The 65,736-nt window shown below is 41.7% G+C and overlaps 2 pseudogenes; one reads left to right on the top strand and one right to left on the bottom strand.

The window, feature by feature from the left end:
* Positions 1-12,317: 12,317 nt before the first annotated feature.
* Positions 12,318-13,268, bottom strand: LOC116907342 (annotated as a pseudogene).
* Positions 13,269-24,006: 10,738 nt separating this feature from the next.
* On the top strand, positions 24,007-41,551 carry LOC116907242 (annotated as a pseudogene).
* The last annotated feature ends 24,185 nt before the right edge of the window (positions 41,552-65,736 follow it).

Below are 65,736 nucleotides of genomic sequence, written 5' to 3'. Positions count from 1 at the left end.
AGCAAAAAGTCACATTTTTCTGAGTGAGCATTCAGAAAAGCAGACAGGTTGCTTCTGGGAAGCACAAAGGCTTCTGGGAAGGAAAAGCACCTAGTTTCACTAAGGGAATAATTATGCTTCTCATCTCTTTTTGAGTAGTTTTTAATGAATCAGTCTTCCTGGCCTGGTGATTGATCGGAGGAGCTGAACTAACTCCTGTGTGTGACTGAATGTGATCTCTCTGTTTCCTGTTCTTTCCGCCTTGCCCTCCCTGCCAATACAGACTCTAGTCCTCTGGAACTGCAAGCCAAAATAAATGCTGTTCTTTCTTAGCTTGCTTTTAGTCAGGCTATTTTATCATAGCATCATGAATGTGACTATTGCAGTGTTCTAGAGCTATCTCTCTAGTGTTGGGTGGTATTGTGGGCTGTTTTGACCTCTACCAGCAGAGATGAGAAAGAATCAAATCTCCTGATAATTGGTGTTACTAAGGCTCTCCATACATTAATCATTAATTTAAAAAAATCCTCCTATAGACATGCCTATGGGTCAGTCTGATGAAGGAAATTCCTCAACTGAGGTTCCCTACTCCCAGGTGACTCTAGCTTGTGTCTGGTTGACAAAACCAACTAACATAAGATTCAAGGCCTTTTTGAGAAACATTTCAATACTAATTTTGTCTTAAAAGTTCAACTCTTTATTTTGACCTGTAAGGCAACAAAAAAAAGCAGAATAACACTCCAGCATGTCCGTCCAGTTCGTCCTCTGGGACAACTGAAGGCCCAGAAACAGTCGTCCTTTTCAATGTGTAGCTGTCTTGAATTTTAGGAGCATCAGCGACACACGGGAGAACTCTCACACGAGGGCCTGAGAGCTGGTATTTTTAAACAATAAGACTTTTCTCTTTTATTTTCTCTTGTTTTTGTTTTCAAGACAGGTTTCCTCTGTGTAATGTCAGCTGTCCTGGAACTCACTTTATAGACCAAGGTGGCCTCAAAAACAGAGATCCACCCTATCTCTACCTTCCAAGCACCAGGAATAAAGGTATGTACCGCCACTGCCCAGAAGAATGTGAAGTCTTCTTGTCTATCTTACAGAATCAGAACTGAGGCAAAGATAAAGGTAAAAGAAGATACAAAATAACAGTCTTATTGAGGATATCTAATTATATAACCTGTTGGGGCAGCCAGAATCGGGACGTTTTATTTTTAAATTCTACTGATATTGTGAAGTAGAAGGAATTCGGACCAATTTGACAGTTTTAATTTATGTAAGCACTCACTCATTCTATAAGCCAGTTTGGTACTTTGTAAATAATATAAAATATAAGCATCTGTAGACTATATGTATATTTATACACTTTACTCACTTTAAAAAAATTGTTTAGATCTACTTTTTCTCCATATCATGCATAACCTGATTCTCTGAGCTCTAATCAGGAATGGAGAGGAAACTGAGAAAGGACAGACACACAGACACACATACAGTGAAGCTTGGGTTAACGGGGTATTAAAGCAAGAAGTTCAGATAACTAGTCACATCACCACACTCAAGAGCAGAGAGAAAGGAATCTGTAAATGCTCACTTGCTTGTTTGCTTGTGCTCAGTTTGATTTCTCTACTCTTACACAATTCTGACATTCCTGTCCACCTAGGGAATGGCACTGCCCACTGTAGGCTGCCTCTTCTCATATTGATTTACTTAAGACAATCTCTCACACACATGCTCACCAATCAAACCAATACAGACATTCCCTCATCAAAACTCTCTTCCCAGGTAATTCTAGGTTGCGTTAAGTTGATAGTAAAAGCTAACCACCACACCGGGTGAAGAAGAAATTTTTTCTTTTGGAATTTTTAAGACTATGCAGTCTCATGATAGGTGGGTTTTTTTGGTTCTCTTGTAAGCATTTGGTAACCACAATTTTTCAGTTGTTCAACTGACCCAGTAACAAAAAGAAATGAGTGCAGCTTATCACACAAAGGTTGATTCTATTCTGCTGTTGCTTTACCAGAGAATTTCAATAAACTGTTAGAATAAGGTGTGAGGTTAGTCAGTATTCTATTGCTGTGAAGAGACACTATGACCATGGCAACTCTTATAAAAGAAAGCATTTAGTTGGTACTTGCCTATATAGTTCAGAGGTTTAGTTCATTGCGATAATGGTGGGAAGGTTGGCAGTATGCAGGTACACATAGTGCTGGAGAAGTAGCTTGAGAGTTCTATATATAGATGCTCAGGAAGTAGGACAACTCCATATTGATCAAGGGTCATTCCTGTTCAAACCACCGTAAGCGTAACAATCAAAATATGACTTGAACATGTGTAGAACCTAATCCCATGTCAACGTCTTATGAATTAAGTTTGGACCTCTGTACTGTGCTCACTCTTCCTTGAGGAAACTGGACTCCATAGGTAAAGATTTTTTCTTGTATTAAAGAACTTAAGTGCTTCTGGCTCATCAATGCTGCTGCATGGATTGAAATATGGTAAAGAATCATTTAGGTAAATATGTCAAGCAAGTCACTTTATACTGCGAATTTAAATAGAATTTAATATTTTTCCATAGTAATATTTTTGTAGTATTATTATTCCTAATGATTTTTCTGGGTCTGCCTTTTAGAAGAACAAATGAGAATGTGAAAAATGAATACCAATATACCTGATGAAGACAAGGTCATTCATATCCTTAAGAACCAGTAATGATTCTAAAGAATCTTGGTATGATAAGTTATTTTAGAAAAAAGTAAAAAACAAATATATCCAGCTACAAAGTGATTTAATCTTAGCAATTTTCTCTAAAACTGCATGCATATAATACTGAGCAACCAGAACATTCCAAGTGTTCCAATATCGGAAGCAGCTAGAATATCATGATGCTATAAGTAACTTCCTTATGGTTCATACACACAAACTTCATCTCATACATGATATTGTTTAAAATACTATGTTGACTTATCTATAAGCTTTGGGTATAAGGCATGTACAAAACAAAAGTAAAACACTTATTTTTACTCTGGACCAAATACCAACAAATCTATTGGATATCAAGTATTCCTTAAATCCAAAATCATTTTTGTCACTAGTACTGTGCACCAAAAATGTGCACAATATTGTGTATTTAAATGTGACATAGACATTCAATGCTTTCCAGACATGAGGATGGCATAATGCAACTGCACATGAACACTATAGTTTGTACTTATCTGTGCTTGAACCATTTTGCAGAGCATCTAGTCTGAACATGTTAAAATATCTGCAGTTCATGCTATGTATTACATAGCAAATCATTAAGAAGCAAAATATTAGTAGTGGTTTTGCTTTCATTTTTCATGGCAGCCAGTTGGAGAAGAAACCATGTAGATGTAAAGAAGGTCATCATATGCAAAAATCTTCAACTGCATTCCAAAGCAGAGTGTGAATCCAGAATTCCATTGAGAAGTTCCCATAAGTGAAAATTGGGTGTGTGGAGAAATGGGCATTGGCTTTATATCTCTAAGTCTACTACTCAAACAAACTATGTGAAGATCAAGAATATGAAAAGGAATATATAAACATAAGGAATCTGAGAACATATCCAGTTCCCCACTGTCCTTTCAGAAACATAAAGGGACTCATACCAGAGAGAACTGTTTTAAAACCTAAAATCATCCTAAAATCATTGTGGTGATACTTTTGATATTTTAGACATGGTCAAAATCATGCAAGGACTTTCATTAGAGAAAAACATCATAAGTATAAGCAATGTGAGAAAGTTTTCATTTCTTCCAGTTCCTTTCAAAGGTATACACAGTGTAACAGCCAAAGGAAATTCTATGTATATAAACAGTGTGAGAACATCTTTGCTCTTCCCAGTATTTAAAGAAAAAAAAAAACACACATGAAAGAATACATACTGGTAAGAAACCCTATGTATATAAGATGAGAAATCCTTCTTGTCTCTGAAGCAACTACAAAGACATGAAGTAATTCATTGAGGCAAGAATACCCATGAGGAAGCCTTCAAACAACTATGTACCTTTCAGACATAAAGAAAATAACAGTGGATGAAGCTGCGTCTGTGCAAACAATGTGGTGAAACTGCAGCTCTGCTTACTTAAAGCACAGGAAATGGTCATGAGAGAGTGAAACTTTTTAAGAGTATCTATTTATCTATCTATCTATCTATCTATCTATCATGTCTGTATCTATCTATCTATCTATCTATCTATCTATCTATCTATCTATCTATCTAATGTATATGAACACTCTGTCTTCATATACATCAGAAGCTGGCATCAGGGGTTGGGGATTTAGCTCAGTGGTAGGCGCTTGCCTAGGAAGTGCAAGGCCCTGGGTTCGGTCCCAGCTCGAAAAAAGAACAAAAAAAAAAAAAAAAAAAGCTGGCATCAGATCCCACTACAGATGGTTGTGAGCCACCATGTCGTTGCTGGGATTTGAACTCAGGACCTCTGGAAGAGCAGCCAGTGCTCCTAACCACTGAGCCATCTCTCTAGCCCAGTGTGAAACCTTTCATGTTACCAATGGAGGAACCTATTTTGTATAAACCATTCTCTTCTAGTCCATGGAAGAAGCCACACTGGAGAAAAACTCCATGACTGCAATCAATGTAAGAAAGCTTTCTGTAGTTCAAAGTCTTGAAGAATACATAATGAAGGTCTCACTGACAAGAAGCCACATTCCTGTATTCATTGTAGAAAGCCTTCAGTTCCTCCACTCACCTCCAAGTACCTGAAAGAATTCACATGGGAAAAAACTTTTAGATGCACACAATGTGGAAAACTGTTGGTTGTAGCTTTTGCTATCCACAAAAGCTCCAGGAATGGACCACATCACCAGTCCCCACCCAGCTTCCCTTGAATTCAAGGATAAAATAGTTGTTCAATTTCAACTTGCCTTCCGAGACAATTTTTGGGCAGTTCTGTCTTCCACCTGGAAAACTGTGCCCTTATCAATACTTGTAGCTCCTGCCCTAAACTTTAGTTGCTCAGATGCGTCTACCCTCTGCTAAACACCCCCAACCACCCACCTGTAGGAGCGGCCTGTGTGGCCACTCCATCTCGAGATCTCACATGGCTGATCAACTTTTCTCTATCAGAAACATGGGGAAGTCTCCTCTTCTTCCTTGTGTCTGTCTGTCTGCCTCTAGGGACCTGGGAGTCCCACCTATCACTTTCACCCAGCAATTGGTCCATGGTTTCTTTACTGACAGATCAAGAACCAACTGGAGAACAGGACCATAGCATCAGAACTACCCCTTCAGGGAACCTTCAGTCCATCCTGTCATCTTCAAATACATGAAGGAACTCACACTAGAGAGAAAACTTTTGTATGTACTTAGTGTGGGAAAGCTTTCAGTTTTCTTAGTTTTCATCACAGACCTGAAAGGACTCACAAAGAGTAATGCTAAAGACAGAATTTGTTCTGTCATGATTATCCCTTTCATAACACTTATGTGTATGTTCATGAGAGATAACCTCTTGTATTAAGTCAAAGATTAAGGGTGTGGTATGGAAAGCAAGTTTGATTAAAGGTCCAAAAGTCTTTATTTGGTACATGTGTGCAAATGTACACCAGATGAAAACTTCTTGTCAAAAATGCATGGAAGTCATGAGTAGTAGCCTATGTTGGGGCAAGCATTTGAAAAAACCTTATATTTTCAATCTGGTAAATGTCCATATGAACACACATTACTGTTTTGTAGGATAAACCTGAAAATACACAACCTGTGGGAAATGTCATAAATATGTTGGTTTGGAAAATTGTTCAGGGATTGCTTCTACTATTCTTTTCCAGAAAGCTTCTTTCTATGTAACTTACTTGTGTTGACCTCTTGAATATTTAGATGAAAAGGTCTACCTCCACTTTCTGCACCAGTAGCTCATTTTTAAATTGTATATCTGAACTCCATACTATCATTTTTACTATAGAAATAGTTCTTACCTGCCTAGGCTTATTTTATTGGTTATAATTTTATTTACATTTCAAATGGTATCCCTTTTCCCAGTTTCCCATCCATAACCCCAATCACAGTCCTCCTCCTCCTTCTTCTATGAGCATGTTCTTGCACCCATCCACTCACCCATCCTGCCTCCCCAAGCCTTGTCAGGACCAGGGGCTTCTCCTCCCATTGGTACCCAACAAGGCCACCTTCTGCTTCATATACAGCTGGAGCCATGAGTCTGTCCATGTGTACTCTTTGGATGGTTGTTTAGACCCTGAGAGCTCTGGTTGGTTGGTATTGTTGTTCTTATGGTGTTGCAAACCCCTTCAGCTCCTTCAATCCTTCCTCTAACTCCTCCAATGGGGACCTTGTTCTCAGTTCAATGGTTGGCTGCAAGCATCTGCCTCTGTATTTGTCATGCTCTGAAAGAACATCTCAGGAGACAGCTATATGAGGCTCCTGTCACCATGCACTTGTTGGCATCAGCAATACTGTCTGGGTTTGGTGGTTGTATGTGTATGGGCTGGATCCCCAGGTGGGGCAATTTTTGGATGGTCTTTCCTACAATGCTGCTCCAAACTTGTCTCCATATTTCCTCCTATGAATATTTTTGTTCCCCCTTCTAAGAAGGACTGGAGCATCCAAACTTTGGTCTTCCTTCTTCTTGAGGTTCATGCTGTCTGTGGATTGTATCATTCGGTAAGCCAAGCTGTTGGGCTAATATCCACTGATAGTGAGTGAATACCACGTATGGTTTTGTGATTGGGTTACCTGACTCAGGAGGATATTTTCTAGATCCATCCATTTGCCTAAGAATTTCATGAAGTCATTGTTTTTAATAGCTGAGTAGTACTCCATTGTGTAAATACCACATTTTCTGTATCCATTCCTCTGTTGGAAGACATCTGGGTTCTTTCCAGCTTCAGGCTATTATAAATAAGGCTGCTATGAATATAGTGGAGGATGTTATACATTGAAACATCCTTTGTGTATATGCCCAGGAGTGGTTAGCTGGATCCTCAGTACTATGTCAAATTTTCCGAGGAACCTCCAGACTGATTTCCAAGTGGCTGTACCAGCTTGCAATCCCACCAACAATGGAGGAATATTCCTCCTTCTCCACATCCTCACCAGCTGTTGTCACCTGAGTTTTTCTCTTAGCCATTCTGACTGGTGTGAGGTGGAATCTCAGGGTTGTTTGAATTTGCATTTCCCTGATGATTAAGGATGTTGAATATTTCTTTAGGTACTTCTCAGCCATTCAATATTCCCCAATTGAGAATTCTTTGTTTATCTGTGTACCCCATTTTTAATAGGGTTATTTGATTCTCTGGAGTCTAACTTCTTGAGTTCTTTGTATATATTGGATATTGGCCCTTTATCAGATGTAGGATTGGTAAAGATCTTTGCCCAGTCTGTTGGTTGCCATTTTGTCCTTATAATAGTGTCCTTAGTGTTACAGAAGCTTTGGAATTTTATGAAGTCCTATTTGTCAATTCTTGATCTTAGAGCATAAGCCACTGGTGTTCTGTTCAGGAAATTTTCCCCAGTACCCATGTGTTCAACACTCTTCCCCACTTTTTCTTCTATTACTTTGAGTGTATCTGGTTTTATGTGGAGGTCCTTGATCCACTTGCACTTGAGCTTTCTACAGGTCAATAAGAATGGATCCATTTGCATTCTTCTACATGCTGACCTCTAGTTGAAACAGTACCATTTGTTGAAAATGCTGTCTTTTTTCCATTGTATGGTTTTAGCTCCTTTGTCAAAGATCAAGGGGCCATATGTGTGTGTGGGTTCATTTCTATTTTATTGCTCTATCTGCCTGTCTCTGTACCAATACAATACAGTTTTTATCACTATTGCTCTGTAACAGAACTTGAGGTCAGGGATGGTGATTTCCCCAGAAGTATTTTTATTGTTGAGGATAGTTTTCGATATCCTGGATTTTTTGTTATTCCAATTGAATTTGCAAATTGCTCTTTCTAAATCTATGAAGAATTGAGTTGGAATTTTGATGGGGATTGCGTTGAATCTGTAGATTGCTTTTGGCAAGATGGCCATTTTAGTATATTAATCCTACCCATCCATGAGCATGGAGATCTTTCCATTTTCTGAGATCTTCTTCAATTTCTTTCTTCAGAGACTTGAAGTTCTTGTCATACAGATCTTTGACTTGCTTGGTTAGAGTCATACTGAGGTATTTTATGTTATTTGTGACTATTGTGAAAGTGTCATTTCCCTAAATTCTCTCAGCCTGTTTATCCTTTGAGTAGAGGGAGGCTACTGATTTATTTGAGTTAATTTTATACCCAGCCACTTTGGTGAAGGTGTGTATCAGGTTTAGTAGTTCTCTGGTGGAACTTGTGGAGTCACTTAATTATACTATCATATGATCTGCAAATAGTGATATTTTGACTTCTTCCTTTCCAATTTGTATCCCTTTGACCTCCTTTTGTTGTCTGATTGCTCTGACTAGCATTTTGAATACTATATTGAATATGTAGGGAGAGAGTGGGCCACCTTGTGTAGTCCCTGATTTTAGTGGAATTGCTTCAAGTTTCTCTCCATTTAGTTTAATGTTTACTACTGGTTTGCTGTACATTGCTTTTATTATGTTTAGGTATGAGCCTTGAATTTCTGATCTTTCCAAGACTTTTAACATGAAAGGGTGTTGAATTTTGTCAAAGGCTTTCTCAGTATCTAATGAGATGATCATGTTTGAGTTTGTTTATAAAGTGGATTACATTGATGGATTTCTATATATTGAACCATCCCTGCATCCTTGGGATGAAGCCTAATTGATCATGATGGATGATAGTTTCGATGTGTTCTTGGATTCAGTTTGCAACAATTTTATTGAGTATTTTTGTGTCGATATTCATAAGGGAAATTGGTCTGAAGTTCTCTTTGTTTGTTGTGTCTTTGTGTGGTTTAGGTATAAAGGTAATTGTGGCTTTATTGAAAGAATTGGATAGTATTCCTTCTGTTTTTATTTTGTGGAATAATTTGGAAAGTATTGGTATTAGGTTGTCTATGAATGTCTGATAGAATTCTGCACTAAACCCATCTGGTCCTGGGCTTTTTGGTTTGGAGACTTTTAATGATTGCTTCTATTTCTTTGGGACTGTTTAGATGGTTTATCTGTTCCTGATTTAACTTTGGTACCTGGTATCTGTCTAGAAAAATGTCCATTTCATACAGATTTTCCACTTTTGTCAAATATAGGCTTTTGTAGTAGGATCTGATGACTTTTTGAATTTCTTCAGATTCTGTTGTTATGTCTCCCTTTTCATTTCTGATTTTGTTACTTTTGATACTCTGTCTGTGCCCTTTGGTTACTCCGGCTAAGGGTTTATCTATCTTGCTGATTTTCTCAAAGAACCAGCTCCTGGTTTTGTTGATTCTTTGTATGAACCTTTTTGTTTCTACTTGGTTGATTTCAGCCCTGAGTTTGATTATTTCCTGCCTTTTACTCCTCTTGGATGTATTTGTTTCTTTTTCTTCTAGAGTTTTTATGTGTGGTGTCAAGTTGCTACTGTACGTGCTCTCCAGCTTCTTTTTGGAGGCACTAAGAGCTATGAGTTTTCCGCTTAGCACTGCTTTCATTGTGTCCCATAAGTTTGTGTATGCTGTGCCTTAATTTTCATTAAATTCTAAAAAGTCTTTTATTTCTTTCTTTTCTAAATTATCATTAAGTAGAGCATTGCTCAACTTCCATGTGTATGTGGCATTTCTGTTGTTTTTGTTATTATTGAAGACCAGCCTTAGTCATGATCTTATAGGATGCATGGGATTATTTCAATCTTCTTGTATCTGTTGAGGCCTGTTCTGTGACAGATTATGCGGTCAATTTTGGAGAAGGTACCATGAGGTGCTGAGAGGAAGGTATATTCTTTTGTTTTAGGATGAAATATTCTGTAGATATCTGGTAAATCCATTTGGTTAATAACTTCTGTTGGTTTCTCTGTGTCTCTGTTTAGTTTCTGTTTCCATGGTCTGTCTTTTGATGAGAGTTGGGTGTTGAAGTCTCCCACTATTGCTGTGTGAGCCTTGAGCTTCAGTAAAGTTTCTTTTTTGAATACTGGTACTCTTGCATTTGGAGAATAGATGATCAGAATTGATAGTTCATCTTGGTAGATTTTAACTTTGATGAGTAAGAAGTGTCCTTCCTTATCTTTTTTGATAACTTTTGCTTGAAAGTTGATTTTATTCGACATTAGAATAGCTACTCCAGCTTTTTTCTTGGGACCATCTGCTTGGAAAATTGTTTTCCAGGCTTTTACTCTGAGGTGTCACTGAGGTGTCTTTCCTGTATGCAGCAAAATTCTGGGTCCTCTTTACATATCCAATCTGTTAGTCTATGTATTTTATTGGGGAATTGAATCCATTGATATTAATAGATATGAAGGAATAGTGATTGTTGTTTCCTGTTATTTTTGTTGTTAGAGGTGGGATTATGTTTGTATGGCTTGCTTTGTTTGGGTTTGTTACAAGAAGACTACTTTCTTGTTTTTTCTAGGGTGTAGTTTCCCTCCTTGTGTTGGACTTTTCCACCTATTATCCTTTCTAGTTCTGGATTTGTAGAAAGATATTGTGTAAATTTGGTTTTGTCATGGAATATCTTGGTTTCTCCATCTATGTTAATTGAGAGTTTTGCTGGATACAGTAGCCTGGGCTGGCATTTCCGTTCTCTTAGGGTATGTATGACATCTGTCCAGGATCTTCTGGCTTTCTTAAGAAGTCTCTGGTATAATTCTGATAAGTCTGCTTTTATATGTTACTTGACTTTTTTTCCCTTTCTGCTTTTCATATCTTTCTTTGTTTTGTGCATTTGGTGTTTTGACTATTATGTGATGGGAGGAATTTCTTTTCTGGTCTAATCTATTTGGAGTTCTGTAGGCTTCTTGTATATTTATGGGCATCTCTTTCTTTAGGTTAGGAAAGTTTTCTTCTATAATATTGTTGAAGATATTTACTGGCTCTTTAAGTTGGGAGTCTTCACTCTCTTCTATACCTATTATCTTTATGTTTGATCTTCTCATTGTGTCCTGGATTTCCTGGATATTTTGGGTTAGGAGCTTTCTGTGTTTTCCATTTTCTTTGACTGTAGTGTCAATGTTTTGTATGGTATCTTCTGCCCCTGAAGTTCTTTCTTCTATCTCTTGTATTCTGTTCATAATGCTTGTGTGTATGATTTGTGATGTCTTTCCTAGGTTTTCTATCTCTAGGGTTGTTTCCCTTTGTGATTTCTTTATTGTTTCTATTTCCATTTTTAGGTACTGGATGGTTTTGTTCAATTCCTTTATCTGTTTGGTTGTGTTTCTCTGTAATTCTTTAAGGGATTTTTTTTTGTTTCCTCTTTAAGGTCTTCTACTTGTTTATGTGTTGTCCTTGTTTCTTAAGGGAGTTATTTATGCCCTTCTTAAAATTCTTTACCATCATCACGAGTTGTGATTTTAAATCCAAATCTTGCTTCTCAGGTGTGTTGGAATATCCAGTATTTGCTTTGGTGGGAGAACCGTGTTCTGATGATGCCAGGTAGTCTTGGTTTCTGTTGCCTAGGTTCTTGTGCTTGGCACTCACCATCTGGTTATTTCTGGTGCTAGCTTATCTTGCTATTTCTGAGAGTGGCTTGACCCTCCTGTAAGCCTGTGTGTCAGCACTCCTGGAAACTGGCTCTCTCCCAGCAGGATCTGGGTACAGAGAGCTGTGTCACAGGTTCAGTCCAGGTGCAGCTGGAAACTGGAAGTATCCTCTCCCAGATTGCTCCTCAGTTCCTGTGTCCACAGTGCTCCTGGCAGGTTCCTCTTGGACCAGGAATGTGAGCAGAAGTGGTGGTCTCACCTGTGCTCTCAGGATTGTCCAAACTTTTAAGAGGCCTGCTCTCTCCTCACAGGTGTGTCAGCACTCCTGGAGACCAGTTTTCAGCTCTAGAGCGCATGTGAAAACCCATCTGCCTACGTTAAATGGAAGGATTTCCTTCTTCTCCTCATCTTTCCTCTTTTTCTTTTTTTTTTCCATGTAAAGGCATTTAGCAGTCCATGATCAGGCAGATTGTCATATACTCTGTTCACTTTCATAGGTGCTAACATAAACAATGTATTACTTTTGCCATATTGTCTGTGATGACAAGGAGGCTCCACTTTCATCTCTTTCTAGCAATCAAATCAGAGTCATCAGATGCCTGTTTGTTTTTCTCTTTCCTTGGTTCCACTCCCTACCCAAGATATTCATCTTAAGGGTGTCAAATTCAGAGATGGCTTGGTTTTTCTGGATAATACTCATGGGGCCAATTTTAGAAACAGCCAAGAGCACAAAGAAACCCATTGCCTTCATTTCCCTGAGTGGGGACTGCTAGCTCTCGGATTTGGCTACTCAGTCATTCAGAAACTTAGTAAGCAAAGCCTTCAGCATAGGGCAGGCTTGCTACAGCAATCCATGTTCCGGAGGCATGAGGGTTGTCTTCAGAGTGAGTGAGTAGCAGGGTGTTCTCCTCACTGACGGATCATTCTGACTGTGCCTTCAGGAATGGATGTTGATTATCCAGTAAGGCCATGGAGAAAAGCACATCTGGGTCACAGACACGGTTTTAGATGTAAAGTTCCTCAGCTCCCTCCTCATGATATCTTTTTCACAATAAAAGCATAAGGAATGGCTCAGCTTGTTGTAGTTCATGGCTGGCCAATTCTTCTGGATACTCCAACACCAATCAAACTGCTTCAGTTATATCAGCTTAAATTCCATGCCGTGGTCAATCCAGGCAATGAAGTGAGCATTGGTTAGGTCATCAAGAAGGGTGACAAGGAATTGCCACAGCTGAAGAGAGACTCACCTCTAATAGTGGAAGTCCCTCTCCATACATGGTGGACTCCAGTCTTCCAGGCACCAAGCAAGTGCCATCAAAGTATAGCGTGGGGTCCTTCTCATATGTGAATCCTTCATGGTTGTTGAAGAAATGCCCTCTTGTCATGTAGGATGACTGGCAGTTAAGCCCTTCTGAATCCGCACAGTAACCTCAGGACTCCTGCTTGGTTCCTATCCCATTCCAGACACCCCACATTCACAGAGTGAATCATGGTATTCCTGCTTAAATTCCGGAAGGGTTTGAGGAGCTTTGGGGACCATGGACTGATTATCTTCAGGAACTCCTGATTGAGGAGACTTCAGACAGCTGTTGCTGATTTTTTTTTCCTGGTGGATACTGGCTTTCAGGCACCATCTTTGGCATTTGCAGAGGCTGATATGGCCAGGGGACCTCAAAGGTTTGTTGCTGTGATCCAGGTTCTGGATCTGAGTGTTGGACTTTATAAAACAGAAAAACAGAGACCAGTGAAATCCACATCTTGTAAACCATGAAAGCAAAATGAAGAGCATTAGCACAACACAATTTTGTAAATTTTGTGGCAGCAAACATAAGTTTAATGAGTGAAAGTTTTTATCCAATCGCGTAGTTTTTCTTCTGTCATTTTAAACTGTGTTGGACTCATTAGTGAGCAAATACTTTTTTTTTTAATTTATCTTTTTTTTATTAATTTTTTTTATTAACTTAAGCATTTCTTATTTACATTTCGAGTGTTATTCCCTTTCCCGGTTTCCGGGCCAACATCCCCCTAACCCCTCCCCTTCCCCTTCTTTATGGGTGTTCCCCTCCCCATCCTCCCCCCATTGCCGCCCTCCCCCCAACAATCATGTTCACTGGGGGTTCAGTCTTAGCAGGACCAAGGGCTTCCCCTTCCACTGGTGATCTTACTAGGCTATTCATTGCTACCTATGAGGTCAGAGTCGAGGGTCAGTCCATGTATAGTCTTTGGGTAGTGGCTTAGTCCCTGGAAGATCTGGTTGGTTGGCATTGTTGTTCATATGGAGTCTCAAGCCCCTTCAAGCTCTTCCAGTCCATTCTCTGATTCCTTCAACGGGGGTCCCGTTCTCAGTTCAGTGGTTTGCTGCTGGCATTAGCCTATGTATTTGCTGTATTCTGGCTGTGTCTCTCAGGAGCGATCTACATCTGGTTCCTGTCTGCCTGCACTTCTTTTGCTTCATCCATTTTCTCTAATTGGGTGGCTGTATATGTATATGGGCCATATGGGCAGGCTCTGAATGGGTGTTCCTTCTGTCTCTGTTTTAATCTTTTGCCTCTCTATTCCTAGCAAAGGGTATTCTTGTTCCTTTTTAAAGAAGGAAAAGCATTCACATTTTGATCATCAGTCTTGAGTTTCATTTGTTCTAGGCATCTAGGGTAATTCAAGCATTTGGGCTAATAGCCACTTATCAATGAGTACATACCATGTATGTCTTTCTGTGATTGGGTTAGCTCACTCAGGATGATATTTTCCAGTTCCAACCATTTGCCTATGAATTTCATAAAGTCATTGTTTTTGATAGCTGAGTAATATTCCATTGTGTAGATGTACCACATTTTCTGTATCCATTCCTCTGTTGAAGGGTATCTGGGTTCTTTCCAGCTCCTGGCTATTATAAATAAGGCTGCTATGAACATAGTGGAGCACGTGTCTTTTTTATATGTTGGGGCATCTTTTGGGTATATGCCCAAGAGAGGTATAGCTGGCTCCTCAGGCAGTTCAATGTCCAATTTTCTGAGAAACCTCCAGACTGATTTCCAGAATGGTTGTACCAGTCTGCAATCCCACCAACAATGGAGGAGTGTTCCTCTTTCTCCACATCCTCGCCAGCATTTGCTGTCACCTGAGTTTTTGATCTTAGCCATTCTCACTTGTGTGAGGTGAAATCTCAGGGTTGTTTTGATTTGCATTTCACTTATGACTAAAGATGTTGAACATTTCTTTAGGTGTTTCTCAGCCATTCGGCATTCCTCAGCTGTGAATTCTTTGTTTAGCTCTGAACCCCATTTATTAATAGGGTTAGCAAATACTTATTTTTAATAGGCCAGAACTCAGAAATAATATTGTATTTTCAAACCATTATGATTATTTTTTCTGAATATTGTGACTTTACTACTTTTTCATATAGAAAATTCTTTTTGTATACAATTTTATTCTCTGATGCACAAAAATTGTATAATGACTTTTTATTGTTCATATTTAAATTAATGCTTTGGAATTTCATAAAATTATTTTCAACTTATTCACCCCCCTCCCTCCACTCCACCCACCAGATTCAATCCCCCTTCCCTACCCATTCCACTTTGTGTACTAATGTTTCCAAACCCATAGAGTCCTATCATGCTGTCCATATACTTTTGGCTGTGTTTGGATGTCTGCTGTGTCTTGGTCAACCTGCCAGGTACACACCCTTAAAGAAAAATTGACTTTCTCTCTCTCAGTAGCTATTAGTTACCAATAGCTCCTTACTTCATGCTGACCTTGCCTCTCCGTGCTGAAATTTTATCTGGTTGCCTGAGGTTGTGTGGATCTGATGCATAAGTGCCATGAGTTCGTATATTCAGTTGCCACACTGTGACCAGAAAACACTTTCTTGTAGTCTTCCAGTGACTCTGGCTTTTACACTTGTTCCATCCTCTTCCACAATGACCACCCCCCAGCTGAACCACGGGATAGGGGGTGTATTAGATCAGGATTTAAGGAGGTTATAGACAATAAAGAAAGGCAGAATTGTTCTTTTAATTAGAACAACTGAAGAAGACACTATCTCCAAGGAAGTGGAGATTACACATTTGGTGTGGAGTACTTAGGATTTTTACAAAATGGAAAAAGGGTAATTTGGGGGATAGAAGATTCCATCTGTAGGTTAGTCTCAATGTTAGAGTTAGTGTGTTTATTGGAAGCTTCCACGGGTATTATCAGTCAAATTAGCATTCCTGTCTAGAGCTTCTTAGTCCACTTGAGGCTTTTGGGTAATTAACTTTTCAGGGTGTATGATAGAGATCTCATTTTAAAACTTGAAAATTCCATTCTCCTCCTCTGCACTTTGACCACTTGTGGGTTTCTGTGCTAATTGACATCTACTGTAGAAAGCCATGATGAGGAGTAAGAGGTGCACTAGCCTATGGGTAGAATGATGAGTCATTAGGACTTGGTTTAATATTGTGTCTATTAGCAGAATGGAGCCTGTGCTCTAACTAGACTTGGATTCTTGGCCTGGTTAATGGTGTGAGGCATTGATTTCGTCTTGTAGAGCCAACCTTAAATCCAATCAGAAAGTGGTTGGTTACTCCTATAAACATTTGTGCCTTTATTGTACTGGTAATCATACCTTGCCAGGCCTGCTGTTTTGTTTCTCTCTCTCTCTCTCTCTCTCTCTCTCTCTCTCTCTCTCTCTCTCTCTCTCAGTTCATAGCTGGGTAGTATATACTAGCATGCATAGCACCCCTGCAGGTTCTAGGTTCTAGGCACCCATGAAGGGTTCTGTAGCACAGATTTAACTTGTACTCTCTTTCCTTCGTATCCTGACACATATAAGAAAGGACAAGACAAGCTGTCTTACTCAGGCTTTCTACTGCTGTGATGAAACATAACCAAAGCAACTTGGGGAGGAAAGGGTTTATTTGGTTTACACTTCCATATCATTGTTTATCATTGAAGGAAGGCAGGACAGGAACCTGAAGACAAACATGGCGGGGTGTTACTGGCTTGTTCCCCATGGCTTGCTCAGTCTGCTTTTTATACAACCCAGGACCACCAGCCCAGTGGTGGCTCCACCCACAATGAACTCAGTCCTCCTACCTCAATCTCCAATTACAGACTTGCCTGTAGCTCAGTCTTATGGAGGCATTTTCTCAATTGAGATTTCCTCCTCTCAGGCAACTCTATAGTTTTGTCAAGTTGACCTGAAACTAGTCATCGCACAAGCCGACTCTTCATCTCGTCTTTCCTGTTTTCCATTTTCCCTGACATACCACTCGGCTATGCAAAGGATAGCATCTTTTTTCCACTTCGCTTCTCAAGCAGAGAGTTGAGGCTCAGTTTCATGTCATATTTTCCAAAGCAAAGACCATCTTACAGCCACTAAAGCCTGATTAAGATCCTGCCCCCATCTATGTCACCCCTTCTAAGACCCAGGAGACATTGCAGAATAGGGGTGCAAAGAAAGCCAGAGGATGGGGAGGTATACCACAAAAATATGCCTTTTCCATATAAAAGAACAATTATACTCATAAACTCCTTGCAGCTATGGGTTCTGCACAAGAGTTGCACAAAATTGAGCCCATCAGCTTCATGGATGGGGTGTGGCATAAAACTTCACTCCTCTCTGAGAGACTAGTTAATGGTTACCTGGGGAAGTAGGTCATTTTCTTCAGTGGTATACCCACTGATAAATTGCTCATGGTTCAGTAAATATCCTCCTACTCAAGCTCAAGTAACTCTAATCTCTCTCTGTCTCTCTCTGTCTCTCTCTGTCTCTCTGTCTCTCTCTCTGTCTCTCTCTCTGTCTCTCTGTCTCTCTCTCTCTCTCTCTCTCTCTCTCTCTCTCTCTCTCTCTCTGTCTCTCTCTCTCTCTCTCTCTCTCTCTGTCTCTCTCTCTCTCTCTCTCTCTCTCTCTCTCTCTCTCTCTCCTGTTCCATGCATATTACTTTCAGGAATTTCAGTACATTCTGTGGTTCGGACATTCTGTTTTCTGGGCATCCCTCTATATCCACTTTATGGACCCTTTTCATCAGGAAGTTGTACCACTTGAAGCTACATCAAAAAATACATATAACCACCCCAGGATTGTCTTCCATGATGCTCTACTCTCAAACAACTCCACTTTGGTTCCATGACTTATTAAAATAAAAGCCCTACCTTTTTTCAGTGTGTGTGTGTGTGTGTGTGGTGGGAGATGGTAATACCATAGCATGCATGTGTAGGACAGAAGACAGCCAGCAAGACTCGATTCCTTCCTTTCATCATGTGGCTCCCAGGGATCAAACTCAGACCTACTCAAAAAATAGTCTTGGTGGCAATAGCATTCACCGATAAGCCATCTTGCCAGGCTGATGGACTGTCTTATCACACACATAACTTCCACTACAGTAAAGAGGCACACTATTCTATATGTGGAAGGGTAGCCTTATTGGATTTCCCTGATAATGTCCTCAAATGGACTTTAGTAACATGCCTCATCATCAATCAGATAGGACACAGTATGTTCCTATCTCTTTTTTTTTTTGTCCTGGTGGCCTTTATTCAGATACCAATTGCTTGTGTAATTTTTTCCCTGGGGAGATGTGAATAAAATCTTTTCACCTAGATAGGACACCAGTGACAGACCAAAGCAATGATTTGACCAATGTTCATCTTTTCACCAATGAGTTTATTTGGCTTACTTCCAAACAAGGATGTTCAAATTCAAATACCAATGTAAGAATATCACTGAAAAATCTTACCCCAGTGTGGATGATGATTTCCCCATAGTTGTATAGACAGATTCCTTGCTACTTCAATTAATCTTTCAATCATTTTTATCTCTAGCACAGTGGATCTCAACCTGCGAGTCACAACCCCTTTGGGAGTCACAGGACTGATTCATAAGGCTTGCATATCAGATATCCTGATAGTTGCAGCTGAAAGTTTCATAACTGAAAAGTTGCAGTTATGAAGTAGCACTGAAAATAATTTTATGGTTGGGGATCACTCCAACATGAGGAACTGTATGAAAGTGTCTCAGCATTGGGAAGGATGAGAACCACTGTTCTAGCACCTCATGAGATCACATGAATTCAGCTGTCAGGGAGGGACAGAAGGAAGCAGCTGAGTTCTCTGGTGAGAGTGCTGACCCCATCTCTAAAGGAATATTAATAGTCTCGATCTCACCATAGAAGTGCTGATATCAAAATGCATGCTATCAAATCCAGGTTTTTATGGGAGTTCCAAGAGTTGAACTCAGGTCATCAGGCTTGAGTGGTTAGTGCCTTTTTTCCAATGAGTCATCTTCCTGGCTCTGAGAACTTCATTTGGACGGAAAAATAGAACGTTTTTTGTTTGTAATTTTGAGTATCTCACCTAGTCAAATACTTGCATGCAAGGCAAATAGTCAACCAGGTCCCTTTTAGACAGTAGTTTTGGTGTGGTTGCTCTTTGGCTGCTTTTGGAGTTTTGATTTTGTAGTTCAGGGGTGGCATATAGGTCACATGCTAAGCAAATGCTCATCTACTCCAGCCCAATAAACAAAACATCTTGAAGTGGTTTCTTAAATGTCAACGAAGAAAACTTTTTCTGGTGTGGACCAAGTAATGGTGTGCACAAATGCTATTACGGCACCTCTTATTTGTATAACTTTAAAATCTGAAGTTGTGAATCAAGGATTTGTCGATTTCTCTTTCTGGCTATGGGTTTTTTTTGGGGGGGGGGTTCCTTTGAATAGATAGCATCAATCTTTGATTGGCTTATATCTAAAATAACCCTGTTGTATCTCATCTTTAATAAGTTGTAAAAATAGTGTTTTAAAATGAATAGATAAACACAGGAATTTCCTGGCATCTGACATTAATTGGACTGTTGGGTATTTTATGTAGTATAGGATATCCTCAAGCTTTCTATGTAAGCACTATGACCTTGAACTTTTGGTCCTCTTGTTTCCACCTCCCAACTGAGAGTAAAGAAGTTCCCCCATCATACCAGCTTGGCGTGATAAATAAATTTTAATAAAAGTAGATGCTGTCAGGAGAAAAAAGTCATCGTGGCCAGAGACACCCTTGGCAAAATTTTAAGGAAAGAAGAAAGCCGTGCCCATGAGAAGGGGATGGGGCCTTTTACAGAAGGTGACAGTGTCACTGGCCTTGTCTTGCACCACTTGAGTAGGGTTGAATTTAAGTCACATTTTAAGCTGACTGTTCAACCACTTGAAGTAATAAATATATGGTGCCACCGTCCTCTCAGAATCTGTTTTTTTTGGCGTGAGGCACAATGGCATTAGGAGTTAGGCTCTGTCTGTTTATATCAGAGGTTCTCAATCCGTGGGCTTCGATGCCTTTGGGGGTCAACCTTTCACAGGGGTTGCCTGAGACCAGAAAACACAGATATTTACATTATAATTCATAACAGTAGCAAAATTATAGTTATGAAGTAGCAACAAAAATAATCCCACGGTTGGGGGCGGGGTCACCACAACATGAGGAACTGTATGAAAGGGTTGCAGTATTAGAGGGGGTTGAGAGTCACTGGTTTATAAAAAACATTATAAACCACTCGGTCAGGCTTCAGCCTTCAGGATCTGTGCATTGGAGAATGGGGAAGGTTGCCTCTTATTTTGGGCCTTTTGTCTTTATAGAAGTTTTGTCAGTGAGAAACCACAGAGGATGGAGAGGATGGACATAGGAGGCTAAGGTGCAGACTAAGGCATCTGATGTTTTCTGGGTCGTGTTTTGGTTTTGGTATGCACAGAGTTGCTGGATCAACCTGTATGTTAGATACTTTTCTGTGGCAGTGATAAAACACCATGACCCAAAGTGAGTAATGGAAGAAAGGGTTTAGTTTGGCTTACACTGCCAGAGAGCCAAGAGCTTATCACGATGGAGAGACATGACAGACAGCAGGCAGCAGCTGTGGAGGCCAGATTATGAAGCGGAGAAGCTCACCTGCAAGCTTGAAAGCAGAGAGCACAGTAGAAAAGGCACGATGGGGCTTTAAACTCTGGAGGCTATCTCCAGTGACCTTTAACAATGACGCATCTCCTAAACTTCTCCCCACAGTACGGTCAACTGTTACCAAGTGCGCAAATATCTGAACCTATGGGGGCACATTCTCACTCACACCACTGCTGCCTCCAATACGTCTGTGTGAAGAAGGTTTGCGAAGGTCACATGACTCACTCTTGTGGGGAAAGGATTTCTACACGTGGCAGGTGAGACTAATAAAATGACCTAGGTGACAATGTCCCTTTGGTAAATATGAAGGTTGCTGGGACATTCACCCCTGGTGCTGGGAACTGGGGATAGCAGGGAATTGCAGCTTCCCTGAGTTATATCTTATGTGTCCTTGACCATTCACTGCTGACCTACACTGGAGCGCCATTTCCGGGGTCAGTTTGCTCTTTGAACTTGGAAGTATGTGCAACCTTATGAGTGTGCATTTCCCTTGTGATCCTTTATGGTGAAGAGTTGTTTGGTGTAGTTTGTTTGTTTTCTTTGCCAGCTTCATACAATCTAGGGTTCTCTGACAAGGGGGTGTTGTGTTAAATAATAAAAATGGATGCACCATCCCACACTAGCGCCGGCTACTCTCTGGCTCCAGCAGTCTCGCCGCTTCCATGGCGAGCCCCATGCAGCGATGCCCATCTCATGGTTAGCCATCACGAAGCTCTGTAACCTGGTAAAATCAAAACTCTAGAGGCTTGTAATTTTTTTTTTCTTTTCTTTTTTTCGGAGCTGGGGACCGAACTCAGGGCCTTGCGCTTGCTAGGCAAGCGCTCTACCACTGAGCTAAATCCCCAACCCCTAGAGACTTGTAATTTATCAGTCAGATTTATATCACTAAATTCTCACCCCACAAAATGCTCAAACAAAGAACTCAGAGCCAATTGATATTGATATAAGCTGCCCACTTAGATTGGATAAATTGTCCTGTAACAATCCATCCCTTATATGATATTCATAACTACCTGGGGCTACTTAAAGCTACACCGGTCTGGGTTGTCCTTCTCTTCCTCCATCTTCCTTCTTCTCCTTTCTCTCTCCTCTCTCTCTCTCTCTCTCTCTCTCTCTCTCTCTCTCTCTCTCTCTCTCCCTCAAAAACTCTCAGCCCGCCCTTTTCTACTGTCCCGTCACAGGCTCTGTCTTTCACCTGCCCTCACCTGCTTACAGACAGCAATCTATAAGGGGGAACCTCAGTTGAGGAAACGCAACCATCGGATTGGCAAGCAGATAATTCTGTGGGAATATTTTTTTTTTATTAATGACTCATGTGAGAGGGTCCAGACCACTGTAGGTTGTGCCAACCTTGGGCAGGCAACTGAACATTAAGAAAGGTAGCTGAATGTGAACCTGGTAACAATCCAGTAAGCAGCTTTCCTCCTTGGTCTCCACTTCACTTCCAGGTTTCCACCTGGAGCTCCTGCCTCAGCTACTGCAGATGACAGACCACAACATATGAGCAGTGGAGCAGTGACTCCCTGAAACGGGTGAATGGAATGAATCAGCACAAGACATACCAGGACCAAGTTCTCAGCACAAAGGGACAATGGGCAGGGATACAAGAAAAAGACAAGTGATAGAGGACAAGGAGAAAAGAGAAAGGAATACAGGAGAGAGGTCAGGGATACTTGTCCTAGAGGGACAAAGGACTGCCTCCAGGTAGAGAGGAGAGGGGAGGTAGGAGACAGACATAGCACATTGAAAAGCAGCAGTTTATAAAGGGAAAAGCCCATGGTGGGGTGAGTTGGTTAATTTTGACTGAGTGTGTTGATTAGGTGACCAAAGGGGGCTTTAGATTTCAGGACTCCAATACTTCGATAGCTAGATCTTGGTAGTCAGCCTCAGGAAGAGGAAGTGGCCAAATAAGGGAATAGATGATGGTGGTTAGCATTAGGAATGTAATCTAATAGTTAAGCAAGGCAGAAGGACTGGGGGAAAGGGCAAAGCCTGCCAGGGCCATGTTTGCTCTGCCTGGGCCTGCTAGAGCCTCCAAAGAGACCCCTGCTGAACTGCTGAGAGGTAGTAGATGTCTTTATCAGCTACTGAAGTCACTCAGTTTTGTCTCATGGACCATTCCTATAGGGACTGTATTTGCAGGGCAGAGACTAGATTTCAAAACCTTCACTGTCTCTCTTGAGAGTAACACGTGAGCTCAGGGGTTATGTGTTATTTGGAAGGTAGGTTGTAAATGTTTGCAGATGACACCAGAAGTCATCAGGTCAAGTGAAGTAGTCAGTATCTCATTGTTAAAGTGTGAGCATTTTTGCTTTCTTTTTGTATCTTCAAATTCCACTATCTCCATACCTTGAATAACTGTATCTGTAGGTTTGTGTGTTTAAAATTTTATTAGTTAAAAGTGGAGAGACTTGAGGAATTATGTATAAGAAATGAATGGCTTCTCCACCAATCTAATAAATGGAATTGAGTCGAATTTATAGTTTTAAAAAGGGCAGGTTTATTGAGGCAGCTCTCAGGCAGATTCACCAACCTCACAGAAGTGAAGTCACAAGGCTGGGTTGCAGTAGGAACTTTTTAAAGGGGAGTAGGAGAGAGTTGTGATGCAATGGTGAGGTACTGGAATTGTACCATTATTTGGTAAGTTTGGGCCCTGTAGATGGGTCATAAGTCCAGTGGTCACTCTGAAATCTGGAACTCAGACCTGACTTTGTCCAGTGTTTTGATTGGAATTATGCAAACGCCAGCACCTGGTCAGAGGAGAAGGTCGGAACTTCTTGGCCCAGACCATTTGCCTTTGTCCCCAAACTTCCAGCCTAACAAGAAAGCCTTGGGCCTGGGCTTCATTTCAAATTCCTGAGGTGTGTAACTCTCAGTGTTACAGGCATGGACTTGATTCTGGAGAGCAGCAAGTGAATTTCCAGATGCTTAAGGCCTTTTACAATGAATTAATTGTACAAAAGATTGCTTATTAAAAGAGAGATACAGAGAACCTCAGGGGGTGTGCCAGATCTTTTCTGTGGCCCAGTTCCAAGAAAAGGGAGTGGAAAGGAAAAGACTTTGTGACTGTTGTTGTTGTCATTATTATTATTATTGTTGTTGTTGTTATTATTATTATTATTATTATTATTATTATTATACCTTTTATGTATATTGTGTTTTGCCTGGCATGTCTGTGTAAAGGTGTTGGTTTTCCTTGAACTGCAGTTACAAACAGTTGTCAGCTACCATAAGGCTGCTGGAAATAGAGCCAGGGTCCTCTGGAAGAGCAGCCGGGGCTCTTGACCACTGATTCAGTCTCCAGTCCCAGTTACATGGCCTGTTATGGGTCATTTACAATGTATCCATCTCTTCCATTGTCCTACAACAGGCTTTCCAAGCATTCTCCCTTACAAGAATGAAGCTCAGCTTTGTTAGGGGCGGTTTGTCTTCTGTGGCTGCCCCCTTCATATGTTAATGCCTCCAATCTTCTTCTGCTGGAAGTTCCCTGTCCTCCAGCATATCAGGCTCTCCCTTACAGGCCAGTGTAACCTCACCTGTCCTAGGTGGTCCTTCCTCTCTATTGTCACATGTCTTCATGGACGGTGAGTCTGGAAATACCTGAACACACCTGTGACTCTTTGAGGAGGAGGAAGCAGGAATCACCCCAAGTGTTAGGAGCAAGTCACTCAGGGCAGGAAAGCCAGGACAGTTTTGCTTATGGACTGGTTTTGCTAATGATCTTTTCTTCTAGGCTGGACCAGTGTGGCTCTAGAGGATGAAGCTGGGCCAGCAGGGAAGTCTGGTACTCTTTCAAGTACAGGGTGCATCTCCAGCCATTCAGCCTTTAGGAGCAGGTATGGCTGCATGTGCTCATAACCTCAGCATTGGGAGGCAGAGACAATCAGACTCCAAGAGCTTGCTGTCCCAGCCATTAAGACAATATCCTGTTTTGCCCTCTGAATGCATATGCATGGATACATATACTCGCACACTCACATGAATGGCCTACACCACATACCTGTCAAGATGTGGTCCCACCACTGACCCATCATTGTCTGGTGTTGGGCTCATCCTATAAGTGTTGTTAGAACTGTGTGAAATATCTTCCAGGGACACAAGTACCCCTTGGGTGGTGTTCTTTCCTTCTCCTAGCATGAGATTTCTATTTCTTTGGAGGCCATTGTTTCAATAGCCTAGTAGATTGAGAGACAGGAGAGTTTCAAATATCTCATTAGAGCCGTGGTTGTCACCCTTCCTGATGGTGTGACTCCTTAGTTCATTTCCTCATGTTGTGATGACCCCAATCATAAAATTATTTTTGTTGCTACTTCATGATGGCAATCTAGCCTCTGTTATAATGTAAATATTTGATATGCAGGATATCTAATATATGATTCCTGAGAAAAGGTACATTTGACCTCCAAAGGGGTCTCGACTCACAACTTGAGAACCACTGTGTCAGAGTCTCTTCATTGCAGCCAGTTACACGAGGAGCATTGAAGTGGAAACTTCTAGTTTCTTTGGAAAGTTAGGTACATCAAATGATGTTTTGCTAGGATACGCATGTGAAAGGATGTCTTGCTAACGCAGACATGTGAAAGAATGATTTCCTGGAGCAGACCTGTGAAAGGATGCTTGATGAAGGAGTATAAATATGACCCCACAGACAGTGGGAGAAGAGCACTAAGCAATGATTTGGTTTGCTCCGCCTTGCTATTCTTTGCTAAGGCCCTGGGTATACTGGTTTGCCTTACATAGCCTTGTTGAGCTCAACCTGTGGTAATGCCACCATTTTGAGAAACTTATCCAAGAACTGCTCATGAGGCTCCTGTGGCAGCTTGATGCTTCTGTGGCCTTGCCTCAGGCTGGTTGGTGCCTGCTTGCAGAAGACTGGACTGAAGCTGCTGGTTCATGTGTGGTGTCTGCCTGCCTCGAGGACTGGTCTGCAGCTGCTGAGTCATGTTTGGTGTTTGCTATGGGACTGGCCTGCTGAGAAAGAAGAATGAGCTTGCCCCAAAAAGAACTATTGCCCAGCAGGTCCACTTCCCCGATATCCTAATAACTTTTCTCTTTTACTACCTCTGCTGGGTGGTGGGCTAAAGGAGAGGTTGAACCCTTATTAAAAATTTATGCCTACAGAACATCGTTAATATTTAGGGATGAGAGGGGAGTTCTAAAAGTTCAGTGTGGTAGAACATTTCAGTGGGGACTGAGCAGAGTCTGTTTACTGTTCTGGACCTTCTTCATTAGGGTGTCTCTAGGAAAACATGTATCTTTCTGGCTTTAAGAAAGCACACTTTATTTACTGTTTTTAATAAGACATCTGTTTTAGTGTTTTACTGCTGTGAACAAATACCATGACCAAGGCAAATCTTAAAAAAGGACAACATAGATTTGGTGCCAGCTTACAGGTTCAGAGGTTCAGTCCGTTATCATCAAGGTGGGAACATGGCAACATCTAGACAGGCATGATACAGACTGAGCAGAGTTCTACATCTTCATCTGAAGGCTGCTAGTGGAAGACTAACTTTCAGGCAGTTAGGATGAGGGTCTTAGGGGTTGGGGATTTAGCTCAGTGGTAGAGCACTTGCCTAGCAAGCTCAAGGCCCTGGGTTCGGTCCTCAGCTCCGGAAAAAAAAAAGGATGAGGGTCTTAAAACCCACACCCACAGTGACAGACTTACTCCAATAAGGCTACCCCTATTCCAACAGGGCCATACCTTCTAATAGTGCCACTCCCTGGGCCAAGCATATACAAATCATCATCCTAATTTTTAAATTACATTTTTGTATGTGTATGAGTCAAAGTAACTGTGTGGCCATAAAACAACTCAGGAGGGCTCAGTTTGTTTCTGCTCACCCTGTGGGTTCTAGAGACTGATTGAAGGTCTTCTGAATTTGGCCCAAGCACTTTCACCCAGTGAGCTATCTTTTTGCTTTTGCTTTTGTTTTTCTATGTAAAGTTAGCTGGCTTTGAACTCACTGCACATCAGGCTGGCCTTAAACTCAGAGATCCACTTGCCTCTGTCTCCTGAGTGCTGGGGTTAAATGTGTGTACCTCCAAGCCTGGCTTACATTGAGTTTCTTGATGTCTCTTGACAAGATATCTTTTGGAAAACAGCTTTATCAGTTGTGTCAGAGATTTCCTGTTTCACTCTATCACCAGCAATGGCAAACTAGACTCTGGAAATAAAGGCTCTATTTTCTTCCCCATACTTTCCTCCGATGTCACCATAATTTTCCTTCTTACTTTCCTACTTCTCAATTCTAAAGTAATGTTTAGGGCTCTACCATAATAAATAGATCAATGCATTAATGGATACATGGGTTATTTAAAAAACTGGGGTGGTTCTAAAAGCCAGTTTGGTTAGGTCTCTCTCTTGCATTTCCTTGCTCTGACACCTTAGGACTCAGGACTGAGCCAACAAAAATCTTAGGTGAGGTCATTGAACCAAAATAAACTTGCATGACTTAACATAGACACCTAGAATTGTCTATGCTAAATAGATGGGGTTACACATGTGAGAGTTTATTTCTCACATATTTAGAAAACTTAACAGGAAAGGAAGAATGCCTTAGAGAATAGGAAGTGACTAGGGATTCATGGGTCCCATGGTAGGGCAGTCCCTCAGGCCCATGTGCTCTCTTGGTAGTACCAGGAGTCATAGAGCAGTCAGGTATAGAGCTACACCGAGGGCTCAGAAGGGGACTAAAATTCAGTGCTGGTCAGTGACAACACGGGATGCAGGGGTCCTGCTTTAGGACAGCAACTCCAGGAGAGCAACTTCGCAGCCTCAGGAAATGGCCTCAAAATTGGAGCTACATCAAGGAAATCCTTCCACAGCAGGGTCGGATGCAGCCAGTTGCCAACGTCTCTCCTAGTGTGTCTCCCCTCCCCTCCCATCCCCTCCCCGTCCCTCCCCAATTTGGGGTTAGAGTTGCCAGGGCTTCCTCCAACTTCTCCAACAACTTGTTTTTTTAGCCAACAGAATGCAAGCCAGCAATGGACTACAGTGAGTGACTTAATGGAAACGGGAGCTAGGTGGCAGAATTATTCTGTAAACAAGAGAGAAAAGCCAACTTACAACTTTACCCAAAGCTACAGCTGTGGAAAAATGGAAATAGAATGTACTGGGTTTCTCTATCAAAGGACTGAGTCGGGTAAAATTCCACTAAAAATAACTACAAAGAAGCCACTTGGCAGAAATTCCAACTCTTCCAAGGGCAGCACTTCTTGAAATCCAAGTATATATGTGCTCAGAGTTGTCTGTGCTCAAGACTGCATTCTGCCTTATCAACTGGACCTTTAAATTAACCAATCATGGGGCTGGAGAGATGGTTCAGTGGTTAAGCACAGCAGTTGCTTTTCCAGAGGTCCAGAGTTTAACTCAACACGGTGCCTAACAACCATTTGTAATGGAATCTGATGCCCTCTTCTGGAGATATGTGTGTGTGTGTGTGTGTGTGTGTGTGTGTGTGTGTGTGTGTGTGTGTGTGTATCTCCAATCATGTAAGAATCTGACCTCTGAGCACTCAGAGTGAGGAACAGGATCCCTTTACATTGGGAATGAAAATCCAGCAGAAGCAGGTTTTCTGTTTCATTTGGCATGACTACACACATTTCTGCTAAAGTAAAAATATTTTGCCTTGCAAAATTGCTTTCATTAGACTCCTGACCTTTTATATTTTTATTTATTTATTTATTTTTAAATACTGTTCATGGACTGCAGCAGCCACTGGAGGACACGGGGACCCTTTGGCTAGAAACACATATGGCCAGCATCCAGGATGTGAGAAGGAGGAGAATACTTAGGGAAGTGGTGGTCAGACCGGCCTCCAGGGCAGTTGTGTATCTGGTGGCTCTGCTGGGTCATGCAGGCCTGGTCCTCTTGCATGGAGCTGAGCCAGCAAGCTGAGAGATGCAGCCTTGTCTGTCACTGAGCACTTGCTGTTGTGGCCCCTCTGGGCAGCTAAGCTCCTGCACTGCTGGGTCTCCACAGTCTGGGGACTATTGTGGTAATACTGGGGTTCTTGAGCAAGCAGAGCCATGGGCTGTGATGACTCTGGGTTCTGAGCATATTATGTCAGAAACACATGGGCACATCAGTGTCCTACCACAATGGCAGTCATCTTTCAAACTGCACTCACAGGGACTTGGCTTGGTTATCGGCAATTGGCCAAGTAAGCCCAATTTTGCCTCTATTTGAAACTGGCAAACACAGGTACCTTTATTTCTATTTTTCCTCCTACTTTTCTTCTTCCTTTCTAGTTGGTTTTTTGTTTGTTCGTTTGTTCGTTGTGTTTGTTTTTGAGGTAGGGTTTCTCTACATGGGCATGGTTGTCCTAAAACTCCCTTATGGTTACCTGCTTGGCCTTGAACTAACAGAAACTAGCCTGCCTCTATCTCCCAAATGCTGATATTAAAGACTTGTACCACCATGCTCAGTTCTTTTATTCTGACCTTAATTACTGACATTAATTTTCATGTGGTAACATACAAATGTTCATGTTACAGAGTGGCCTGAAAAGGGTTAAAGAGACTGCTGTGTTTAGAGGGGCCTGAGAGATCAAAAGTCTGTCCTGACAACAGGCAGAGTGCAGTAAAGAAGCAAGAATGAGTCTGTAGGGGACCAGATGAGTAGGCTCAGCACCTACAAACACAGAGATGTGCCCAGGGAAGGCAGTGCTTTGTTGGAATGGAGCTGAGCGTTTTGGACAGACGAAACTGCTGTGTCTTGATCCCTTAGCAGAGTCTTGGCTGTTCTGGAACTCAACTCACTCTGTAGACCAGGCTGGCCTTGAACTCAGGGATCCATCTGTCTCTGCCTCCAGACTGCTGGGATTAAAGGCAGGTACTACCACCACCCACTTAGGCAAGTCTTTTACTATACTAATTTCCTGGAAGAGCCTCTTGAAGATCGATTGTGTGAGTAGGCAATGTTCCTGCTACTCTTTGGTCTTTCGGTCTTGGGGTGTTCCTGTTCTAGTCTCAGGTGAGGGCGTTACATCTGGTATAGCAGATAAGTGCAGGTGTTTGGTGTTTCTGATACACACTTATTTTATTTTCAATACTGTATTGATTTATATCAGTCATGTCCTGACATAAATAATTTATCTGTTTGTGTCTGCTGGTCTGTTGGTAGATGATGGTTGACTTTTTCCTAGCTGTCTATCTGTCTGTCTGTCTATTCCTCTTACGCCCCTATTGCCGCCCTCCTCCCTCCTCTCCTCTCAGTCCCACCCTCCCACTCTTTCCCCCATTCTCCCCTCTCCTTCTCCTCAGAGAAGGGGAGTCTACCACCACAAATACCACCACCACCACAAACACCAACACCCCCACCCCTGGGTACCAACCCATCCTGACACATTGAGCTGCAGATGATGGTTGTTTTAATGTGTAAATAAGATGGATAATTCTTTTTTGACACTGATACTCAAATTGGAGTAACTTTAGTAACAATTTTTATTTAATAAAATTAAGTCATTTTAGGCTTGAAAGAGCCAGAAAGCTGTTATTCCCCACACCCCATCTTCTTTGCCCTGTCCTTTCTTCACCTCAGGGGCACTTGCTTTTCCTACAAGTCTTAGATTCAAAGGAATCTTTCTCTAACTATCATGAGTGGTGTCATTAGGACAATAATTATCAGAACTTGTAGTAAGCCCCAAATTTCCATCTCCTTCCAACATTGCCAAACTCATCCAAAAGGGAGATTCATACTCACAGAGGCTGGAGTTGTGCCCTGTCGTAAATGTTACTACCCTTTGATTATAGTCGTACACGGTTTTAAAACACAAGACCCTGATACATGTAGGCCGTGACTACGTGAAAAGAATAACACAATAAGGAAAGCCCCAAGTGTTAAGAGGAAATGATGAGGTCTAAAGAGGAAAAGAGAAAGGTTGAAATCAACCATTTCTTGCAAATCCCAAGAAATGTAAGTTGAGTTTGATGCTCCATTCAAGCCTAACTCTTTGCTATGGTCTCCAATACCTACCTGTCATTTGTCTAGTTCATCAATCAAAGCAGTGGGTTTGATTTTGTGTATCTTGTTTTTATCTGGAGTTGCAAAAGTTTTGTCCACCGTAGTCTTGTGTTTAAAGTGTGTATTCTGCATATGGGATCTATCTCTTGATATCATGTGCATTGCAACCAGTTTGATTCTACTTTGCTATTTCTATTTTAGCACCTTTAATGTTTTTGTTTTTGGGCATAGTATTGCTGTCCAGTCAAGACTGACCTAGAGCTCACTATGCCATTGCAATTGGATTTGAATTCACTTCTGTGGTGACTTGGATGCTAAATGTTCCCCATAGTTCTGACATTTGAATACTTGATCCCCAACTGGTGGTGCTGTTTGTGTAGGTTTAGGAGTAAGACCTTAAGATAGAAATTACAGTGCTGGGGACAGGCTTTGAGAGTTTAAATACTCTTGCCATTTCTTGTCTGTTCTCTCTGCTTCCTGCTTGTGGTCAAGATGTGAGCCTTCTGCTTCTGCTGCTGCCCCCATGCCTGCTGTTTGCTGCCACACCTCCCCACCATGACACAGACTCAGATTGTTTTGGAACTGAAGGCTCAAATAAATACGCCCTTCTTCTTGTAAGTTGACTTGGTCATGGTGTATTTATCACGGAAATACAAAAATAACCAATACACCATCTTTCTGCTTCTGCCTCCTAAGTGCTACCACTGTATGCACGTGTCACCATTACCGGCTTGTATTTCTCTTAATGTTCATACACATATATGGTCTATTTATGTAAAACATAACTCTTACTTTACAAGAAATAAGAGTTTGTTTATTCTGGAGCTAAATCTGACACAGATTCAGGGTATCACAAATACCATATTCTGATGTCTTAACAGTTTTATGAAGTTTTCCCAGATAAAGAACAAAAAAAAATTTACAAGTCAAGGCTTTTAAAAAAATATCCATTTGCTGGAAGCATCGGGCAGGCTGGTTATAGCAAAGCAGAGAAATCCTAGCTGTAGGTTTCAGAAGTTACTGGATCACGTGCTTAGTTAAGTTCACTCTTCACAGTGTGGCTCCAGGAGGTCAAACTCAGGTGGCCATGTGCTTTTGCCTGCTGACCCATCTCACCAGCCCCAGATTTTTTTAATGTAGTTGTATCTTCCGGTGACTTCAGTTCACAGCTGCATCCATTTCTTATTGAGTATTCTTTTTTAGGAAACTCTTACCATAAAGGCTGACTGGTATGTCTCTCTCCTCTCCTTTCCTACGCACAAAGGCTAATTGATGGTGTCTTTTCTCTAGTGCTTTCTTCAGCCCCTTCTCCTCTTCCCGTCTGGCTCTTTCCCCTTCCTTTCTTTCCCCTCTTTCCCTCTCCTCCTCCGCTGCTCTCCTCTCTCCTCTCTCTCATCTTCCTTCCCTCTCATACACACACACACACAGATTCACCAAGCAGGACACCCCTCCTCGCCCCGCCACCTTGCTTCTCCCATTAGCATCCATGTATCTCAAGCTCCTGTGGCTCTTGCTTATACACAGCCCAGAGTAGCCAAGCGATAATCATTCTCCTGCCCAGACCTCGTTGGTGCTGAAATCATTGGCAGGGACCATCATTCCAAGCTTGACTGCGACTTTGAACACTTTTCTTTAGACTTCCTGTTTAAGATATGGTTTGATCGTCATTATTGTAGTACAGGAGAATGGAATGTGTGCTTCCCAGGACACAACAGATTATCCTTGCTTGACATATATAGATACTGTGATTTCTGTCTCTGTTGGGTCATGCCTGCTCTATCGTAAATCAATTTTCTGTTAAAGCTGATCCACTGAATACTGACTTCATTTCAGCAATGGTTTTGTTCATACCTGTCTTAGCAGTATACTGGCCTGAATAGTGTCGTTCCAAAGTCTTTTTTTTTTTTTTTTTTTTTTGGTAGGCAAGCTATCACTCTCTTATTCACATTTTAAAAAATGTTACACATTTACTATGCTACCTGGTCTGGTAAAGTTCTTTACATTATTTACCAGTCAAAGGTTTGTTTTAAAAATTAAATAATTGTATACTTAGGTATGTAAAGTGACATGTTGGCGACATTAAAAAAGTCTTCATAGAAAGTGTCTTGTCGGTTGACATTCTTTAGTAAAAATGTGATCTTTACTTAATACTACACTAGTACTATTCATTTTAGTTAAGCTCGGTCTATAAGGAACTAGCTACATTCTTCTAAATGTTGTCTAAATCACAGGCACTAACAATCTAACAGCCTGTGACAAGATAGTCAGTAGGAACTATCATGCCAGCTTCATCATCTTGAGAATACATTGAGGCCAGGCATGATGGTGTACTTGCAGGGGAGAACCAGGTGGCTCTCCGTGAGCTCGAGGCTAGCCTTTCAGAGTAAGCTCCGGACCAACCAGAGCTACATAACGAGAGCCTGTTTTTAAAAAAAAAGAAAGAAAGAAAAAGAGGAAGAAAAAGAAATGCATATGTTAGGCCTCAGCCTCCCTCTGACAACCATGTGAAACTATTGCAGTGATTCTGAGAAAGAACCAGGGTTATAAGCGTTTCATAGCAGTCGGCACCAAGTGCTTGGGAAAGCCACGTAGTTCTTTACTCAGGAAAAGTTCCTCCTGATAGCATTTCTAAGATACCAGAAGAAGTAGAAATTTTTAGTTTGCATTTTTAGCATGAATGCTCAGGGCACATAGAGTCAATTCTCTTGTAGGAATTAGGTAGCTGGAATTTGTTATGAGAATTTTTAGAGACTCAGTGTAAAAGAGAAGTTAACACAATCTATCAGCACGGGGCAACTGTCCTATGCTGCTGTGCCTTTGCCAAACTGCTCTAGTCTACTGTCAGAAAGAGTGTAATGACCAAGACAGGACTCAACATGTAGAACACAATATCGTGTCACCTCTTATGAGTTAAGTCTACATCTCTAATAGTGTGATGCTCGGCCTTTTATATCTTCAAGGGTGTGGCTGTCACATTCACATTGGAGGAGTGGGTTATGCTAGATCCATTCCAAAGGAACTCTAAGATGATGTAATGTAGGAAAAATCAGGACTATGGCTTCTATAGGTAAATAGGTCATCCTCTCCATATTTAACCAATCAGAGAACAGTGTTTCTTTGCTGCTGTATAAACTAGGGTGTGGGGAAGAAATATTTCATTGAATATATCTGGCAGTCACTTTATACCATAAATACAGCTAGAATGTTAATATTTTTGTTATGCAATAGTTCATAATTTCTCTGGGTTTATATTTTAGGAACAAAGTGGAACACCAAATATGAAAATAGTACTAAAACTTCTGAGAAACCAAGCTAATCTATACTCCCATAAGACAGTAGTGCGCCTCAAGAATCCTGATATGCCAAAAAATTTTTTTAGAGAAGCAAAAGATAGAAACATATTCAACCTTCAAAATGATTTAATCTTAGGAAATTTTCTTCAAAACTTCATAAATGTTGATCAGAACTAACCTCAAGTATTCCCATAATGTAAACAACTAGAAAATCATGGAAACGACTAGAAAACTATGATGCCAGACATGATGGGATTGCAGGTAGCTCTGCTACTCCGCCTTAACTCTGGGAACAGGTCACTCTACCAGCCCCCACCCAGCTTCCTTTGAATCCATGGATAAAAGACACACACACCGTTGTTCAATTTCAACTTGCCTTTTGGCACAATTGCTGGGCACTACTATCTCTGGCCTAGAAAAGTGTGCCCTTATCAATATTCTTATTTTTCCCCTGCCCTAAACTTTAAATGCCCAGTTACATCTAGCCCCTGCTAAACATCCCTAACCACTTACCTGTAGGAGTGGCTGTGTGGCCACTCCATTTTGAGATCTCACGAGGCTGGTAAACTTTTCTCCATCAGAAACCCATCAAACTTACCTTTCCTCCCTTGAATCTGTTGGCTTGCCTCTCGGGAACAGGAAGTCCCGCCTATCCCTTCCACCGAGCAATTGGTCCATGGCTTCTTTACTGACAGATAGAGAACCAATTGAGGAAAAGGATCTTAGCATCAGACCCCCCCGGTCCCAAACCCCCGTAAACACAGATGGGTTGTTTGTTTGTTTGTTTGTTTGTTTGTTTGTTTGTTTTGAGACAGGGTCTCCCAATGTATACCTGTCTTGCCTGGAATTGACTACGTAGAACAAAGTCATAGAGATCCAGCTGCCTCTGCCTCGCAAGTGTTAGGATAAGTGTTAGGATTCAATTCGTGGATACAAAATCCAGCAGGAAGTGACACTTTTAAAAATCGTATATACAGATTTCATTCCCAGCATAGGACTCACAGATCGAATTATCTGCTAAATATGGATACAAGGATTATATGAAAAATAAATTTTCTGGAGCTTGAAAACTTGTTTAGTGGTTAAGAGTACTTGCTACTCTTATAGAATACCTAGTTTCAGTTCCCAGAGAGCACTCAAACTAGTACTGTGGAACAGAGTGACTAACTGTATGTATATAAATGTGGCATAGGCTTTCAGTGTTTGCCAGCCTGGAGGGAGTATAACAGAATCATTCATGAGGGCCGTTGTTATTATAGTTGTCCTCAATCTGTGTGGTGAAGTAGCCAGTCTAGACATGCTCAAAGACCTCAATAGGGAAGAGAGTTGATAGTTCTTCTTCTGATAAGTGATTAATAAACACAATCTTAAGCTGGATGTGATGGTGCACACCTTTAACCCCAGCACTTGGGAGGCAGAGGCAGATGGATCCCTGAGTTTGAGGTCAGACTTGTCTACAGCATGAGTTCCAGGACGGCCAGGGCTACACAGAGGAACCCTGTCTTAAAATCCCTCCAAATAAATCTAGCAAAATCTTACTAATGTGTTTTTCATTTTTTTTTAATAGAAACGATGGAGAAAACCTGAATGTGAAGAAAATATGGAGAAATGTCCTTCTTGCCTAACTGAGTACCTGATATATCACAAAGGATATAAAACCTCTGCATGTCAGCGATATGAAGGGGAGAGTGTAAGCAACGGAGAACACCTCTTCTTCTCTCAGTTCAGTCAGAAGCATGAAAGTCTACATACTGGGGAGACACCTAAAAACCATTCCCAGAATGAAGGTCGCAATCGTGAGCTGATTGGAACAAAAGACGGCACTGAAAAGTGTTCATTCCCTCCAGCCATCAGCCACGTCTCAATGGAGAGGAGTCCTATGTAGGTAAGCAATGTAGGAGTATTTATTCACCACAGTTCCCTTCGATGCCTCAACATGATACACAGTGAGAAGAAAGCGTGTGTAAGTGAGTCATGTGGGAGAGCCTTTACTTCTAATTACATTAAAACACATGGATGAGTTCACACTGGAGAGAAACCTGATGTGTGTACCCAGTGTGGGAAAGCCTTCACCTTTCACAAAGCCTTTTACAAATATACAACAATTCACCATGGAGGAACTTTACAAACAGAATTTGGGAAGGCTTCATTCTCTCCTAATAGCATTCATAAGAGTTTACACAGGGAAAAATACTGTGAGTAGAAGCATTTGGGAACACTGCTCATTTCAATTCACTCAATATGGAGAGCATATTTGTTTAGAAGAGTCATATATACAGAAGTCTTCTGTTAGCACGCATGTGTAACACAACCTGGATGAAATCCTCTGATTGTTAAAACCACAGGAAAATCAAGACTAGTAGCCAACAGCGCCAGTCCTGTGAAAGTTCTTCATATGTTCAATACAATAATTGAAAGTCATAGGAAGGTCTTAACATGTATTATTTTTACAATGCTCCAGATAATATACAGTCTGAACAAATGAACCAAAAGCTATGAATATATTGTGCTTATTTGTAACGTGTAAGGTAATCTTTTCCTTTAGTTTTTAGAAATGGTTGGGCTTTGTAGCCCAAGGTGCTATTGGACTGATTATCCTCCCACTTCTGTTTTTTTTTTTTTTTTTAATATTTGGATTAAAGATGTCTGTTTTGACATGTAGTACCCGTAGCTTAGAGTAGGTCTCTCTAGACTGTATGTTTCTGATTTTAGTTCTAAAAAATAAGTGTGAACTATGTAAGAGAAGAGAGATATTGTTTATTCCCAGAAATAGACACCAGTGAGAACTACATCTAAAAAATAACCCTAAGGACAGAAAATGTACTATAGTAATGGGATACAGTATTATTAGGTTTGTTAAGGTAATAGTGTCTGAGCTTAGTGAGTGGTATGTTTTTATATCAAAGCATGTGGTGTTTTCTTTTTTCATTTTAAATTGGTTAATAGTCAACAGTGAGTTATAATATATCAGTAGGCATATGTGTTGTCTTTAAACCACTGTAGCTAATGGGACTTGAAAATTACATCTTGTGAATATTGGGATTTGGGGCGAAGCTCCATTTCAGTTGGTTGAGTGCCTGTCTAGCATTCCTGAAGTCCTGGGTTTGATCCCCTGCACTGCATAGACCAGGCATGTTGGCATGCACTTGTGATCACAGTACTTGAGCAGGAAGGTCAGAAGTCCAAGGTTATCTTTTGTTACATAGTGAGTTTAAGGTCAGCTTGATACCCATAAGCTCCTGTCTTTTTAAAAATATCATCATTCATTTTCATGAAGACACTTTTTTAAAAAATTGACTACACTTTTATGCATATGTTTATTTCTGTGCTGATGTTTCTGTATATTGTATTTGTCTCTTCAGTGTTTGAACCATTTTCAAACAATTTGTAATTATTAAATGTTGACTTTCCGATCTACTCAAAAGATAAACATAAGTATTCCATGATCGTCTTCAATCAGAGATGATTTGTAAGTTTATGGGGTTGGAGAGATGGCTCAGTAGTTAGGAGTCCTTGATGCTCTTTCAGAGAACCAGAGTTCACTTCCCAGCACCTGATCACTGTTACTGCCTGCAATTCTAGCTCCAAGGAAACTGAGGCCCTCTTCTAGACTCCACATATGACCACACATATACAACCCCAGATACATATGAATCACAATAAATCACATCTGTTTAAAAAGCATGCTAGATCACCTACTTATTAGTTCCACATTGACACCCACTACTGCACAGGTGAGATGGCTTAGCAGATACGGACACTTGCAGTTAAGCCTGGTGACCAGGTCAGTCCCTGTGGCCCACATGGTGGAAGAGAGAACTACATCCCTCAAGTCATCCCATGACTTTCATACACACGCTGTAGCATGAGTGTTGCCCTCCTCTACACGGTAAGGAGATAAAATTGCATTTTACTTTTGAAATTATTATATACATACAACCTTGGGAATTTTTCATTTAAATTTAGCTGTTCCTACATACATGTTTTATGTCTCTTATTCTGGTTGTAATTTTTCCTTTTGTCACTATAGTGAAACGCACTGGTATTAGTAGCCCCTTGCCAAAAATCTGATTCAGTGGTCTGGGTACCTTTAGGCTAGTAAACGAATATCAATGTAATTCCTGAAACATATTAGATGCTATTCATGAGTAGAGTTGCTGCTTGACTCCTCTTTAGGGATTAAAGTGAAAATATAGCAGGGAGTTCACTTCCTGTTAGTGAACTTCAACCTTAGACTAGTACACTTGGAATATTCTCAGGCCAAGTACATATCCTGAGATTTAGAGAAACTAATTTTTCTTCTTGTATTCTTTTTTCCTCTATTTTTGTTTGTTTATTTATTTATTTATTTATTTATTTTTATTGGATATTTTATTTATTAATATTCCGAATGTTATTCCCTTTCCTGGTTTCCACTCCAGAAACCCCCCCAGCCCATCCCCCATTGCCCTGCTTCTAGAGGGTGCTCCCCCACCCACCCAGTCCTTCCTCCCCACCCTGAAATTCTCCTACACTGGGGCATTGAGCTTTCACAGGGCCAAGAGCCTCTCCTCCCATTGATGCCCAACAAGGCCATCCTCTGCTATATATGGGGCTGGAGCCATGGGTTGACCATGTGTACTCATTGGTTGGTGGTTTAGTCCCTGGGAGCTCTGGGGGTGGGTGCGGTGGTTCTGGTTGATTGATATTGTTGTTCTTCCTCTGGTGATGCAAACCCCTTCAGCTCCGTCAGTCTTTTTTCTAACTCCTCCGTTGGGGACCCCATGCTCAGTCCAGTGGCTGGCCTCTAGCATCCACATCTGTATTTGTTAAGCTCTGGCAGAGCCTCTTGGGAATCAGCTATATTAGGTTCCTGTCAGCAAGCACTTCTTGGCATTCCCAATAGTGTCTGGGTTTGGTGTTTGTATATGGGATGGATCCCCACGTGGATCAATCTCTGGATGGCCTTTCCTTCAGTCTCTGCTCCACACTTTGTCTCCATATTTCCTCCCATGAGTATTTTGTTGCCCCTTCTAAGAAGGACTGAAGCATTCACACTTTGGTCTTCCTTCTTGAGCTTTATGTGGTCTGTGAATTGTATTTTGGGTATTCTGAACTTTTGGGCTAATATTCATTTATCAGTGAGTACATGTCATGTGGTGTTCTTTTGTGACTGGGTTACCTGACTCAGGATGATATTTTCTAGTTCTGTCTATTTGCCTAAGAAATTTATGAAGTCATTGTTTTTAATAGCTGAGTAGTACTCTATTGTATAGATGTGCCACATTTTCTGTATCCATTCCTCTGTTGAAGGGCATCTGGGTTCTTTCCAGCTTCTGGTTATTATAAATAAGGCTGCTATGAACATAGTGGAGCATGTGTCTTTGTTATATGTTGGAGCATCTTTTGGGTATATGCCCAGGAGAGGTATAGCTGGGTCCTCAAGTAGTACTATGTCCAAATTTCTGAGGAACCTCCAGACTGATTTCCATAGTGGTTGTATCAGCTTGCAATCCCACCAACAATGGAGGAGTATTCCTCTTTCTCCACATCCTCATCAGTATCTGCTGTTAACTGAATTTTTGATCTTAGCCATTCTGACTGGTGTGAGTTGGAATCTCAGGGTTGTTTTGATTTGCATTTCCCTGATGACTAAGGATGTTGACCATTTCTTTAGGTGCTTCTCAGCCATTTGATATTTCTCAGTTCAGATTTCTTTGTTAAGCTCTGTACCCCATTTTAAAATAGGGTAATTTGTCTCCCTGCCCTCTAACTTATTCAGTTCTTTGTATATTTTGGATATTAGCCCTCTATCAGATGTAGGATTGGTAAGATCTTTTCCCAATCTGTTGGTCACCATTTTGTCCTATTGACAATGTCCTTTGCCTTACAGATGCTTTGCAATTTTATGAGGTCCCATTTGTCAATTCTTGATCTTAAAGCATAAGCCATTGGTGTTCTGTTCAGGAAATTTTTTTTCCTGTGCCTTTGTGTTTGAAGCTCTTCCCCACTTTCTTTTCCATTAGTTTCAGTATATCTGGTTTATGTGGGCATCGTTGTTCTACTTAGACCTGAGCTTTGTACAAGGAGATAAGAATGGATCAATTTTATCTTCCTGGAGCCGACTTTGCAGAATATGATGACTTCAACAAGTAAGGCAGCTGAATTGCAGCTCCCAGGAGTTTAGAGCCCTGGGAGAAGGACATGAAGCAGAACTTGATGTGGACGGTATTCTTGATGAGCTTGATAAAGAAGACAACACCTATGATTCTGTTTCCCAGAAGTCAGAGTTGGACGAAGATGGCATTCGTGTGGATTCCCAGAATGTTCTTGTTCTAAAAGAAAAGGAATAAGTACTTCAAGGAAGGAAAATATGATGAAGCCATCGAATGCTACATGAAAGGCATGGATGCTGATTCCTATAATCCGGTGTTGCCAACAGAGCGTCCGCTTACTTCAGACTGAAAAAATTTGCTGTTGCTGAGTCTGACTGTTATTTGGCAATTGCCTTAAGCAGGAGTTACACCAAGGCTTATGCCAGACGAGGTGCTGTGCGATTTGCTCTGTAGAAATTACAGGACGCCGGAGAAGAGAAAGTATTAGAACTGGAACCAGATAACTTCAAAGCAATAAATGAGCTCAGGAAAATTGATGAGACTTTACATCCAAGAAAAACTCATGTTCCAAAAAGCTGCTGCCATGAGTAAACCAGCTGAAGAAGAGAAAAAAATCCACTGAAGATCAGCAGTGCAGGCAGAAGGCCATCGCAGAGAAAGACCTGGGCAATGGATTTTTCAAAAAGGGGAAATATGAGTGAGCAATTGAATGCTACACCCAAGGGATAGCAGCAGACAGGACCAACGCTCTACTCCTAGCTAACGGAGCCATGGCCTATCTCAAGATTCAGAAATATGAAGAAGTTGAAAGAGATTATACACAAGCTATCTTACTATATGGTTCATATTCAAAAGCTTTTGTCAGAAGACGAACTGCAAGGACATTTTTGGGGAAGATCAATGAGACCAAGCAAGATTTCGAAACTATTTTATTTCTGTATCCTAGAAATAAACAAGCAGTGACCAAACTTTCCAGAATTAAAAGGGAATTAATTATAAAAGGACATTGGGATGATGTCTTTCTTGTCTCCACACAGAGACACAATGTGGTAAAACCTGTAGACAATCCTCCTCATTGTGGGACATCTAAAGCACTCAAGAAGGTTTTTATTGAGGAAACAAGCAATTTGATAGAGACTGTTGATACACCAGATAACTCTGCCACTATCCCCAAGAGTGATCGAACAGCAGAGACTGTGGACACTGGAAGCCAGAAGAATTTAAGCCAGGGTGCCTCTTTGCTCCAAGAGCTACATTATTTGAAAATAGAAGCCATCAGTGACACTTCAGCCCCACAAGCACAGGTGGATGTGAAGCAGGATGTGTGTCAGTCTGTGAGTAAGAAAACCTCTGTGAGGGTAGAGCAGATGCCGGGTCAGTTGGCCATTGTGGTTCTGCCTCCAGTTCCTGTCAACTCCTAGCTAGAGACTGACTTCACACAGTTGAGAAGTTACCCAGAGACGTTGTATCAGTAGGTAAAGAAAATCAAACCATCATCGTATCTGAGGTTGTTTAGAAAAACCTAGATCCAAATTTATTCAATCAAATCATTAAAATTTTATGTGACTTTTACATTGAGAGGGAAAAGCCAATTCTCATCTTTGAAGTCTTAAGACTTTCTCAACTGAGAAGATTTGAGATGGTGAGATTTATGTCACACCTGAGAGAAAGCTCACAAATGTATTATTCAACCACTTAGAAAAATCAGAATTGAAGGAGGATTCTGTTGAAGAACTCAAGAAAAGATATGGCTCCATATTGGCTCCATGATTGGCTGTGGTTACCTCATCCGTATATGTTATTTTTCCTACTGAAATCAAGTGTTTAGATTTTTACAAAAATGAAACCTTATTGAAGAGGACTTTCCTCTCTCTGGATGGCCATTGATTCACTGTACATGTTCTGTGGCCTAGTAGTGAGAAATGCTTCAAAATTAAACCAAGTTTTAAGGAGAAAAAAAGGAGAATGGATTGGTTTGCATTCCTCTACATGCTGACCTCCAGTTGAACCAGCACCATTTGTTGAAAATACAGTCTTTTTTCTACTGGATGGTTTTAGCTCCTTTGTCAAAGATCAAGTGACCATAGGTGTGTGGGTTCATTTCTGGGTCTTCAATTCTATTCCATTGATCTATCTGCCTGTCTCTGTATCAATATCATGCAGTTTTTTTTTTTTTTTTGGTTCTTTTTTTTGGAGCTGGGGACCGAACCCAGGGCCTTGCGCTTCCTAGGCAAGCGCTCTACCACTGAGCTAAATCCCCAACCCCTATCATGCAGTTTTTAATGACTATTGCTCTGTAATACAGCTTGAGGTCAGCGATGGTGATTCCCCTAGAAGTTCTTTTATTGTCGAGGATAGTTTTCGATATCCTGGGTTTTTTTGTTATTCCAAATGAATTTGCAAATTGCTCTTTCTAACTCTATGAAGAATTGATTTGAAATTTTGATGGAGATTTCATTGAATCTGTAGGTTGTTTTTGGCAAGATGGCCATTTTTGCCATATTAATCCTGCTAATCCATGAGCATGGGAGATCTTTCCATCTACTGAGATTTTCAATTTCTTTTTTCAGAGACTTGAACTCTTGTCATACAGATCTTTCACTTGCTTGGTTAAAGTCACACTAAGGCATTTTATATTTTTTGTGACTGTTGTGAAGGTTGTCATTTCCCTAATTTCTTTCTCAGCCTGTTTATCCTTTGAGTAGAGGAAGGTTACTGATTTGTTTGAGTTAATTTTGTATCCAGCCACTTTGCTGAAGTAGTTCTCTGGTGGAACTTTGGGGGTCACTTAAGTATACTATCATATCATCTGCAAATAGTGATATTTTTACTTCTTCCCTTCCAATTTGTATCCCTTTGACCTCCTTTCATTGTCTGATTGCTCTGGCTAGGACTTCGAGTACTATACAGAATAAGTAGGGAGAGAGTGGGCAGCCTTGTCTAGTCCCTGATTTTAGTGGGCTTGCTTCCAGTTTATCTCCATTTAGTTTGATGTTGGCTATGGTTTGCTGTATATTGCTTTTACTATGTTAAGGTAAGGGCCTTGAATTTCTGATCTTTCCAAGTTTTTTAACATGAAGCAGTGTTGAATTTTGTCAAATGCTTTCTCAGCATCTAATGAGATGATTATGTGATCTTTTTCTTTGTGTTTGTTTATATAGTGGATTACATTGATAGATTTCCATATATTGAACTATCCATGCATCCCTAGGATGAAGCTTACTTGATCATGATGGATCCTCATTTTAATGTGTTCTTGGATTCCATTTGTGAGAATATTATTGAATATTTTTGCATCAATATTCATAAGGGAAATTGATCTGAAGTTTTCTTTCTTTGTTGGGTCTTAGTGTGGTTTAAGTATAAGTGTAATTGTGAGTTCAAAGAACGAATTGGGTAGTATTCCTACTGTTTCTATTTTGTGAATAGTTTGGACAGTACTGGTATTAGGTCTTCTATGAAGGCCTGATAGAATCCTGCAATAAACCCATCTGGTCCTGGGCTCTTTTTGGTTGGGAGACTTTTAATAACTGCTTCTATTTCCTTAGGAGTTATGGGACTGTTTAGATGGTTTATCTGATCCTGATTTATCTTTGGTACCTGATATCTGTCTAGAAAATTGTCCATTTCATCCAGATTTTCCAGTTTTGTTGAGTATAGGCTTTTGTAGTAGGATCTGATGATTTTTTTTTCAATTTTTACAGATTCTGTTGTTATGTCTCCCTATTCATTTTTGATTTTGTTAATTCGGATGCTCACACTGTGCCCTCTGGTTAGTCTAGCAAAAGGTCTATGTATCTTGTTGATTTTCTCAAAGAATCGGAGTCTGTTTTTTGTTTTGTTTTTGTTTTTGTTTTGTTTTTTTTTTTGATTCTTTTTATAGTTCTTTTTGTTTCTACTTGGTTGATTCTAGCCCTGAGTTTGATTATTTCCTGCCTTCTACTTTTCCTGGGTGTATTTCCTTCTTTTTCTTCTAGACCTTTTTGGTGTGCTGTTAAGCTGCTAGTGTATACTCTCTCCATTTCTTTTTGCAGGCACTCAGAGCTGTGCGTTTTCCTCTTAGCACTGCTTTCATTGTGTCCCATAAGTTTGACTATGTTGTGCCTTCATTTTCATTAAATTCTAAAAAGTCCTTAATTTATTTCTTTATTTCTCCTTGACCAAGTTGTCATTGAGTAGAGCATTGTTCAGCTTCCATGTGTATGTGGGTTTCTGTCATTTTTGCTGTTATTGAAGTTCACCTTAGTGATCTGATAGGATGCATGGGATTATTTAAATCTTCTCCTATCTGTTGAGGCCTTTGTTGTGACTGATTATATGGTCAATTTTGGAGAAGGTACAATAAGGTGCTGAGAAGAAGGTATATTCTTTTGTTTTAGAATGAAATGTTCTATAGATAGCTCTTAAATCCATTTGGTTCATAAATTCCGTTATTTCTCTGTATCTCTGTTTAGTTTCTGTTTGCATGATCTCTCTATTGATAAGAGTGGGGTGTTGAAATCTCCCACTATTATTGTGTGAGGTGCAATGTGTGCTTTGAGCTTTAGTAAGGTTCCTTTTATGTATGTAGGTGCCCTTGCATTTTGAGCACAGACGTTCAGGACTGAGAGTTCATCTTGGTTGATTTTTCATTTGATAAATATGCAGTGCTCTTCCTTATCTTTTTTGATAACTTTTGGTTGAAAGTCAACTTTATTCGATATTAGAATGGCTACTCCAGGTGTTTCTTGGGACCATTTGCTTGGAAAATTGTTTTTCAGCCTTTTACTCTGAAGTAGTGTCTGTCTCTGTCACTGAGGTGTGTTTCTTGTATGCAGCAAAATGTTGGATCTGGTTTATAGTCTGTTAGTCTATGTCTTTTTGGGGGGGAGAATTGAGTCCATTAATGTTAAGAGATATTAAGTACCAGTGATTCTTGTTTCCTGTTATTTTTGTCGTTAGAGGTGATATTATGTTTGTGTGGCTCTCTTCTTTTGGGTTTGTTGCAAGAAGATCACTTTCTTGCTTGTTCTAGGGTATAGTTTTCCTCCTTGTGTTGGAGATTTTCATCTATTATCCTTTGTAATGCTGATTTTGTAGAAAGATATTGTGTAAATTTATTTTTGTCATGGAATATCTTGGTTTCTCCATCTATGTTAATTGAGAGTTTTGCTGGATATAGTAGCCTGGGCTGGCATTTGTGTTCGCTTAGGGTCTGTATGACATCTGTCCAGGATCTTCTGGCTTTCATAGTCTCTGGTGAGAAGTCTGGTGTAATTCTGATAGGTCTGCCTTTGTATGTTACTTGCCCTTTTTCTCGTACTGCATTTAATATTCTTTGTTTTGTGCATTTGGTGTTTTGACTATTATATTCTTTAGGTTAGGGAATTTTTCTTCTATAATTTTGTTAAAGATATTTACTGGCCCTTTAAGTTGGGAATCTTTGCTCTCGTCTGTACCCATTATCCTTAAGTTTGATCTTCTCCCTGTGTCCTGGATTTCCTAGATATTTTGGGTTAGGAGCTTTTTGCATTTTACATTTTCTTTGATCGTTGTGTCAATGTTTTCTATGGTATCTGCTGCCCCTGAGATTCTCTTTTCTATCTTGTATTCTGTTGGTAATGCTTGTGTCAATGACTCCTGATTTCTTTCCTAGGATTTCTTTCCCCAGGGTTGTCTGCCTTTGAAATTTCTTTATTGTTTCTGTTTCCATTTTTAGGTACTGGATGGTTTTGTTCAATTCCTTCACCTGTTTGGTTGTGTTTTCCTATAATTCTTTAAGGAATTTTTGTGTTTCCTCTTTAAGGGCTTTTTACCTGTGTTGTCCTGTATTTCTTTAAGGGAGTTATTTATGTCCTTCTTAAAGTCCTCTACCATCATCATGAGAAGTGATTTTAAATCCAAATCTTGCTTTTCTGGTGTGTTTGGATATCCACTATTTCCTTTGGTGGGAGAACTGGGCTCTGATGATGCCGAGTAGTATTGGTTTCTGTTGCCTAGGTTCTTGCAGTTGCCTCTCACCATCAGGTTGTCTCTGGTGTTAGCTGATCTTGTTGTCTCTGGCATTGGCTTGACCCTCCTGTAAGCCTGTGACCCTGCCATTTAGGTAGGTCAGTGCTCCTCGGAGACCCATTCTTTCAGGGCAGAGTTCCAGGGTTAACTCTGGGGCACAGATGGAGACCAGAAGGATCCTCTTCTGGTTGCTCTACATTTTCTGAGCCCTGTGGTCTCCTGGCCCTTCCCTCTTTGGCCAGTCGTTGGAGAAAAAGTGTTGGTCTCACTTGTGAACTTAGGAGTGACAGAACTCCTGGGAGACCAGTTCTTTCAGAACACTATTTGGGTATGGAGAGCTATGCCACTGAGTTAACTCCGGGGTGCAGATGGAGACTGGAAGGAAGCTCCTTCTGTGTTCTTTCTTTCTTCTTTAAGTGTGTGTGTGTGTGTGTGTGTGTGTGTGTGTGTGTGTGTGTGTGCGCGCGCGCGCGCGCGCAAGAATATTCCACAGGACAACTTCCAGGAGTCACTTTCATTATTAAACCCTTGTTTCTGCCATGCTGCACCCTCCAGGCTGGTCAGTCCATGAACTTCTGGGTGGTTCACCTCTCTTCCCATCACATCTCATTGGGATTACAGGTATGTTCCACCTCATGCAGCTTTTGCATCCAGTGCCCATCAGTATCTTATCCAGTGTATGCTTATGTAGCATATAGTTTTACACTACATGCCTTTGCTCTGGGAAGTGACCATGCTCCAGCCTCCTCCTGGCTTCCCTTGAATCCTCACTTAAAAAACACACAGACACAGACACACAGACACAGACACAGACACAGACACACACACACACACACACACACACACACACACAGAGAGACAGAGACACAGACAGACACACACACACACACAGAGACAGAGACAGACACACACACACACACACACACAGAGAGAGAGAGAGAGAGAGAGAGAGAGAGAGAGAGAGAGAGAGAGAGAGAGAGAGAGAGTTGTTCATTTTCAACTTGCCTCTTGGCACAGTTGCTGGGGGCTACTATCTCCTTCCTGGAAAAGAGTGCTATTAACAATGTTCTTATCTCCACATCTCACACCAGCCCTAAACTCAATTGGTCAGTTAGATCTAGTCCCTGCTAAACATCTCTGACCACACACCTATATAAATGGCCACAGCCTCCTGACACATCACATTGTTGCCTAGTTCTCCTCTCTCTAAATCATGTTGAACTCCTGCTCTCCTCTTTCTTGCATCCCCCTTTACTCCAGGAATCTGGAAGTCTCCCCTGTCCCTTCAATCCAACAATTGGCCCATGGCTTTCTTTACTGACAGATTAAGAACCGATTGGGGAACAGGATCTTAACATCAGAACCACCCCCACACGCCTGTGATTTTTTTCTTTTTACTGAAAAGAAGTTTCTTTAGTAACCAATTGTGAGATATTACTTCAGAAAAAAACTTACATATTAGTTATTATAAAGAGATTTAAGCCTCTCTCTCTCTCTCTCTCTCTCTCTCTCTCTCTCTCTCTCTCTCTGGAAGCCCATACTTACAACCTTCAGTGTGACTATTCTTTTCTGCAATACTGCTATTTCTATTAACTCCCTGTATAAATCTATTTTATAAAATCTTTTCTTAATAAACTCCAAATCTGCTTCATATTGATTCATTCCAAAGGTTTTTTTTGTTTGTTTGTTTGTGTTTTTTTTTTTTTTGTGTGGTGAATTCACAACCCCATTTTTTACTTGTGTAGAAGTTTCTGGAAAGAACTCATCAGGTGGTAAATGGTGGCAACATGCAGCTTTGTCTCTGTGTCATCTGCCTTATTGCCATTGCTACTAAATGGTGAATTTGAATGGCAGTTCTCCCAAATATTTGCATCATTTTTATAAATCTGAGAGGTTCACTCTTTATAACCTTCAATGATAGTGAAGAGTCATACGTTTGAATCCAAATATCTTAGGCTATCTTTAACCTGCCTAATAACTAGCCTTGGAGACAAGTGTATGGTTCAGTGAGCAAAAGTTCCTGCCACCAAGGTTGAGAACCTGAGTTCAAGCCCTAGGACCCACATGGTGAAAAGAGAGAACTGACAGCCACATGTGTCCCTCCCCCCACTTACACACACACACACCACACACACACACACACACACACACACACACACACACACACACTCCCTCTCTTCCCCCAAGTCTGTCTCTCCACCTTCCTTTGCCTCCAGATCCAACCCTTTCCTCCCCTCAGAAAAGAACAGGCCTCTCAGGTACATTAACCAAACAAGGCATAGCAAGGTACCATAAGACCAAGCACATCAGGGCTAGATGAGACAATCCAGTAGGAGGAAAAGGATCTTAGTAGGCAAAAGAGTCAGAGACAGCCCTCACTCCCACTATTAGGATTCCCACAAGTACACCAAACTACTTAGACATACCACTCCCTATTTCCTTTTTTAAGTATCTATCTGATGGAGAACATCAGATAGAATCAAGAATCACTGTTCTCTAGAGGAAACTCATCTGCTCTGCCTCAATAGCCAAGCAGAGCCTGTGGGAAGAGAAACTTAGTGAATCCATCTCCACCATAGCACTATCTTGTCTCTATCCCAGTAGACTTTAGTAATGAATCTATTTTCATGATATCAATCAATTCGATAGAGGATATAGCTACCACTATTCATCACTATTCATTCAGGCCAACTTCTGAGCAATGGCATGTTGTGGCCTCTTCAATCTGAAAAGCCTTCTATTTGGTCTTCTCATGGGAATTCTATTTCTCTATAGTCTAATTAAGGACTTCACTTGGTATTTCTGCTCACTCTTTCTGTCGCAACAACATTCAACTATACTGTCTACCCTACTGTAGGTGCATCACCCACATGTGAAGACTCTCCATGTCAAAAGGGTAACTCACCTTTGAGTTTAGAGTAGCTAGACCTGCATGAGACACCTAACAGGAGTGTAAGGACAGGTTCTGATACTAAGGTCCTGTTTCCCGATTGGTTCTTGATCTGCCAGTAAAGAAAGCTGGGAAGCCAATTGCTGGGTAGAAAATACAGGTGGGACTTCTGGGTTCCATGAGGAAAGGGAAATCCAGGAAAGGAGAGAAGGACTTTTTCTGTCATGCTTTGGAGGAAGAAGAATGCAGCAATCATGTAAGATCTTGGGGTTTCTGGGGAGCTAGGACCTGCAGCCTCTGCTACAGGCTTGTGGCCAAGGATGTTTGGCAGGGCCTAGATGGGACTAGCTCCGTAATTTAGGGCAGGTGAAGAGACAGAAATAATAAATTGATAAGGGCGTGCTTTTCCAGGTGGGAGACAGTAAGCCCAGCAATTGTGCCAAGAAGACAAATTGTACTCTCTCTCTCTGTCTGTCTGTCTGTCTGTCTGTCTGTCTCTCTCCTCTCTCTCTCTCTCTCTCTCTCTCTTTCTCTCTCTCTCTCTCTCTCTCTCTCTCTGTGTGTGTGTGTGTGTGTGTGTGTGTGTGTGTGTGTGTGTGTGTGTGTGTATGTTTTATCCACAGATTCAAGGGTCTTGGTGGGAGCTGGTGGAGCAATCACCTCCTGGAGCTAAAAGCCAGTAAAGCAAAAAAGAAGCTGGGAGGTGCTGATAGCGCAGCTTACCTGGGCAAAGGTGGCAGCATTTAAAACTCCACACAACACAGGAGTCCATGCATATCAGTGGAATCAAAATGATTCAAAGAAACATATCCACCAGACACTGACCAAACCCTGCACCTTTATTATTAATCCTAATTGTCATTTATCCAGTGTTTCTCATAGTGCACTGTACTCTGGTTCCTTCTCTCAAATGGACAGGAATGTGTTATTGTTATCTCTGAGTCTCAGGGTCTCCAGTGTTCTTGATCTGATCACATAGATTTTAACCACGGTTCCTGTGGCTATCAACCCTCATCTTAAACACAGTGCACTCAATTCTCCCATCAGACAATGGGTCCTTCCTTTGCCTTTGCTGTCAAGTGTATATTAACTCTCTTATGGGGTTATTTTAATGTCTAGTTCCATCTATAGCCACTCATATTTCATGACTTAAGATATTTTCTTCCCACAGGTTTTTACTCTCTCAGTATAATTATAATCACTTCAGGAGACAATACCCAAAGAATAAATATGTATGGCAAGATGATTCAGCTCCCACCTTCATGTGAATGTCTCTGGGAGGGATTCAGAACTCTTTGGTCCCAGTTTGTTCCCCTGCAGAACTTGGAAAGGTTTCATAATTAATAGTTTCTCAACTTTCTCAAGAATCTAATTTTGACATAAACAAAACCATTTGTAACTTCTCATGTTGTTCTGATTAGTTTTATTGTGCTCATTGCAAGTGTGTGTGTGTGTGTGTGTGTGTGTGTGTGTGTGTGTGTGTGTGTGTGTGTTTCTGGGATAGAACCAAAGGCCATATAGCTCAACCACTGAGCTATATATCCAGAAAAATAAATGCCTTATTAAAAGAAGGCGCACTGTAGTGATGACTCAGCTGTTAAGAGCACTTGTTATACTGGCAGAAGACCTGTTCAGTTTCCAACATTGCTAAGAGCCATCTGTAATTCCAGTTCTAATGATTTGATGCCCTCTTCTGGCCACTGTGAGCACTAACACACATACATGCAGGCAAAAATGCATAAAATAAAATAAAAATAAATAAGTTAATTTAAAAAAAAATATGGGCAGTGGTGGTACACACCTTTAATCCCAGCATGTGGGAGGCAAGGCAGTCAGGTTATGAGGCCAGCCTCATCTACAGATTGAGTTCCCGGATAGCTAAGGCTACACAGAGAAACTGTGTATGGAAAGCCTAAATAAATAAATAAATACATCTGAAAAGAGATAGAGCGTCTACGTAGTGATTTGGCTACGTTTGGCCCCTGCAGACGCATGTATTTGAATGCTTGACCCACAGGGAGTGATAATATTAGGAAGTATGTCTTTGTTAGAATAGGTGTAGCCGTACTGGAGGAAATGTACTGTTGTGGGGGTGGGCTTTGAGGACTCCTAGTGCTCACGTTCCACCCAGGATGGAAGAGAGCCTCCTCCTAAGGAGCCTACAGAGGATGGTCTGTGCTGGCTGCCTTCAGATCAAGATGTAGAGCTCTCTCAGCTCTTCCAGCTCCGTGTCTGCCTGCACACTGCCATCATGGTGATAAGAAACTGAATTTTGAAACTGTGAGCCAGCCCCGATGGAATGCTGCTCCTTGTAAGAGTCGCCAAGGTCATGGTGTCTCTTCACAGCAGTGAAAGCCTAACTAAGACAGTGTACGATACTTCTCATGTATTAGTGAGTGATGTGAAGGTTCAGGGACAAAACTGACGTTTCTTGACTAAACTTAGTGAGGACATCTGTACCTATCAGCCAAAGTCTAGCCTCCCTGGCAGAAACCCTGCTGCCGGATGCTAGCCTAACACCTCTGAGTGTCACAGTGACACTCACATTGTGGTTTCTGTTATCTTTGTCTTTCCATCGTTTTACACGGCCTTCATTGGAACATCACCCACCCTCTTGGACCATCCTGGGTTACATAAGGGGATACAGGGGTCTTTTCTTGAGAGCTTTTAGATTAATTAATAGAAGAATTTAAGAATAAACTTAAACGGAAGCTCAAGGACCATCTTATTGGAATTTTGAAAAGAACTCTCTTCAGGACAGAGAAGCTGTAATCTTAGCAGATGTACAGAATGAAATGGAGGAGAAAATTCATGTTTGAAATTTAGGGGAAGCCAAAGTTAGCACAGCATGCTTATAAAGCAAACAGAAAGAACCAATACAATATTCTTTTGCCCATGCCAATTTTACTATCGACCTCAGCTGAGGAGACAGAGAACACAAGCGTTTTTTGATGGGGTCATTTCGGTATAGTATATGGCATGGATGGCTTTTCCTAGAACCTCATCCTTTTGCCGAAGAGTGGAGAACATAGCCTCATCTGAGGCCCTCGCTGTCAAAAGGACACTTTTGAAGGGTGTTCCTTCTACTCTTGCAAGCTCATGGCTTAAGTGACTGCCCCTTGTACATGTTGTCATAGTAACTGGTAGCATTAATGCACATATCCTCATGACTGTGTGTACCAGATGACATCTTCCAAGTGCTTCCCTGACCATTGGGCTGGCCTGTGTAGGTCAGAGGTTGTCTATATGTAAAGCTACAGGTATGCTGGCCTTTCTGTTCTCTCTGTCCCAGGCCAGGCAAGGACTGTTGATGTGTGGTCTCATTCTCAAGTCCCCACTGAACTCATTTTCAGGAAACACTTGGAAGCCAGAACTCTTGCTGTGTCTTTATCCTTTCTGCACTTTGCTCTCCAGAGAACAAGGTGAAATAGGACTAAGGGCAATGAGCTTCTATTATATAAAGAATTTAATGTAAGAAAGAAATAGCCCTATTTAAAGAAATGGCAAGGGTAGAGAGTGTGGGTCAGTAGGACTGTGCTTGCTAAGCACACTAAGAGTCCTGGGTCTTATCATACACAGAGGGGAGGAACATGAAAAGGAAAAGTTCTCAACCAAGTCTCTGCTTAAAGGAGAAACTCCCAGGAGACTCTATGTCATGCTGTGGCAATCATGGCGAGGCAGTTGTAATGTTTTGTAAGAATCTGACATCTCCATCCCTGCTCAGAAGTTCCCTGTGCTTATCAGTCAAAGCCCCTGGGCTTCTGTCCTGGAACACACGTGAGAGATGAGCAAAGTTCAATTGTTTTTACTGGCTTTAAAAAGCCAGATGAGACACCTTCCTGCAAACTGCCAAACTTCCCTGCTATAACAGTCCCCAGGAAACCAATTCTAAGTTTTGCCAAGACTCACAGCAGGAAATTCTTTAGTGACATCTGGGGCCTCATTAAAAGTTGACAGGCAATTCCAGCCTCCACCTCATTTGCACAAATTACAGAGCCTCTGAGGAGCAGCCCCAGAGATGCAGGCATCTGAGGCTGATGTATACGCAGCTATTATGGAGAAATGTGTTTATTTACATATTTTCTCTCAGCTAAGATGGAGAAATCACATCTACCGACCCTGAAGCAATGGCCCCCAGGTGGTTTTCCACTTAATTTCTACTCGAGTGTCTGCTTAGGAATCAAGGCTTACAGTAAAAAGTACTGTAGATGCCCCTCTGTTTCCAAAGACCCAAAGATTCTAGAGGCCCAAGCAGCCAAATGCTACAGAAAACACTGACACTGCCAGATGGAGCATGGCCTCCATAAGACTTCTGTGCTCCTGGGATGTCTGTCCTGCAGAGCTCTGACGCCTCTTCCTCCACTGTGCTGTTCAACACTTTGTCATGCAAATGACTCATTCAGCACTGTCCCTTTTACCTGACTAAAGCCATAGCTCTAAGAGGTCAGGAAGGCAGGGTCTTCTTCAAAGATGTGTTCTCCCTGCCTCAATAGATATTGTGCTTAGTAACTACGTGTGTGTGTGTGTGTGTGTGTGTGTGTGTGTGTGTGTGTGTGTGTGTGTTGGGGGCGGGGGAGCGGGTGAGAGGCTGAGGCAGCCCATGGTGAGAGTGCTTGTTTAGCAGGTAAAAGGTTTAATCTCCTCTTGGCAAAACAGCACAGAGCAAAACATAACAAAGCAAAACCAAAAACTCCACAATGGTTGTCCAGAAGGCTCAGGAGGTAAGGGTGTTTGCTGCCTAATGCTATGGGCTCTGTGACCTGAGTTCACTCCCAGATTAACCAGATGGTGGAAGGAGGGACCCAAACCTAGTAAATTGTCCTCTGGTTCCACACACATGCTGGGCCATAGATACCCACACATAACATACATGTACATGCACACACTTAAAATAAGTAAGTAAACGTACTGTCATAAAAACTTAAATGAAAGCAAAACAGTCAAACAAACAAAAATAGGTAACAGGGTCTGGAAGATGGCTCAGTGGCCAAGCATGCATATTGCTCTATGTGGGTTCCTAGAACAGGGTTCTCACAATTGCTTGTAACTCCAGCTCCAGGAGAATCCAAAGCCTCAGACTTCCATAGGTTTCTCCTCTCTCTCCATCTCTCTCTCTCTCTCTCTCTCTCTCTCTCTCTCTCTCTCTCTCTCTCTGTCAACACACACACACACACACACACACACACACAAAACATGGACTCATGCATACAATTAAAAATAAAAATTCATATCTAAAGAACAGTGAATAAATTACTCTTACTCACCTTGGACTGGACACTGTGAATCACATCTCTATAAAATGCACATTACTCTTCTTTAATTTTCCTAAGATACATCTTTCAGGTGTGCGGGTGGCATCCTTGGAGCCCTCCTGCTCTGTGAACTATCATATCACCATCTTCTGTATCCCACAGTTGAGTATGGGCTGGGTTGCTGGGAAGATGGAGGAAAGTCCTTCCACTGTGGAGCCTTGTCTGTCTTCTTACCATCTTGAGCCACTGTCCATCCTGTGTATCCTGTCCTAATGACATTTTCTCTTTCCTGGATGAGAAATTACCTTCTGACCTCAGGTCTTTTGTATGTGTGTCTCTCGGTTGGTGAGTCCTTTTGCTCTCTTCCTGCCTGTATTAATTATTTTCCACATTACTGGGACAAAATACTTAAACAAAGCAATTTAAGGAAGGAAGGGAAGAAGGAAGGAATGATTGCGGATTACATTTGTGAATTCTGTCACAGCAGGGAAGGCTCAATGTCTGGAGCTTGAGGCTGCTGATTAGTCTGGTTGGTTGGTCGCATTCAAAGTCAGGAATCAGAGAAGGGGGTGGGGAGATAGCCTATGCTCAGCTCTCTTTCTCATTTGTATGCAGTCTAGGACCCCATTCTATAGAGTGGCAGCACTCACTTTTTGGATAGACCTTCCTACTTCAATTAACCACATCGCAATAATCCCTACCTGACAGGCCCAGAGATTTAGAATCTTGGTGATTCTTGGTAAATCCTATCAATATAAGATTAACCATTCAGCTCAGGAGCAGAATACCTCAAATGAAATACGTTTTCTGCATGACATGCATGCTGCCCAGTCCACCCTGGTCTCTGAGGATGATGTTTTCCTGCTCTTATAGCCAGCAAATTCCCCTCCTCACTCTTCATTCACTGTTGTTGAGCACTGATTATCTCTCCTCTCTACATCGGTCCACAAGAGCAGGTGACCTGTGTGTTCTGCCCACCACACTCTTCCCAGCACCTGATCAGCAATGGATTTAGGCTGGAGCTGAGCCTCCTCTCAGAGGTTGTCTAGTACATAGTCTTAAGGTACCAGCCTGGTTATCTTTATCATGAATGACAGCTACTTATGCTGACTCCATTTCTCCCTCCACTTCATCAAGGAGCAAATCACACGTGAGGTTTTCTGACTCTGTACTCAGGCAGCTGCTTATCTCAGGAAGAAGAACCCTACAAATGGAAGGACTCTTCGACAACCTGATGCAACCACTGTCTTGTTTTAGCAGAAGACTGCTTTCTAACATTTCTTTTTTTAACATTCATTTAATTATTTGTGTATAGGTGTGTATGCATGTGAGCATACGTCTCCATGATTGGTTTATATGGTGTTAGGGATTGAAGATATGGTCTTGTGCATGATAGGAAACCATTCTACCTACTGTAGTTCCTGAGTGACACCTGTATGTAGTTTTGAAGACAGCATCTCAGTGTGTAGCCAAGGCTAACATAGAACTCAAGATCCTACTGTCTCAGCCTCCCAAGTGCTAGGATAACTGGCATGAACTACCAGGCCCAGTTATCCTTTATTCATGGAATACCTGCTATGTGTTAGTGATAAAAGACATTTGGGGCTCAATACTACCCTTGAAAATTCCCAGACAAGGGAGAGAAATGTCATTCAGATACTTCAAGATAAATGTAAGAGTGACTTGATGTTCTGGGTTGATCAGCACCATTTTTTCTTCTCCAGGTAAAAAAGACCCATCCATGTGTTTGGAATCAGATTGAGGAGACAAGGGAAATTTCCATAGAGTCCCTAACCCATACCCAGGAAAGTGAGCTGTGACCTGCCTCCTATCTACAGTGCTGCGAACAAGCTCTGTGGACTGATGGATGCTTGAGATATAAGATGGCTACAGCTTCTGTTAATTGGACATCCTCTGGGTCAGCAAAAAGCAGAATGAAGCCACAAGACTGTTGTGCAAAAGGATTTGACTGTTTCCTGTTGTTTTTCCAGTGGTCACACATTGATTGGCCTACTATAAGTACATCGTGAATGTCTGGGCCTGAACCAGGGAACACGGTCCCCAGGTCAGGGAAAGGTTGATATGAGACTAGAGACAGGGACTTGTTCCAAGAAATCACATACACTGTGCCAGACTCCTCATTCTAATGCGTTTCATACAAAACTTCTGGGCTGTGGAGGTGGCTCCATTGGAAAAGGTAGTTGCCGCCAAGCCTGGTTGGATCCCAGAGACCACATGGAAAAGAAAAGTGACTCCTACAAGTTGTCTTTCAATGAACACACACACACAACACACACACACACACAACACACACACACACACACACACACACACACAGAGGCACACAGGAGGATGAGGAAGGAGGGAGGGAAAAAAGGAGAGAGAAAATATGTAAATAAACACAATCTTATAAATTAAAAAAGAATAATTTAGGCCTATTTATCAAAGAGAAAATAAACCCAGAGACACAAAGTCACAGCGTACCCACCAGGTAGAATATAAAACACACCTGTGCTATGATCTTCATTCCTCCAGTTTGTGCAATGACTCTAGCCTGTCATTGGGCTATCTCTGGGTACCCAGAGCCCCTTTCTACAAGTTACGGCTTCATTTCTTGGCCAATTGTTTCTTCCATCATGGTTAGGGTTGGGGTTGTGTCACTCAAGTGTTTCATGACAGAGTATATGGGGGCCCAACCTAATACTTCAAATTCTGTGTCTCCGGTTCAACCAGGAGACTGGGACTTAGGTCATAGCCCTTCACTAATCTTTCAGGAAATCAAGGAACCCAATGTGGCTTCAGGATTGACCCAAAGCACCTGCTGTGTTCTCTGTCTCTGTCTCTCTCTCTCTCTCTCTCTCTCTCTCTCTCTCTCTCTCTCTCTCTCTCTCTCTCTCTTCTCTCTCTCTTTCTCTCTCATCCTCTCTCCCCCACCCCTACAGCATTAAATCACTGACCAACATTTATTTAGGACTTAATACTCTGAACTAGGTTTCAATGTAAGAAGAGCATTTTCTCTCTTTTAAAACGATTTTGATATATATTCTTTAATAAGCTCTCACACACAACGTGTTCTATTGATCCTATTCACCCACATTCTTCTGTCTCCTTCCAACTCAGAACGATTTCTTCCAAACCCATCCCCTCCTCCTACTTTCAAGTCTTTTTTTTTATTTTTAAAATAAGTCAATGAATGTAATCAGGCCTCTTGTATGTGCATTGGTGTAGTGTTACTCACTGCATCCTGAGCAGGCTTCCTTTCCTCTGCTGACATGGAAAAGGGATGCAGGCTCTGCTTAGTCTGCATCCCCGAAGGATCCCCACCACCGAGCCTCAATGCAGATGAGCAACAACCCATGGGAGCAGGGGCTGGGCTGTATAACTGAGGTGATGAGCCCTAAGTACTGAGCTGTGCTGACACTTGTGAGCTGCTCTCCTCGATGGAAGCCCCAAGGAGATGCATCCTCAGACACTAGCAGTGCTCGACCTTCTTGACAGTGCTATTTCCTCTTGGTGACTTTTGTTTGTCATGCTCACCATATAGACTTGGAATTTGACATCTAGCCAAGCAGAACCGGAACTCCTGATTGCTCTCACAGATGCCAATCACCACCCTGACAGCTAAGCTACTCTCTGCCTCTCTGCCATCTCCCGGATCCCTCCCAGGTTTCTCCTATCAACAGCCTTGTGTTTGGTGCAGAAAAGGAGGAGGCTGGCAGCTGTGGTTCTCTCTTCTCTGTCCCTGAGTGGCAGCAGGTCTCATGTGCCCCAGGTTTGGAGGGTGAGGGATGGTGAGCTCTCTCCTTCACTCTGTTCTAACAGGATCCTTCCTCTCGGCTACCTTGCTGCCCCTACTCACTTTCCATGCATGGAACAACATATCAATCCAAAAAATACAATGCTCGGTGAAAGAACCCAGGAAAGAGGTCGTGTGCGTTCTGGCTCTGGTGCTAGGACATGTCCTTCACAGGCCATCCACAGAGATGGAAAGCAGGTTCCGGGGCTGCCGGGTCTGGGGGACAGGAAGGGAAAGGGACGGCTGCTGGGACCTTTGGGGGTGATGCCAAGGATTTGAAAGCAGGTAGAGATGCTGGCTGCCATGCGGTGCAACTAAATGCCTCTGGACTGTGGCCATTAAAAGAGTGAATGGCACATCATTTGCAATCCACCTCACTTTTTAAAAAGGGAAGCGGGAATGTAGCTGAAATCACGGCATGGGGGTGGGGGAGAATCAGAAAGTAGAGCCTGCCTTGTACTCAGGGTGTGAGTCTGAGTAATGGGTGACAGGGAGGGAACACAGGGAAGAGGAGTGTGGAGAATAAAAGGGGTTGAAGAGGAGGAGGAGGATGAAAGGTGGGGCAGGGGAGGTGGAGAGAGAATGGAGGGAGATGGAGCTGGAGAAGGAGGAGAGGGGAGGTGGAAATTAGAGAAAACTCTGTGCCCAGTCCCAGCACTAATGCATGGAAGCAGAGTAAAGGGCCCTTAGGAATGCACTTTCTAAATGTGTACAGGCAGTCAGGAGAGTGGGACAAGGTACTCCCAGGTGGCCACTGTGTCTTATATTCCTGTACATCTGTGAACGAGACACACACTCCACATACCTGCATCCTCTCAACATTTGGGGTGCACACTCCATTAGTAAACTGAGCGTGTCCACAAAGCTTTCAAGTGCACATCCTTGCACAGACACCGAGACGCCTTTGGCTCCAGAAAGATGACTGAGTTGCAGCTACACATGGAGCTGTCACAGCCAACACAATAGATGCACATAGACGATGGGTTAAGGCTAGCCCCTGTCCCTCTAGATCTATCACCTGTGACCATAAGTACAGCTTTTCCAAGGGCAGATCGCAAAGAAATCCACCTTGTGGGTAGACCTCACCTGCTTTCTGAGGTGAAGGCCCACCCCTAAGAATCCCTTTACCCTGAGAACTTCCAGAGACCAGAAGCTAGCGGCACCTTCTGAAGGATGGCAACCTGAGATGTACACTGGCTTTTGGCGGAGGCCACCAGGACTATCCCACCCAGTAGCAGAGGGGACTTTGGTCCCGTTGCCTGCACCATTGCTCTGTAAGCATAGGCTTAGGCAGGAGGGAGAGAAGGCTGGGCCCTTGCTTTACGCCTGTCCTCCGCAGCAAGTCTTTGCCACTCAGGAGATCCCTAGATGGCAAGAGGCTCCACTGGGGACCCAGGAGGCAAACTGAGGCCTCAAGAGACTTCTCTAGCCTTCCTTGGGTTCAGCCCACAACCTCAAGAGCAGCCCTTGCGTCTTCTCTGAAGGCTTTTTGTGCCCTCCTTGGTCAGAGAGGAACTCCTCTGGCCTCAGAAAGATGACAAATTGCCGTAAGGAGTAAGAGTGACAAGTGGGTGGTCTGGACCTGGGAAAGACTAGAAAAGGGAGGGGCTAGAAGAGGAAGTTCCACTCCTCCATTGTTGGTGGGATTGCAGACTGGTACAACCATTCTGGAAATCAGTCTGGAGGTTCCTCAGAAAATTGGACATTGAACTGCCTGAGGATCCAGCTATACCTCTCTTGGGCATATACCCAAAAGATGCCCCAACATATAAAAAAGACACGTGCTCCACTATGTTCATAGCAGCCTTATTTATAATAGCCAGAAGCTGGAAAGAACCAGATGCCCTTCAACAGAGGAATGGATACAGAAAATGTGGTACATCTACACAATGGAATATTACACAGCTATCAAAAACAATGACTTTATGAAATTCATAGGCAAATGGTTGGAACTGGAAAATATCATCCTGAGTGAGGTAACCCAATCACAGAAAGACACACATGGTATGCATTCATTGATAAGTGGCTATTAGCACAAATGCTTGAATTACCCTAGATGCCTAGAACAAATGAAACTCAAGATGGATGACCAAAATGTGAATGCTTCACTCCTTCTTTAAAAGGGGAACAAGAATACCCTTGGCAGGGAATAGAGAGGCAAAGATTAAAACAGACACAGAAGGAACACCCATTCAGAGCCTGTCCCACATGTGGCCCATACATATACAGCCATCCAATTAGACAAGATGGATGAAGCAAAGAAGTGCAGGCCAATAGGAACCGGATGTAGATCTCTCCTGAGAGACACAGCCAGAATACAGCAAATACATAGGTGAATGCCAGCAGCAAACCACTGAACTGAGAATGGGACCCCCGTTGAAGGAATCAGAGAAAGAACTCAAGAGCTTGAAGGAGCTCGAGACCCCTTATGAACAACAATGCCAAGCAACCAGAGCTTCCAGGGACTAAGCCACTACCTAAAGACTATACATGGACTGACCCTGGACTCTGACCTCATAGGTAGCAATGAATATTCTAGTAAGATCACCAGTGGAAGGGGAAGCCTTTGGTCCCTAAGACTGAACCCCAGTGAACGTGATTGTTGGGGGAGGGCGGCAATGGGGGAGGATGGGGGGGGAACACCCATAAAGAGGGGGAGGGGGAGGGATTAGGGGGATGTTTGCCCTGAAACCGGGAAAGGAATAACACTAAATGTAAATAAGAAATACTCAAGTTAATAAAAAAAAAAAAAAAAAAAAAGAAGAGGAAGTTCCCACAATTCAGTGAACAACCTTGTACCTAAACAGCTCTAACAGAGTAGGTTACTTAACAAAAATAAGAGACAGGAAGTAGGAGGGGCAGATGTTTGGAAAGAGTCCAGAGTGAGTGAGTAGTGGGGTGTGGGGGATGGGAGAGGGAAATCAAGGCGAATAGGAGCAAAGGTCCTTAAATCATCAAAAGAATAAGTCTTTAAAGTTCCAAAGCCATAAAATGCAACTCCCAAAGTGATGGGTCCTTGTGAGTCTCCCTTCTCCCCTGGGGTCACTGGCACTGGCAGAGCAGAGTCCATGACCAGGATTTTGGCCTGCTCCTGAGTGCCAACAGTGATGGTGACACACCGGGACCAGCTTGTCATCAGGGAGACAGGTCACCTTTACTTAGGATGATTCGAGGGTTGTATAGAGTTAGGTTAAGGGGGTAGGGATGTCCAAGGCGAGCAGAGGTGAGCAAAGGCTGAATTCAGGCTTAAGGTTCTGAGATGCCTCACCAGCATGGAAAGGCACTCTGGGAATCTCTGGTGCTAGCTGAATGGATTCCTATCAGGAGAAAGGAAGTTGAACCTGTAATCCTAGCAAAGGCTAACTGACATTCTGCAGATAGCAGCGTGTGCGGGTTTTTAATCTCTCCAGAGAAGGAGTCCACCATTTTGCACAAAGCCCAGAAGGTTATCTGGACAATGATAAACTTTGACCATAATTAGCAGGGCAACAGGTCCTTAATACAAAAGGCAGGAAGGCTCAGCAGGTACAATCATTTGCTGCCAAGTCTGATCACCAGAGTTTGACTCGGTGGACCCACCCTGTGGGAGTAGAGAAAGAGCTCCCAGAAGTTGTCCTCTGACCTCCATTTAAGTGCCATCGTGTGGGCATAAATGTTCTAAATACATGTAATTTACTGCGGGTCCCCCCCCCCCAATAAGAAAGAATAGGGGATCTGGATCCTCCTTCCCTTCTGTAACCTGAGTTTCTTGAGAGGAGCTAGTGTGTCCACACCAAAAGGCTTCTTCTAGGCTGCTCTAGGTCAAACAGTTACAGGCCTAGGATCAGGTCCTAAAGTGCAGGGTATAGTTCCTAGGCAATCTAGGAAATGGGTCAGACCTGGCTGGTGATGACTGGCTCTGTGTGTGTGTGTGTGTGTGTGTGTGTGTGTGTGTGTGTGTGTGTGTGTGTGTGTGTGTAAAAGAGAGGGAGAATTCAAGAGAGACAGAGAGGGGGGAGGAGAGAGAGAGAGAGAAAGAGAGAGAGAGAGAGAGAGAGAGAGAGAGAGAGAGAGAGAGAGAGAGACAGAGAGAGAGAGAGAGAGAGAGACAGAGACAGAGACAGAGAGAGAGAGAGGGAGGGAGGGAGGGAGGGAGGAGAGAGAGAGAGAGAGAGAGAGAGAGAGAGAGAGAGAGACACCCAGAGGAAGGACTGAGAGCAAAGGAAGAAGCAGGCCAGCCTCAGCCCTCTGGCCCTAAGATGGGAATAGCAGAATATAAATGAAAGAGGATGTGAGTTGAAAAGCCCCTCCTGAGATCCAAAAACTTGGAACACATAAGAGTCTGTGCAGTGAGCCGTATTGGATTTGGGCCTAGCCGCTTTGTGAATGCATAGCTCAAGGTGGCTACTTGACTCTGGGCTGCATGGCCACAGAGGTTTAACCTTGAATTGACTGCCATACAGACTTGAGATTGTTGAACTAAGAGCCTCTCCCAGGAAGACCCTGGGAGCAATGACAGGATGTTTCAGCCTGAGCAAAACACCGGATGTCCCTGAGCAGATTCCTGAGAAGGGTTCGACCTTTCAAAGAACTTGTCCCCGAAGACTGTTGCCTCTTTGTTATAGGAGGATATCTTGCAGTGTAGTGATTCACCTTATATCCTTGGGCACTTCCCAAACTCCCCACCCTAAGCTTCAGTTCCTGCTTCATTTCCTGCCTCAGAGCTTTAAATGCTGTACATTCCTCTCAATAAACGAGACCTTGACAACAGAACTTTTGCTTGGTCTCCTTCTTCTCTTCACCCGCATTTGGCCCACAGGTAGAAAGCCTCTTCGGGACCCTGAATAACTGGGTCCCTGCTGGCGGGGACAAGTGGCGCCTGAACAGGGACCCCAGGCACGGCCAACTACCGGGACGACGGAGACAGGAGATCAGGAGAGATTGAGGACTCTTCAGGCTGCATCGCTCGTGCATCACTGGAGAGGAGGTAAGACCGGTCGAATAAGTGTCGTCCCATGCCATGGGGAAGGTATTGTCTAAGGAGGCTTGATTCATGGGAGAGATCAAGCGCTCATTCAGGGAGAGAGGAAAGAGTTAAGAAAAGGATTTAATCAATTTTTTTTTTTGTTTTGTTGATGAAAAGTGTCCTTGGGGTAAGATGGGCTAGAAAAGGCCTTGATGATTTGGGCTAGCGTAAGTAAAACTTGTAATAAAAAAGGGACAAGGTAATGGTAAAGTGTTTTTGTGTATGCGTTCTTTTAGAGTTATGTTTTAGTCTTTGGACCCTGACTAGAGATAGTTTACACCCTAGACTTGAGAGAGAATGAATGGGCTTGGGAAAAACAGTCCTGCCGGACTCTCCGCAGATGCTTTGGAGAAAGAGAAAAACCTTTTCAGAGCTCTCCTAGGAACAGAGGGAAAGCAGGAGACGTCCTGCCTCTCTGCTGGCTCCTATTGGAGAAATACTTATTTCTGGTTCTGGGTTCCATAGGTAGGATATGTGGGTCCCTTTGGTGGGACACCATCTAGTTTTTCCTCTATGTATTGTCTGTCCTTGGTGCACCAAGCTGTCCATGTCTGTCAGTTTATGTCTGTGGTTTTTGTTTTCTCGTTGTTTAAATGTTTTATGTTTTATGTTTCATGTTCAAAAGAAAAAAATGGTAAAAACTTTATCTGTCAATCGTTCACATCTTGATTTGGTTTTAACTCGTTTCAAAAAGGAACAAATGAATAAAAAGCAGTTTCAATCGATCTTTAGAGCCCTGCACCTGTAGCTAGGAGCATAGGTCAGCGGGAGAAGCTGCCTGGGGACTGAGCGTCTGCAGGAGCTGATCTTAAAGGTGCCAACAGCTAGCTCCTCAGCTTCTATGGTATGGGAGCTGATAGCCATTTCTCTTAGAAAAATCCCTGACTTATTATTAGACTTAGCAGGTGACAAGGTGCTTCTCTTAAAATCACAGCAAGAAAAATCATAATGGTGTTTGGTCTAAATATTAAAGATATGTGTAGCCACTTCAATTTTGTTTCTGACTGGTTTTAAATGTATAAGTATTCTCTACATGCCTTGGTTATGGACTATTGGCTTTTAAGTTATTGGATATGTTTAACAAAATGTAACATTGGTAACAGAAAGTTGGCTTAAAACTGTAATTTGGATGAAGTCATTCTAGACAACATGTGACATGGGCCAACCTAGGGAAACAGGTCTAAATTGAGGTAATATTTTTATGGAACTCTTATTCTAGAAACCAGGCTTCTAAAAGATTTTAGGGCAATGTCTCTTTGTCAAACTTAGTAGCATGAAGGACAGACTTGGTGTCTTTCCAAAGTTGTGGTTTGCCCTGAAGTTACCTGTATTTTGATGCTAATTCCACTGCCCCAAGGGCAGCTGCCTAATCACATACTCAGAACTCAGGTGACTTCCCCAAAGTTGTGGCTGTCTGGTGTTACAAGGAGAACTTAAAGATTGTGATTAAGGATTGCCAGTGTTACATTGACTAACTCAAACTTATTTATAATTAAAAAAAAAAAAGAGAGAATCAAACAGGTAGAGATTGTTACAGGATTTACAAAGGATTGATGAGGTTTTGGAACTTATGAGAGCATTACAGCCAGTTTGCTTACTCAACTGCCATTTCAATGTAGATTTAGAGGATTGTTTTATGCAAATTATTTACGTCCTGGCGATTGTGAGTTTTCATTTGTGAGCTTGCTTATAATTTTAGAGAGCCCATGAAGTGATATCATTAAAATTTTTTTTCAAAAGAATGGCTCATAGCCTTATATTATGTAATTTTGTTGCTTCTTCAATGTAAGAAGTTAGAACTTTGAATCTTTCAGTGTATATGGAAATTTTTACTACAAACCTTTGCTCTCAATATGAGCTTTAATATTTGGGGAGTAGCTGTTGCACTACTCCAGAAAAGAATATTTGAAACTAATTTTAAGCTTCTAAGGATATGTTAATTGCCAAAGTACCTCACCTTACCAGAGGACTTAAGCTTTTGTTTGATATCCTCAGGGGAGATGAAGCTGTTGTATTAATAGAGAATTGTAGGATAGAGTCATGAAAGTATTTTAAAAAGAAACCTTGTGAAACATGCCTTATTTCAAACAGCAACTAAATTGGTTATTACAAAATACTGATATTTGGCCTATTACTTATACAAATTTTCAGACAAAATTGATAATTTACTCTTTACATGCTTTTGTACTTCCTACATATTTGTGCATACTACCCATAGGAAATGAGCTTACTATATTTATAGGTGGTTCATCTAATGAAAAGGCTACATGTATGATTGGATCACTTGTTTATTCTCTTGAGTTTCTCCTGCTTCAGCACAGATTATTAAATTACGTGCTGTAGCCACTGTTTAAAAAAAAATAAAAAATCAAGCTTTCAATTCATATACTGATAGCCAATGTATGGCTTATGGTTTACAGTTGATTAAAAAGTTTCCCTTTTTAGTTACTACTAGCCCTCAAAATTTACAATTACTTAATGCTTTACTAGAGACACGTTTTCTACTTAAAATCAGTGAGTGATGATTTCAGTGTGAATGTCTGACAACTCACTGTCCTTTCAGTGCTCTGACTCAGACAACTAAACAAAACCATAGACCCAGCTCTTTGAAAATGATAATGGAGTTGATAACATTCCCTCACAAATAGAGGAAGACTCCAGTTGCTTACATTCAACGCCCAGCCTCACCCTGCCGGCTCAGGGATTTCTAGTAAGACTGAAGCTGGACAGTATTTATAGGATTTGGCATCTCTAATTAATGCTTATGTTTAGGTAAATAAAGCTGGTGAGGGGCTGGAGTGATGGCTTAGTGGTTAAGAGCACTAAGTACTGTTCCTTTATAGGCCATTTAAGAACTCAAACTGGATTGCCTGGACTCCTTAGCAAGGGAGGACAATGATACCAGGCAGATTATAGGCCTTATATAGAAACAGTTAGTCAAAAAATCTCATTCTTTATATATCCAAAACAATAATGCTGGAGACAATAATTTGGTATAAAAGTCAATTTATAGATACTCAG

This window comes from Rattus rattus, chromosome 1, assembly GCF_011064425.1.
Source record: "Rattus rattus isolate New Zealand chromosome 1, Rrattus_CSIRO_v1, whole genome shotgun sequence".
Classification (NCBI taxonomy): domain Eukaryota; kingdom Metazoa; phylum Chordata; class Mammalia; order Rodentia; family Muridae; genus Rattus; species Rattus rattus.
The sequence above is the reverse complement of the archived record's forward strand: the minus strand, read 5'-3'. Positions and strand labels throughout refer to the sequence as shown.